The following is a 72,089-nucleotide window of genomic DNA, read 5'->3' on the forward strand; positions in this document are numbered from 1 at the left end:
TCCAGGTGGGTTAGACAGAACAGAATCCCTGCCAGAAACACTTAACTGCGACGGCACATAAGTCTCATCATCCGACTCAGCACCTGAATAGAGGTCTGGGGAGGTGCACCCAGAGGCACCCCTGGACAGTATGGTGTGCAGTAACATTGGGTTTTCACCCACCACCACACCACGTCCCGCACTGGTGTCCGGTCGTGCCTGAGATTCCTCCTGGGTCTGCACCATCTCCTCAACCTCAACAGCACCAAGTGCGTCATCACCTGCAAAAACATGAAAGACAACAAATGGAAAGCAGCATGAGCACCATAGCACACACATAGGCCGTGACAAGCCAGATATCCAGTACATGATTTACACATGTCCCACATGACTATAACCCTGCCATGCATGCACTGTCAAAGAGTTGGAAGTGGAGTCAAAAAGGCAGACACTGGGGAGAGCAAGATGGAAAAGCAACACATTTGCAGCATGTTCGGTAGCACTGGCATCCCACATCAGGCTTTGAGTGGCATGTCCAATACACATAAATGACACATGCCACCACACAGATGTCATGTAGCATAGCCACGGTACATTACAAAACTACAGCAATATGTCAGTGAATGAGTACTGTCACACATCCATGTCACATCGACATGATGCGAAGATTGATGCTGGAAAGTGTTGCAAAATATTCATGTGCCACACACTGAAACACATCCAGTGTCCAATAACACAGTCATTGTGGGCTGATCAATGGTTGGTCACTTTAACATTACAGGAAACATCTGTCATCTTCCACATGCAAACAGGCCCTAATAAAAAATGTCTACAGCCCAATACTCCATCGGCCTGAATGGTGTAATCATTAACATAACCAGGTAAAAATAGTGGCCCAGTGTGGGCTGTAAACAATGACCGAAGCATATCACATATGTTGCAATAGGGCAGAATAATGCGTAGCAAAAATGGGAGAGTGGAAACAATCAGCCTGAATGAACACTTACAAAATCTGAACAATGTAGTTGCAAGATGACAGTTCAAGGTAAAGTGCACAAATGTGGCCCTAATTGGCAACTGTGGGCAGAAGGGATACAGTCATACCCAAATCCAAGGCACGTGAATGTATGGGAGGAAGCAAATGGGTGACCCATAACACTCAGGAGTACACACCCCCACCTGGCACTCAATCAGAACCCGTCACCAAAACAACATACACATGGATTGCACACACACGCATGGCCACTCACCGGACAATGCGTCGTAATCAGGTAGATCTCCCACACCTTGGATCTGTTCCTCTGTGGTGAAGGTCCCAGCAACAGACTCATGTTCAGTGAGTTTGTTGTCCTCTCGTGGAGACCCACCGCCAGTCACCAGAGTATCGGCATGATTTGAGGGCAGCTTGTTCTTTGCTCTGTGTTTCAGGTCATTCCACTGCTTGTAGCAATCATCAGCTGTGCGCCACACAAATACAAGGGCACTTATGCGGTCCGCGATGGTCTGCCAGTGTGCCCTACGTTGACCAGGTGTGGTCTTGCACCCTGCAGTCACCAACATTTCGCGGCTATGTGCCGACACATAGCTCACAAGTGCATCAAGTTCAGGGTCATTTAAGCTAGGCTTCCTTGACGTGCCGGACTGTGTAGCCGTGTCTGGGGTCTCAGTCTGTAGTGCCAGAGCACCCTTCTTCCTCTTCTTCAAAGGTGGAGCAGAGCCTGAGTGGCTTGCGCCGCTCTGGTCAGTAGGGGAAGAAGCGCAGGTGGACTGGGTACTGGGAGTGTGCGAAGGCACAATGACCATAGGTCTTGGTGCAGGCATTGGCTGATGTGTGATGTTGGCAGGGGCAACGTCAGTTTGATGGACCAGGATCGGCACTGTCCCGGCTGGGAGACTCAGAGCTGGGGTGGATAGAGCTGCAGCTGCCCATGCAGCCTCCCCACCCTGCCTACTTGGGGCAGCAGATGACATCGCTGCCCCAGATCCACGTGGCCTGGTGACACCAACTTGCACCGACACACGTGGCTTAGACTTGCTGACCTGGAAGTCAGCCTGGGAGTCATCCTGTGCTGGCTCAGGTGCCACAATGGGCTGGTCCAACAAGGGCTGAGCTGTTATGGTGTCAGCCATGTTTCCCTCAACCATGGGGGCGGCATGGGTGTCCCTGATTGGTCCTCCACACATGGGGCTCTAGGGGCACCCTGCAAATCCTGGCCACGTCCCCTACCGCGCCCACCACGCCCACCTTTTGGAGGTCGGCCACCTTTGCCTCCCTTACCGCTAGGTCGCCTCCCAAACATGGCACTGATGTTGTTGTGCGTATGGGAGTTGCAGTAAACAATTGTCCTGGGCAATTGGGGGTGAAAGGGGTAGGGTACTAGATGGAATTCGTACCCTAGTGCTACGGAAAGGCTGTCTGTGACCCCTGGGGGAAGATGACGGGTCACGCAACGCACAGGCACCCCAAAAACGAAAGGTAACATGCACACAACCCCTCGTAGACCACGTGCATGGAAAAATTAACCCGCACTATGCTGTGGCACCCAGAAACACAAAAACAAGCGTACGCGTGTTACACGCAGCCTACAATGACCTCTTAAGGGGTACGCGACACATGGGGCAAGCACAGTTGGTAAATGCGTGCGTGACTCACTGTCTGCCTGGAAAAAGAACGTGAAAAAAACACACGTGTGCGCGTAGGCAACACCCACGCCAAAAGAAGAACTGTACGCTGTCTGAGGAGACAGGACAAAAGAAGAAGTGAACGCTGTTTGCGGAAACAGGCCCAAAAAAAAAAAAGAACGCGTGTGAACCGACAAGAAGTACAGAATTCACCCACTCGCTCTCCACGAAAAGCACGTACAAGGGAATGGGGTCCTACATGTATCTTTTAAAGCGGCCCACACGTACAGCGTCACTTACGCGTGTACGCGCTAAGGCCCTTTCCTCCAATTACACGAGCTGACACTCGGACGTGCAGTTTTTGGACGTGTACGATTAACATGCACCCGTGTTGATGGAAAAGCCTGCGCGCGTCACGTCACTTATGCGCGTAGGCCCTTTCCTCGGGTTACACGCATCCACACGCGGACGTGCAGTTTTTTCACGCGCGCTGAACCACTATGCTCACATCAAGAGGGAAACGCCCGCGCGAGTCACTTCACAGAAGCGCTTACGCGCTAAGGGCCTTTGGTCCAATGAAACCGCGTACGTGTGCTGACGCGCTTACGCGCGAAGGGCCTTTCCTCGAATTACAGGCTGACGTGCAAGATTTTCACGTGCCAAATCACTGTATCAAGCTGGCCACGCAACAACACACGGAAGACCACGCTCCTGCCCAGAAAGCCAAATTACTGCCTCCCAGAGCCCCGAGCACGCTCCCACCTGCCATCTGTTGCTACCTGACTGCCTGCTGCCCACGTGCCCTGCTATTTTCTGCCTGCAAGTCAGCCAGGGGTGCAGTTGCTGTGACCACCCCTGCTGGAACCGAAGACTCCCGACTGGGATACCATCGCTCCACAGCCCGGCCCCAGGACCCAGTTGCCCACCCACTCCTGCCTCTGCGGTTGCCATGTCAGGCACAACACCATCTGGCACCAGTGGCAACCCCCAGCCAGAGAGGCAGAGGGCCACCAGCTTCAGTGCCAGGGAAGTTGGTGTCCAGGTGGAGCAAGTCCTGGGGCAGTATGATGCCCTCTTTGGAAGTTTGCGCGCCGACAATGAAGGACAGACCAGGATCTGGATGGACATCATGACTGCCATCAACGTGGAGGGGGTGGCAGTCCGCGACTTACAACATGTCAAGAAGCGCTGGGAGGACTTCAGGTCCAGGACCCTCAACAAGGCCTAGCGCCTCTTGAAGGCAGTGTATGCCAAGGGGAGCTTGGGCCACCTGTCCAACCACCAGATGGGTCCTGGAACACATATGCCCAGCACCCCACGTCCAGGTCCTTGAGAGGCAGACCCGTCTGGAGTCGAGCGGTAAGTGTACATGCATACTGATTGGACTCTGTGCGTGTGGTCGTGTGCCAGTAGTGTGCAGGTTGCACATGTGTTTTCCTAGGGCCATGTAGGGATGTGTATGAACAGGGGTATGAGGCTGCCATATGTGAGTCCTCTTAGGTGTGAGACACATTGATGGTGTATGTGTTGGTAAGCATGCTGTGCAAATGCAGGTATGGGAGTACACATGTTTGAATTTCTGTGTATGTACGTTGGCATGGTTGTGGTGTCACACATGGATGGTGGTTCCTGCTGCATGTATCGGCACTGTGTACATGTGCATGTGTGTGTATTTGACAAGTGTGCAACTGTGATGCAACATGGATGCACGTGACACTGATATGTAGAAGGCTGAATGCCAGATGTGACATGTATGGCGATCGCATCATTGCGACAGTTGGAGGAGATGTAGACATGCATGTAAGTGTGGTGGCGTGTGTGTATGTCTAGTGCACTCCCTGTGTTTCATGTGATGTCAGGCTCACCTTCGGCTGTTCATGCTGTTGTATGTGTATGGATGTTGCTGCCTTTTGCAATATTGCTGTGGAAATGCTCATGTGTGTGAGTTGAAATGACATGTGTGTCGTGGAGTGTGATGCCATGTCTGAAGTTTGACACTGCCACTCATGTGCAACTGTCATGTGTGTATCAGTCCATTATACAGTGCCCTGATGTTTGTGTTTTATCTCTCCCTGTCTGCAGCGTCAACTGATGAAGAGGGCGGAGAGGGTGCTGTGGAGCACAGCGGCAGGGATCGCACCACCAGCCGGAGACGCAAGGCCCAGCTCCCCTCCCAGATTGTCATCTTGTCAGGGAGTGATGAGTCTGGTGCCGCGTCCCAGGCCGCAGCTGCCGAGGGTAGGTCCAAGAGGCAGAGGTCAGAGGTGGACTCCTCAGCAGCAGAAGGGGCAGCTGAAACCCCACAGGGTCCAACGGAGGAAGATGGCACGGAGTCACCCAGGTTGGTGGGGGGTTTGGTGGAGGAGGAGGCCGCGGAAGGGACACACACGGGGTCTGGAGGTGGGGATTCCACTGGTGCTAGGGGCAGGGACAGGAGGCAGCACAGGCCGCCGCGGAGGAGCTTGTGGGTAATCCTGTCCCTGATCCTGTCACTGCATCATCTGGAACCAGCAGGGATGCCTACCTCCAGACCTGTTTTCAGGGAGGGGATGAGCGCACAACAACTGGCCTTCCTCTCCCTGCAGACGTGGCTATCCAGGACCGTGTTGAGCCTGTCCTGAGTGGGATAGCGTTGCGACAAGCGGGGCATGCTGGGTGACCTGTAGTCTTTTCGTGGAGAGACTGCACGTCGTCTCGCATGCCTCTTTGACCATGTTGACCTACTGGGACGGGTCACCGGTGCTCGATTCCTCCGTTTGCTGGACCTTCTTGTGACCCCCTCCTCACCTGAACCGCCTACGCGCCAGTCGTCCTCCATGCCATCTTCCCACCCATGTATCACCTGGGTACCCTGTGGAGCTGCCCCTGACCCAGCGGCCAGGCTGGTGGAGAACACATCCCTGCCACAGTCGGGAGTCGGATGTCCAGCAGGGGTGGCCACCACGACAACTGCACCCTAGCCGGAGGAGGACGTGCAGGCAGCAAGAGCCAGGGCACAGGCACAGGCACAGCAGCAGCAACATGGTGGGAGCAATGATGGCTCGGGGCCTTCAACATCAGAGGGGCAGGCATCGGCCATAGGGCAGGAGGACCCCGGATTTCAAGTGTCTTCCGTGTGGCAGCGGTTGGGCCATGCCATAGATGCGGAGCGGCAGCAGGCGGAAGAGGCACGGATCACAATGGTCAGGGCGGAGAACTCCATGCGGAGGGCCCTGAGGCGGGCCGAGTGCCTCAAGGCAATTCGCAGGGATTTGGAGGAGAACATGTCGTCGTCCCTGCGAACCCTCGGGGCCATGGAAGAGGACCGCCTCCAGGACATTGAGCGGGAGATCAATGATGCCCTGGCCCGGGACATCAAAAAGTGAGCCGTCGGACGAGCCCGCTGCCATTATAAATAGTTAGATAGTGTTAGGTTTCCTTTCTGTTTTTGTTTATTTTGGGACGCTTGGACAATGCACCACATTTTTGTATATAGTTATTTATTAGGTAGTGTTTTTTGTAGGTTTCATTTCATTTGTTGGGCTCATGGACCCTGGATTGGTGATTTGTATATAGTTGAACAGTGGATGTTTCTCGTTTTTATTTTAATTTCACCATGGAGCAATGGATTTATATATTTGTTTCCCTTGGAATTGCTTGGTTGGACTGAGACTTTGGACACATTTTCATTTGGATTTCTTTGGATTCTGAATTCATATTTTTTATTTTTTTCCAGACATGCTGCATTTTTATTTCTTATTCCCATTATTGAGTGTTTTTTTTCATTACATTCATGTTGTGTTCAATATATTTTTCTTTCATACTTCGATGTGTGCTATTCTCTCATTGGTTTCATGCATGTCATGATATGGGTTTTCACATTCACTTGCACCCATTGTGTGTGTGTGATGGACATGTGTTCATGTACATACTTGCCATTCGGGTTGTATCATGTAATGGCCATTTCTCTGTGGGTGGATGCAATATTTGGTTGGGTCTGTGGGCTGGGGTGGCGTGGGGTGTGATGTGGGTGGCCATGAGGCCCATGATTGAGGATCGTCATGACGTGAGTGCTGGGGGACATGTGTGGGACATGAGTGGGGGCCTGCTGGTAGATGCCCCTGACTGCTAGGGGGTGGGGGTGCTGGGGGACATGAGTGGGGGCCTGCTGGCAGGTGCCCCTGACTGCTGGGGGTGGGGGTGCTGGGGGACATGAGTGGGGGCCTGCTGGCAGGTGCCCCTGACTGCTGGGGGGTGGGGGTGCTGGGGGACATGAGTGGGACATGAGTGGGGGCCTGCTGGCAGGTGCCCCTGACTGCTGGGGGGTGGGGGTGCTGGGCGGCATGTGTGGGACATGAGTGGGGGCCTGCTGGCAGGTGCCCCTGACTGCTGTGGGGTGGGGGTGCTGGGGAACACGTGTGGGGGCCTGCTGGCAGGTGCCCCTGACTGCTGGGGGGTGGGGATGCTGGGGAAATGAGTGGGGGCCTGCTGGCAGGTGCCCCTGACTGCTGGGGGTGGGGGTGCTGGGGAACATGTGTGGGACATGAGTGGAGGCCTGCTAGCAGGTGCCCCTGACTGCTGGGGGGTGGAGGTGCTGGGGGACATGAGTGGGGGCCTGCTGGTAGGTGCCCCTGACTGCTGGGCGGTGGGGGTGCTGGGGGACATGAGTGGGGGCCTGCTGGCAGGTGCCCCTGACTGCTGGGGCGTGAGGGTGCTGGGGGACATGTGGGGGACATGAGTGGGGGCCTGCTGGCAGGTGCCCCTGACTGCTGGGGGTGGGGGTGCTGGGGAACATGTGAGTGACATGAGTGGGGGTCTGCTGGCAGGTGCCCCTGACTACTGGGGGGTGGGGGTGCTGGGGAACATGTGTGGGACATGAGTGGGGGCCTGATGGCAGGTGCCCCTGACTGCTGGGGTGTGGGGGTGCTGGGGGACATGAGTGGGGGCCTGCTGGCAGGTGCCCCTGACTGCTGGGGGGTGGGGGTGCTGGGGGACATGTGTGGGACATGAGTGGGGGCCTGCTGGCAGGTGCCCCTGACTGCTGGGGGGTGGGGTTGCTGGGGAACATGAGTTGCTGATCACTAGTGCAAGGTGATATGTGGCTTGGCTGGGGGGCATGCCCATGGTGGATGGGCTGCCTGCGGGACATAACCAGGGGTGCAGGGTAGTCCCCTGTGGTGTGGGCTGCCTGCAGGGGCCGTGAAGGGTGTAGAGGGAACACCTGGGAGGACCCACACGGCCAATTCACATGTAGGACTCCCCGCGCACCCCCAAAAATCACGTACCCCGCTCTGACAGCAAAATCGCTTGTGAAACTTCACGCGCACCCCCGAAATACACGTACCCCGCTCCAATCGCGTGTGAAACTTCCCACGCACCCCAGGAATACACGTACCCCACTTGCACAGGGCATTTCGGCTGTGAAACTTCCCGTGCATCCCCAAAATACACGTACCCCTCTCCAATTGCGTGTGAAACTTCCTGCGCACCCCAGGAATACACGTACCCCACTTGCACAGGGCATTTCGCATGTGAAACTTCCCACGCATTCCAGGAATACACGTACCCCACTCGCACAGGGCCTATCGCGTGTGAAACTTCCCGCGCACCCCAGGAATACACGTACCCCACTCGCACAGGGCATTTCGTGTGTGAAACTACCCACGCACCCCCGAAATACACATACCCCACTCCAATCGCACGTGAAACTTCCCGCGCACCCCAGGAATACATGTACCCCACTCGCACAGGGCCGATCGCGTGTGAAACTTCCCGCGCACCCCAGGAATACACGTACCCCACTCGCACAGGGCATTTCACGTGTGAAACTTCCCGCACACCCCAGGAATACACGTACCCCACTCGCACAGGGCATTTCACGTGCGAAACTTCCCGCGCACCCCCAAAATACACGTACCCCACTCCAATCACGTGTAAAACTTCCTGCGCACCCCAGGAATACACGTAGCCCACTCGCACAGGGCCTACCGTGTGTGAAACTTCCAGCGCACCCCAGGAATACACGTACCCCACTCGCACAGGGCCTATCGTGTGTGAAACTTCCAGCGCACCCCAGGAATACATGTACCCCACTCGCACAGGGCCTATCGCGTGTGAAACTTCCCGCGCACCCCAGGAATACACGTACCCCACTCGCACAGGGCATTTCACGTGTGAAACTTTCCGCACACCCCAGGAATACACGTATCCCACTCGCACAGGGCATTTCGCGTGTGAAACTTCCCGCGCACCCCCAAAATACACGTACCCCACTCCAATCACGTGTAAAACTTCCTGCGCACCCCAGGAATACACATAGCCCACTCGCACAGGGCCTACCGTGTGTGAAACTTCCCGCGCACCCCAGGAATACACGTACTCCACTCGCACAGGGCATTTTGCGTGTGAAACTTCCAGCTAACCCCTGTTATACACGTACCCCACTCCAAACGCGTGTGACACTCCCCGTGCAGCGGGGTACGTGTATTCGGATGGGTGCGTGAGGAGTTTTACAGGTGTTTTCATGGTTGGGGGCCTGTGCACCATGTACGGTATTTGTGCACTGTGCATGACGCACGGGGCGGGGTTAGGAGCGTAACTGGCACTGCTGCAGGGTTGCTGCGCCACTCTGTGCCACGGCTGGTTTTGGCAGCTAAAATCCATGAACACGCTGTGCGCGGAAATAGATTTTAGCGCACGCGGCTGGCACAGAAATTTGCACTTGCACACTGTGCGCCAGCCACGTGCGCCACTTGTGCACTGATATCTATGAATTACCCTCTTTATTCATAACTATTGGGTGACAGAAGTGAAAATATAATTAATGAAAAGTAATATGAGATCCTTTAACACCAGTTTAATAATAGTTAATAGGTTAGCCAGACTTGCAATGTCCATTTGGGCGAGCAGAACTGAGTAACTACTGCTCCAAGTCCTTAGTCACAGTTTGGGGTGTGGACAGAGAAGCACAATCTAGCCACCCCCGAGCCATTGCAACCTAGGTTGGATGATCATGGATATAGAGAGATATGCAGTAGAGCATTCTATATATCCGGCGGAATATCAAAAGCAGGCACTTGGATTAGGAATGAGAATGACCGAAACAACTGTGCTGCGCAGAACTGTGTTGACCCTGAGAATAGTAAACAATATCTTAGTGTAATACCTTGTCTGTACTGAGCCATAATTTAGACAATGGCCCTCGTTATAAGAGAGCCAGTCTGGAAATAATGTGCCAGTAACAACGTTACTGGCACCTTTTCTGGAACGGCTCACTCCGGGTCTGCCGGTAGGGGATGTGAACTACAAGCAGGCATGACCTGCTGGTAGTTCAGGCCCCTATTGGCAGATAAATCACTGAATCATCGGCACCATTAACAACGGTGCTGGTGCTTCAGTGTTCCCATTCCTGTGGAGTCCTATCAGACTGGTAAGTTATCATTCCTCTGCCACCTGTAATATCTCAGTAATATTTTTGGGATATCAGGTGGCAGAAATGGTAACCATAGGTTGCTGGTCGGCCACCAGTAGCACCAGCGGCCTACTGGCAACCTTGTAATGATAGGGGAATAAAGTCTACTTGACGCTTTATCTGGAAAAGATTTTGTTGACCGATTGTCAAAAGATATGCTGCCTACTGGCAACCTTATAATGATAGGGGAATAAAGTCTACTTGACACTTTATCTGGAAAATATTTTGTTGACCGATTGTCAAAAGATATGCAAGTTTAGTAACTCTAACCCTGTTTGCATGTCTTTGCATGAGTGCGTTTAAACAAAAAAAGAAAGGACATTTGTCTTATTGAGGTGAGTGGTGATATTTAATAGCTGGATCTCCTTTAACTCTTTTAGTCTTCAGCCATTTAATGAGCAATACATGAAGAGCTCCATAATACAAAATCCTTATCAGCAGAAACATGACTTCAGGCGCATGAATTAAAGTAGTTTGAACCCTCATAGGCACCTGCACACACCTTTCACAAGCTCTTCTATGAGCACTAGTCCAAACATACAGCTGGTACTGAGCTATTGGCAGATGTGGGGTAGTCTGGGCAGTGAGGCACCTACATTGGGTGAAATGGAGACTGGTCAGGAGTCGGGTCTGGAGCATGGTCTGGAGCCCCATGTGGAGTCCCATGTGGGGCATGACGGAAAGTGCTCAATGACCAAGGCTGAGGTAAACACCCGGGTGAGACTGGGCAAGACAATGGTCTCTTCCGTACCCATGGTAACCCTTAGTGGTACTCCCAGTCTCCAAGACTGTGAGTCTACTAACTGGGGGGGAGCTGACTCGCGACATTTTGGGACTCAGACCTTGCCCGTTTAACATCAATGTAGCAATTTAAGCAAGTACAGCCAGGCTTATAGATAGCATGCAAGTAGAGTTAACATCGGCTCCCCTCATCCCTTCTCGGGAAGATCACGAACTACGAGAACAACAAGACCATGAACTACTAGCTCTGAGAAGAAAGGCCAAGTATCTCTGATAAAACTGTGTGAATGCGAAAAACAAAGGTGCGCAAAAAGCTATTTGAAGGAAGAAAATGGCTGACATTAAACTAGCTAGAGGTGGGGAAGGGGAAGAGGATAACATGTGACATTGGAGAGTTGGGGGTTGTCTGGGGAGCCAGTTACAGTTTGAACATTTTTGGATTATAAGGACATGCCGGGGGCATCTCGCGAGATTACCGCGGCTACAACAGAAGACGCACTCGGAAAAGTAAATTTGTCACATAAACCAAAGAGTGAAAGGGGGAAATGGGAGAAAGCCAGGGATGGAAAAAGCAGCTTAACAGAGTGAGAAGACCATGAAAAGAAGAGGGGGCACTTGGTGAGTGCCTGTAGGGCAGGAAAGAGGTTTGATTTTCAAGCATTTTTGCATTATCACGGGAATAAAGTGGGCCCGAGTAGTTCATTACTACTGTATCTATAGTTCATTGCCATTATAGGGGGAATCCCACTGAAATTGTAAGAGAGTGAAAAAAAAGGAAATGTTATATCTAGTGGGCCCAAAGGAACCAATTGGTGCCACATGTAAAGTGGCCATGGTTGAAGGCCATGGCTAGTGTGCTCCAAAGTAACCTACTGGTGTAACATTTGCGTGACTTTGCTTGCATTGGGTGCACGGCCATACCATGGCCCAGTACTAGCTTCCACTCTCCAAGATGGTGGCTCGTTTCAGCATTCTCTTTATCTCCACATGCTACAGTACATGCAGTAGCGTGATTGGTCCTTGCAATACTCTTCTGGGCCAATCCTGACGCCGGCAGGTGGACGCCGGCCCTCCTCCCCAAGGCCCACCTTCTAAGGCCCTGTTTGTTGCCAGGTACGTGAGGTGAGTGCCCCATCCACCTAACCCCCCATTGTTGCTAGTATGTTCGTATCCCTCCCCCTAACCCCCTTTGTTGCCAGTACGTTCGTATCACTCGCCCCACCCCCTGTTGTTGCCCGTATGTTTGTATCCCTCCCCCTCCCCTGTTGTGGCCAGTTTGTTAGTATCCCACCCCCCGTTGTTGCCAGTATGTTCGTATCCCTCCCCCTAACCCCCCGTTGTTGCCAGTACATTTGTATCCCTCCCCCACCCCTGTGGTTGCCAGTATGTTCATATCCCTCCCCATACCCCTGTAAGTATGCGTAGCTGCCTGTTATACCTGGAGCTCTACTCTACGTTACTGCCTGTTGATTTGATCCCATGTACTCGCATGCACCTGCCACCCTGCAACATGGGGTTGGCCCCATGCTATTCAATGCTTTCTTTAAACTCGCATTAATGTGTAGCCTGCCACCTCGTATTCTATGCCTGCCACCATACTTACCCATTGACTCTGACTCTGCATATTTGGGTTGTTGCCGCCATGCAACTTATGGCTGGCACCCTGTATATGCATACTAGCTTTTCCCACGCAACTGTATTGTAGTTGCCGCCATGCAACATGTGGCTGGCACCATACTCTTGCTCACCGATGTTGACTACGCAAATCTATGTAGCTGCCACTGTGTGAGATGTGACTGGCACCATACATTTGCCCACCTACCTATGTATTCTATGCTAAGCACTTATTGTAACTGTATGAAGATACATGTATGTGTGCCTCAAATGCTCTTAGGTAACTAAGTAAGCCTTCTTATAAGTGCAGCGATGCCCGAGGGCCGTCAGTGATTTACAAATGCAATTAAATAAATAAATATGAACAGTGTCACTCTGAAGGCCAGGGCCACTGTCCTTGGCTAGTGGCCTCCAAAGAAACTTTGTGTTGCAGCATGTGCAGTGTTAGGGAGAATTCTCCAGAATGGCTAATTTCCCTTACATTTCTAGGATATATTTTTTTACCTGGTAAGAGTGTGAGCCTTTTTTCCCACTCTTATATGTGTTTTGCTGTGTGTTTAACATTTGTGGGTTCATAGACTGTGGAACTTCACCTACTCCATAGGCATCATCTTTTTTTACTGTGTGTTACACAGCGCCTTTATTGCAGTGACACAAGGTTGTCTTTATGAGACTTCCCACTTTTAAACTCCATTTTCTGGGACTGACTACTGTCTCCCAGAACATGTAAAGTTGTCATTGACTTTATTAGTCTTTTTATAAGCACAGATCCAGTACAAACTATCTTACATAGAGTACTGGAAAGGGTTAATAGTTATCCCTTTTTGTCTGTTTCTCATGGAACATTATTTTGCGCCCCTTTCTTTAAGATTTGGCTGGTGGCAGTGGTATCTACCCTATTTTTCCTACGGCGGTCTATGTAAATAGCCTTGGTACTGTTTTAGGCTAAGTTAGTAGCCTCGAACTTAAATCCGCTGGACCCCATTTACTTTTATTTGGTTTCGGCTGGGTTTATTTGCCATTTCTTTTTGTAAGGTCTTTCTTGAGTTTTACTCTGCGCACCAAGCCAACTTTGGTTCCTTTGTACGCCGTCCTTTAGCGGCCTTCTGCACAGAAGCCCTTCTTAGGTGCTTGAATGTCTGAGGGGGACAGGATATGAGGGAGGGGTTTGAGACTCCCTGCACAGGGTCTCCTTGGAGATCCATGTTGCACTCTGTGTGATTGGATGTGGTGACTGTCCCGCCAGGACAGCCACCCTGCTGCGTGATTGACAGCCAGGCTGTGTGAATGGGGGAAAACTGAATAAAAAGCAAGTGTATAGAAAGGAAGGCAGAGTCCCCACTGGATCGAGAGAACCGAAGAGAAGCTGAAAGAAGAGGACCACTACCACAACTGAACCTCCAGGTGAAGCCCTGCTGCGGGTCCGAATCTCCAAACTGCGACGACTGAGAAGATCTGCAAGGAATCTTCTCCCCTTGAGCTGGTGGGACCAACCAGTTCACCAAACACTAAGCAAGGCTTCCCTCTGCAGTGAACCGGATAGCCAGGAGGACTGGACCCTGTTTGGGTTTTAAGGAGCACACCATTTATTCGTTGCCTTGCTTTGCTGCGGGTTTCTTCCCTGGGCAGTGCAGGACCCTCCAGTCTTCCTACGTCATGTCAGTCCGACAGACGCTTCTGGAACTGTGAGCCTGCAGGATCTGCCAGGAACTTCTGCCTCAGCGACAGCCTTCTTCTTCATTTAAGGTACTGTTCTAACCTGGTTGTTTGTTCTGTCCGACCGCGGTGAAAGTGTTTGAAATCTTTCACCAATCCAAGGGCGTGTCCTTCTCTACTCTTTTAAATAACTTTTCCTTTGACCAACTTCGTTTCGAACTCTTGGCAAAGACTTAACCGCAAACTACTCTGAACTGTGTGATCCTCTGCAAAGACTCTGAACCATTAACATTGGCCCATACCAATTGATTTGAATCCTCATTATAGCAAGCCTTTTCTGGATTGCCCTGCCTACTTACTTGTTGGTGCTGCTTAAATTTGTATAACCTTGTCTTTCCCTCCCTTTTTAAATTGCTGGAGTGCCGTTTTGCTCACACTTCATTTTGAGCCTAACTTGTCCAGAATTGATTGGGTGTTGTGTAGTATATTAAGAGTGTGATTTTTCTGCTGCTTTATTTAGTGAACTGTTTTACAAATGAATGTGTAACTAAATGTATATTCTTTTACTCAGAAACCGTAAGTCAGTGTTTGTTTGAACCATAGTAATTGCTGTCCTTTGTGTAACTGTTGATACTGCTCACTTTACTCTTGAGATAAGTCTGCCTGCTCAGCCATCGCTACCACTTTACTGTGTAGTACAGCTTTGTACCAAAGGTGAATTTGTACTGTCACTTGTAGTCTTAATTGTGTGTGGTGTTCCCAAAGGGTACTGCATATGATTCTGCCTAACATGCAGTTGCCACGCCTAAGGCCATGACTAGTGGGTCCTAAAGAACCCTGTCAGTGGAACATGAACACTGGCCGTGACTGAAAGCCAGGCCAGTGGCCATGCTAAAGGCCATGCCTAATGGGCCCCGAAGAAACTGATTGGTGCAAGATGTGCAGTGGCCATGGCCGCACACCATGGCCAGTGAGCTCCAAAGAAACTATAGTATACTAAAACCCTTGAAATTCAATGAATAAACTTTAGATCAGAGATAGTTAAGGGGATCACATTTAATATGAAAAAACAGCAACAAAACCATTGCAATTCAGCACTCGCATTTGAAGCAAGACCACCTTAAATTTGCGCCTCCTGTTGTGTAGCGTGTGACCAAGATGAGGGCATCATAGATAACATCACTGATGACATCACAGTTGAAAGGCTATGTCTAGTCGGCCCCAAATAAACCTATTGTTGCTACATGTTCAGTGGCTACGGCCATTGACCATGGCCACTGGCTATGGCCAAAGGCCAGGGCTAGTAGTACCGTAAGAAACCTATTCATGAAAAATGCACAGTGGCCACGGCAAAAGGCCATGGGTAGTGGGCTATAAAGACATGTATTGTTGCAAAATGTACAGTGGCCACTGCCGAAGGCCATGACAAGTGGCCCCCAAAGAAACATATTGGTCTAACATGTGCAGTGGAAATGGCCAAAGGGCCCATAGAAATGTATTGGTGCAATATGTACAGTGGCCACAGCCGAAGGACATGTCTAGTCTGCCCCGAAGGAATGTATTGGTGCAACATGTACTGTGGGCACAGCGAAAGCCCATGGCTAATGGGCCATAAAGAAACTTTTTGTTGCAACATGTGCAGTGGCCACGCTTAAGGTCATGGCTAGTGGGCCCTAAAGAACCGTATTGGTAGAACATGAACAGTGGTGCGACTGAAGGCCGGGCCACTGGCCATGGCCGAAAGCCATCAAAGAATTTGATTGGAGCAATATGTACGGGGGCCAAGGACAAACATTTTGGTGCAACATGTACTGTGCGCATGGCAAAAGGCCATGGCTAGTGTGCCACAAAGAAAACGCATAGTTGCAATATGTACAGTGTGACAGTGGCCACTGCCAAAGGCCATGGCAAGTAGCCCCCAAAGAAACATATTGGTGCGACATGTGCAATGGCCATGGCTGAAGGACCCCAAAGAAACCATTTCAATGTGTAGGTGCTTATCAAGCCTTACATTTCTTTTTTGCATTCGATGACTTGTAATTCCACTTCTCCCATTATAAAACTCACACTAGAAGTTCCAGAATGCAAAGAAAAAACAATACTGGACTGGAAGATTTGTAAGTGTAACTTTCATATTGAATCAAAAATATAACATGCTGTGCGTTTAAAAACATTTATTTTTAGGAGCTTTTCATAGGAGCTTTTTGCTAAAAGTACAAAAAAATGCATATGTTCATTTATAGAAGCACTGCTTGTAACTTTGTTTCTAAAAGAAAGAAAAAACACATGGAAAACATTTATAGATTGTTTGAAAGTGGCACCTTGTGTGTGGAAGTTTAATATATTAGCAGTACATGCATACTTGCTAACATAACGCATTCCAATCTGCAGGTGCTAATCGGGTTTTGTTTTTGTCTCTACAGTCTGGGACTTGTAGTCCAAGTTTTATAATGGGAAAAGTGGAACTACACCTCCCGAAACGCAAACAATCTACCACAGATCCAGTACCCCCCTTCTTCCATGGAGTACTGGAAAGGGTTCATTCGTATCCCTTTTTATCTGTACCTCCTAGAGCATTGTTTCGCTCTTTTAGCATTTAGACTTGGCTTGTGGCAGTGGTATCTACCCTTACTTTTCTACCGTGATTATATTAGATAAACGTGGTACTGTTCTTGGCTATTATATTAGCCTCGAACATAAACCCGCTTCACCAAATCATCTTTCTTTTGGCTCTGGTTGGGTTGCTTCACCATTTCTTTTTGTTAAAGTCCTTCTTGTGTCTTACTTTACGCGGCAAACGAGGTTCGCCTACTTTGTTCACTGTCTTTTGGCTGGCTTCTGCTCAGAAGCCCTCCTCAAGGTGCCTGGGTGTCTAGGTGGGCTGAATGTGAGGGAGGGGTGTATTCACCCCCTGCACAGGGTATCCTAGGAAACCCAAGTCGCACTTTGTCATGATTGGCCAGGGTAGTTGTCCGGGCTGGACAACACCCCTGCTGGGTGATTGACAGCCAGGCTGTGTGAATGGGTTTTTTTTCGCATAAAAGGTAGGTCTCTTGGGCAAGAAGTCAGAGAGTTGCCACTGGAACTACAAGGAACCGAAGAGAAGCGGAGAGAATGACGGCTGCTGCAACTACCCCGTCCCGGTGAAGCCCTGCTGCAGTCCTGAGCTATCTTCCCTTCAACGACTCAGAGAAGATCCAGTCCGGAGTCTTCTTTCCTTGATCTTGGTGGGGATAACTCATCTTCCACAGCCAGAGAATCCTCTTCCTTGGTCGAAATCGCTGCACGCTGCTGTAGTGGTCCGGACAGCCACCTGAAGAGCCTCTCCTGTTTTTAAGGAGCGCACCTTTCATTCCTCGTCACTGCTGCCAGCTTCATCCCTGTGTGGTGCAGACCCCCTTCAGACGTCCTCCTTCATAACGAAGCTCCAGGAATCGTGGGTCTGCGGGAAACCAATAGGAACAACTGCCAGGGCACCAGCTGCACCATTGGAACAAGTTACTGTGTTCTACTTGAGGAAACTGTGTGAATCCCTTTTCTTCATTTCCCAGGCTTGCCCTTGCCTTCCCTCCTTCTTATAACTTTTGCTTCCGAACATTGACAATATCGAAGTACTTTTGGCTATGTTGAATCGTGAACTGTCTGACTGTGTGATCTTTGGCAACAGGCCCCAGTGTCTTTCGACCCTGGCTCCGGCCCTTTGACTTTTGAACTCCTGTCTCTGAGTGTTTCTTGATTCTGCCTGCCTAACCAAAATATTGCCTGTGATTTTTGCCTCCAACTCCCTCTGGGTATCTCAGGTGCTAAGTGTGTTTTTGCCCCGGTAGCATTTCATGTCACGGATACGGGTTTATTTAGTAGACCGAACTGTCAAAAAGTGATCGCAATCGTATTTGCAGTAACGTGTTTTGTTTGTAACACTGGTTCATTCAAACACAGGGTACTTACCTTGAGACTTACTGTACAAAATGAATTGGTTACTTGTAGTATATATAACATGTAGTTTTTATTTGAGTTTCATAGAAGTGTTGTGTTTATACCAAATGGTTTAAAAATAAATGTACTTATATTTTTTACCGGAAACCTTGAGTCAGTGTTTGCTTGAGTCACAGTAATTGTGGTCCCTTTGTGTAATCTCTGCTACTGCTCATATACTCTTGAGATAAACCTGGCTGCTCCACCACTGCTACCACTCTGACATAGTACAGGCTTGTACCAAAGGTAAAACTTGTATTGCCACCTGTAGTCTTAATTGTGTGTAGTGGTCCCTAAGGGCACTGCACAGGATTCTGCCTAACACTGGTGGCAGCGGTGGGATTTGGAAGTAGAGCGATTACACTTAGAGTGCTGCTATTGCTTGGGTTCAATGAACCACAAAGTTTACACCACTAATTCTATTTAACTAAGAAATCATGTCAAATATGGAAAACTACACTGAAGAGAGTATTTTACTCTATACTGCGGAGGATCTGAGAACCATGTGTAGGGATAAGAATATCTTTGATAAAGGAAAGAAATCTGAACTGGTTGCAAAGTTAATGGGAAAAAGTCTGGAGAGTGGGTAAGAAGGACCTGCCACTCCAGCAAATGTGGATTTTGATGTTTCTGATTCTGAGAGTGTTTATTGTGAAGAAGTAGATGATGAGTCCTTGCTAGGAAACCCTGCAACTCCCTTGCCTGCACAGAATGCACAACCTCTGTCCACAGGGACCCCCAGAGGTCCTACACTTACTCCTGAATTTATTGCACTTGAGAAAATGAGACTTGAATTGGAAGTGAAACGTATTGATGCACAAACTGCCATGAAACATCAAGAGTTAAGGCTTAGAGAAATGGAGCTGAACCATGAAATAGAAATGAAGAAATTGTCTCGAGGAAATGCTTCTCTCCCAGAGTCTTCTAGGTCTTCCAGCCCTAAGAGACCCTGTATGCCAAAGGAAATGATTGGTATGTATTAGACTAAACTTGATATTTTGGATTGGTTAGCAATGTTTGAGTACAATCATGGGATTCAAGGTATCTCAGGGAATCAGTTGATTCCTTGGCTTTTTTCCAGGCTCCCCCCTGTTGCAAGTGATGCTGTAATGGAGTTGGGGGAGGAGGATAAACAGGATCATGAGTGTGTGAAACTAGCATTAATAGCTAGGTTTGGGAAGACCCCTTTCCAGTATCTTAAGATGTTTAGAACCCTCAAAAAGCATGATGGTACCCCTTGGGCTCCCTGGGTGTGTGAATGTTTGAAAAACTTAGATGGTTGGGTTAAGGGTTACAAAGTGAAAACTTATGAAGGTTTGAGGAATCTTGCAATATTGGAGTCTATTTTTGATGTCTGCTCTCCTGAGCTTAGACAGCACTTGGCTGATTCAAAGGAGATAGATCCTAAGAAGCTAGCTAAGGCTGCTGACTTGTGGGTTGCCAACAGGGCCACTCACAAGGATGCTGGGGCTACTCAGAAGAAGGATGAGGGGAAGCAGCCAAAGAAAGACAACAAAGAGAATTCTAATAATTCCAATCCAAAAGAGGTCCACAAACATAACCAGGGTAAGCCACAAGGTAAACCGAATCAGGCTAGTGTACCACCTGGTTCCACACCAGATGGAGGCCAGGGCAAACCCCCATTCCAGAGAGCATTTGGAAAATGATTTGTTTGTGGGTTGCCTGGCCATGTGAAAGGAAATCCCAAGTGTAAGGGTAAACCTTCAGGGATCAACACTGTCTCCTTAGCCTTCTCCCAGGTGGATGAAGTACTTATGACCAGTGGAAACTTTCAGCTACTAGCTGATGAGCCCATGAGAGTCTCAGCTAGTGTTGCTTTAGTGTCCTTGGGTCTTTGGGAGCAACAGAACTTAGATGTCTATAACTAAATACCAGATACTACTAAAGAGTATTATAAAGATAGTATTCTTGTGAATGGTCAGGAGACCCCTGCCATCAGAGACACTGGAGCCAGCATAACTGTGGTTGATGAATGTTTTTTTCAAAGTGAAGGATGTTGCTAAGGCACCCAAACACTTAACCAAGTTAGCTGGAGGCCCTGTGCAAATAGTTCCCCAGTTACCAGCTCTCATCCAGTATAATGACATGACTGTCAGAATACCTGTAAGTGTGCAGAATAACGTACCTGGGAGGGTCCTGTTGGGTAATGACCTTAAAACTGGAGTTGTGTCCAGCACCCCCATACCCCCCAGCAGAAGGAATCAGGAGCTCAGAAGGTCTGCAAGGGAGAGAACCTTAAGAGGCTCTCCTGGGGACATGAAAGAGGAAGCTATCACCCCAAGTCCACAGGACTTACTTACTGCCATTGCAGGGCAAGAAATGACAAAGGGGAAACGTAAGTCTGCCAGCAAGAATACAGCAAGCACTCCTGTGCCCAGAAGGACATCTCCGAGACTGTCCAAAGTCACACCTGTGACTGAGTGTGAGGTTCAACCCTGTATGGTCAAACTAGATAGTGAGGAATCAGATCTAGAAGAGGATATTACCTTGGTAGGAGATCTTGGCCCTGTTGACCACCCTGAGCTGCAGTCTTTACTGGCAGAAGGTGGACCCAACACAGAAGATTTCAGTAAGGGACAAAGAGAGTGTCCTACCTTGGAAGGTCTTCGCCAACAGGCAGCTTCTCAGCTCAATGGGACTGAGCCTGGGAAGTATAGGTTGCACTGGGAAGATGGTCTCTTCTACAGTGAACCAACTGTGTCAACCCCTGGACACTACAAAAGACTTGTAGTACCTCTAGTGAACCGACTCCAGTTTCTGCAGTTAGCCCATGAGGTACCTTTGGCTGGTCACTTAAGTTTTAAGAAGACCAAAGAAAGGCTATCTCTGCACTTCTACTGGCCTAAGATGGGTACTGAAGTAGACAAATTCTGCAGAAGCTGAAACACTTTCCAAACCTCTGGCAAGAGTGGATCCAAGAATGTGGCACCCTTATTGCCTCTCCCAGTGGTGGCAATTCCTTTTGATAGGGTTGGGATTGACATTGTTGGTCCTCTTGACCCTCCGAGAACTTCAGGCAACAGGCTTATCCTGGTTGTAGTGGACCATGACACTAGATTTCCTGAAGCCATATCTATGAGGACTGTTACGGCTCTGGCTGTGGCTAAGGCCCTACTTGGTATTTTTACCAGAGTAGGTTTTCCTAAGTAGGTGATATCTGACAGAGGATCACATTTTATGTCCCTCTACATGCAAACCATGTGGAAAACCTGTGGAGTCACCTACAAGTTCTCAACTGCCTAACACCCCCCAAACCAATGGGCTGGTAGAGAGGTTTAACAGAACTATGAAGAGCATGATAGGTGCTTTAGAAGAACCCCTTAGAAGAAAGTGGGACCTTCTACTGCCATGCCTTCTCTTTGCACATAGAGAAGTCCCTCAGGAGGGAGTAGGATTCAGTCCCTTCAAACTTCTCTATGGCTATCCAGTCAGAGGTCCATTGGCCCTGATTAAGGAGGGGTTGGAGAGTGCTCCTTCCCCCAAGCCAGTCATAGTGACTGACTATGTGATAGGTCTCCGGAGGAGAATGTCACACATGATGGCAGAGGCAAGTGATAACTTGAAGGCTGGTCAAGCTCTGGTCAAACATTAGCATGACCAGAATTCTAACATGGTTGAGTTTACTCAAGACCAGCTTGTTCTTGTTACGGTCCCCACAAGGCAGAGGACCTTGCAGGACAAATGGATAGGACCCTTCAAGGTTGTGGGTAAACTTGCAGAGGTGAACTATCTGGTGGACTTAGGCATTCCTAAGGAGGCTCCCAGAGTCTTTCACACCAACTGTATAAAAGTTTATGTCTCTAGACCTGACATAGGAGCTTTGTTTCTAGCTACAGCTCAGGAGGAGGAGGAGAGTGAACCTCTGCCTGACCTCCTCAGAGGATTACCTTTAGATGAGCAAGTGGAAGGAGTTAATCTCTCTTCCAGTCTCACATCTGACCAGCAGGATGAGTGCAAGGTACTGTTAAATCAGTTTGCCTCCCTGTTCTCACTTTCACCAGGCTTGACCTCTTGGGGCCAGCATGACCGACACAATGGTGACTGTTTGCCTGTCAAAAGCAGGGGGTACAGAATGTCAGACAATGTCAGATCCCACATAAGGAATGAGGTCAACAAGATGCTTGAACTCGGGGTAATAGAACCGTCTAACAGCCCATGGACTAGCCCAGTTGTGCTTGTACTGAAGGCAGGATCCAAGGAGTTGGGATTCTGCATGGACTATAGAGCTCTAAATACAGTCACCACGACTGATGCACATCCTTTGCCTAGGACAGATGAGCTGGTGGACAAACTTCGTGCAGCCAAGTACCTCAGCACATTTGACCTAACGTCAGGTTATTGGCAAATAGCCCTGACAGACCATGCCAAGGAGAAAACTGCATTCTCCACCCCAGCTGGGCTCTACCAATTCAAGGTAATGCCTTTTGGATTGAAGAATGCACCTGCTACATTTCAGAGGATGGTCAATCAAGTTCTGAATGGGATGGAGGACTTCTGCATGGCATACTTGGATGATATTGCAGTGTTCAGCCCTCTATGGAAAGAACATGTTGAACACCTAGGTTATGTATTGAGGGCTCTTGAACAGGCCCATCTGACCATAAAGGCAAGCAAATGTCAACCTGGTCAGAGTTCAGTGGTCTACCTTGGCCATGAGGTAGGAGGAGGTGAAATAAGGCCATTGCCTAGCAAAGTACAAGCTGTACAAAACTGGGCCACCCCTAGTACTCAAACCCAAGTGAGAGCCTTCCTAGGTCTCACTGGGTATTACAGGAACTTCATAGAGAACTATGGGACCATAGCTTCTCCCTTGAATGTCATCTCCTCTCCCAAATTTCCTAAAAAGGTCAGGTAGAATGAGGAGTGCAATCAAGCCTTTGAAGGTCTAAAGAAAGCCCTTTGTCAAGCTCCAGTCCTAAGAGCTACTCACTATTCCAACCCTTCATTGTACAAACTGATGCTTCTAATGTAGGTATAGGTGCAGTCCTTAGTCAACGGGATGAGAAAGGTAGGGAACACTCCATTTGTTTCATCAGCAGGAAGTTAAAGGATCCTGAGACAAGGTGGGAAACAATAGAAAGAGAATGCTTTGCTATTGAGTGGGCACTGAAGAGGTTTAGACCATTCTTGTATGGATCTACCTTCACTATTCAGACTGACCACCAAACCTTGAGATGGCTGATGCAAATGAAAGGGGAAAACCCAAAATTACTCAGATGTTCAATCTGCCTACGAGGATTTGATTTTTCCATTGAGCACAGTGCAGGAAGTCACCACCAAAATGCTGATGGTCTCTCTAGGATGTTTGTAACCGACTAGAGGTATGAGGTCCATCCAGGAGTGGATTAAATCCTCCTGTACCTTAGTCTGGGGGGTGCAGTGTTCGGGAGAATTCTCATCTATGGCTAATTTCCCTCACCTAGTGAGTCCCTCAGCAGCGTTGCTGGACTTCTGGAGTTTATTTTTTTCCACTTGGTAAGAGTGAGAGCTTTTTCCACACTCTTACCTATGTTTTGCTATGTGTTTCTACCTGTTTTTGTGATTGTGGACTCTGAAGTACACCACTTCAGTGGCCCCCTTCTTTTTGTGTGTCACACAGCACCTTCAGTGCCGTGACACAGGGTTGTCTTTGAGACTTCCCTCGACTCCACTTCTGAGGCGACTACCGTCCCCCAGAAAAGGGTAAAGTTACCATTAACTTTACTTAGTCAATCTACCACAGATCCAGTACCCCCCATCTTCCATGGAGGACTGGAAAGGGTTAATTCGTATCCCTTTTTATATGTACCTCCTAGAGCATTGTTTCGCTCTTTTAACATTTAGACTTGGCTGGTGGCAGTGGTGTCTACCCTTACTTTTCTACCAGTGATTATATTAGATAAACGTGGTACTGTTCTTGGCTATTATATAAGCCTCAAACATAAACCCGCTTGACCAAATCATCTTTCTTTTGGCTCTGGTTGGGTTTATTCACCATTTCTTTTTGTTAAAGTCCTTCTTGTGTCTTACTTTGCGCAGCAAACTAGGTTCGCCTTCTCTGTTCACTGTCTTTTGGTGGGCTTCTGCTCAGAAGCCCTCCTCAAGGCGCCTGGGTGTCTAGGTGAGCTGAATGTGAGGGAGGGGTGTAGTCACCCCCTGCACAGGGTATCCTAGGAAACACAAGTCACACTTTGTCATGATTGGCAAGGGTAGTTGTGCGGGCTGGACAACCCCCCTGCAGGGTGATTGACAGCAAGGCTGTGTGAATGGGGGTTTTTCACATAAAAGGCAGGTCTCTTGTGCTAGAAGTCAGAGTGTCGCCACTGGAACTACAAGGAACTGAAGAGAAGCGGAGAGAATGATGGCTGCTGCAACTACCCCGTCCAGGTGAAGCCCAGCTGCAATCCTGAGCTATCTTCCCTTCAACGACTCAGAGAAGATCCAGTCCGGAGTCTTCTTCCCTTGAGCTTGGTGAGGATAGCCAGCTCATCTTCCACAGCCAGAGGATCCTCTTCCTTGGTCGAAATCGCTGCACGCTGCAGTAGTGGTCCGGATGGCCACCTGAAGAGCCTCTCCTGTTTTTAAGGAGCGCACCTTTTATTCCTCGTTGCTGCTGCCGGCTTTATCCCTGTGTGGTGCAGACCCCCTTCAGACGTCCTCCTTTACAGCAAAGCTCCAGGAATCGTGGGTCTGTGGGAAACCAACAGGAACAACTGCCATGGCACCAGGGCACCAGCTGCACCATTGGAACAAGGTACTGTGTTCTACTTGAGGAAACTGGGTGAATCCCTTTTCTTAATTTCCAAGGCTTGCCCTTGTCTTCCCTCCTTCTTATTACTTTTGCTTCCGAACATTGACAATATCGAAGTACTTTTGGCTATGTCGAATCATGAACTGTCTGACTGTGTGATCTTCGGCAACAGGCCCCGGTGTCTTTCGACCCTGGCTCCGGCCCTTTGACTTTTGAACTCCTGTCTCTGAGTGTTTCTTGATTCTGCCTACCTAACCAAAATATTGCCTGTGATTTTTGCCTCCAACTCCCTCTGGGTATCTCAAGTGCTAAGTGTGTTTTTGCCCCGGTAGCATTTCATGTCACGGATATGCATTTATTTAGTAGACCAAACTGTCAAAAAGTGATCACAGTCGTATTCGCGGTAACGTGTTTTGTTCGTAACACCGGTTCATTCAAACACAGGGTACTTACCTTGAGACTTACTGTACAAAGTGAATTGGTTAGTGGTAGTATATTTAACGTGTGGTTTTTATTTGAGTTTAATAGAAGTCTTGTCTTTATAATGAATGGTTTAAAAATAAATGTACTTATATTTTTTACCTGAAACTTTGAGTCAGTGTTTGCTTGAGTCACAGTAATTGTGGTTCCTTTGTGTAATCTCTGCTACTGCTCATATACTCTTGAAATAAGCCTGGCTGCTCTGACACTGCTACCACTCTGACATAGTAGTACAGGCTTGTACCAAAGGTAAAACTTGTATTGCCACCTGTAGTCTTAAATGTGTGTAGTGGTCCCTAAGGGCACTGCACAGGATTCTGCCTAAAAAGAGGGCATCATAATGCCCCAGGACTTGCTCCACCAGGATGCCAGCTTCATTGGAAGTGAAGGTGGCAGCCCTCTGCCTCTCAGCTGGGGGGTTGCCACTGGTGCCAGATTGTGTTGTGGTGCACATGGCAACCCCCAAGGCAGGTGTGGGTGGGCAACTGGGTCCTGGGGCTGGGCTGTGGAGCGATGGAATACCAGTCGGGAGTCCTGTGTTCCAGCAGGGGTGGTCACAGCAACTGGACCCCTGGAGATGGCAGATGTTCAGGCACCAAATTGGAGGGCACGGCGGCAGCAGGCAGACAGGCAGCAGCAGATGGCTCGTGGGAGGCTGCTTGGGGATCTGGGAGGCAATAATTCAGCCTTCTGGGCAGGAGCGTGGTCTTCCGTGTGTTGTCACATGGCCAGCTTGATACGGAGTGAATAGGCACGTGAATTAATTGCACGTCAGCATGTAATTCGAGGAAAGGCCCTTAGCGCGTAAGCGCGTCTGTGACATTAGCGCGCAGGCGTTTCCCTCGTGACGGGTGCATAGTGATTCAGCACGTGAAATTACACGTGTGTAATCCGAGGAAAGGGCCTAAGCGCATTAGTGACGTGACGCGTGTGGGCATTTCCGTCAGCACCGGTTAAAGGTGAGCGGGGCCAGCAGTTCGCTGTACGTGCCTTTCGTGGAGACCGATGTGTGTGTTGCTACTTCGTGTTGTTTCACGCGCCATCACAACTTCACAGCGGATCAAGGACTTATCTCTTCTTTTGGTGGGGTTATTGGCTATGCATGTTTTTCATTATCACACTAGTCTGACGATGAGTCGCACATGCTATTTTTCCTGCCGCGGGTGCCCCTGTGTATCGCGTACTCGTTTTCGGGTCATAGTAGCCTGCGTGTCCCACACGTATGTGTTTTCCGTGTCCTTGTGTGCCACCGCATACTGCGGGACGTTAATTCCACACACGTGGGCTACGGGGGATTGTGCGCACGCTTTTACTGCAGTTTAAGGGTGTCTGAGCGTTGCGTGACCCATCACTTCATCACCGGGGTCACATACAGCCTTGCAGGTGCAGGGGTGCTGTTAACATCTTGTATCCCACCCCCTTCACCCCAATTGCCCAGGACAATTGTCGTGTACACCTCCCATTGGCACTACTACATCTGTGCCGGCACTACTCCATCTGTGCCATGGCTGGGCATACTCCACGTGGCGGGCGTGATCAGGGACGTGGTCGGGGTGACGAGGGAGTAGGGGGACTCCAGGGTGTCCAGGGTGGCTGCAGACGGGGAAGAGGCAGGGGTGCGCCAGCTCGGCTTGATGTTGTGCCACGTGTTGGTGCAGTCATGCCACCACCCCTTGCGTCTCCGGGAGATGCAGTTCTTGCATCTGGCACTGGGGCCCATGTGACCCAGCAGTCTGTTTCATCGACTGCCACGGGCCCAAGGGTAGTGGTAGCTGCAGGTGCAGCTGTGGACACCACAACCCAGGCTCAGGGTCTGCCAGCGCAGGCTGCGTTGGCACCTGACGAGTCCATGGAAGATTTCCAGGAGGTCAGGAGGCACACCGTAGGTGCACGCAGGGCTGCCCTAACTGAGGCACGCGTCCCCGGGGCAGTAATGTCATCTGCTGCCCCAACCAGCCGGGTGTTGGCAAGTGCATGGGCAGATGCAGTCGACACGACCCCAGTTGTGAGTCTACCATCCAGGACAGTCCCAGTCAATGACCCTGGCACAGCGGATGCTGCTGCACAGGGCCCATTCCTGGGTACCCAGCAGTCAGAGCTTCTGTCCTTGTTCCACCTGCCACTCCCTCATTTCAATCCACCAGCGCCACTGCCCATACTGATCAGAGCGGCATTTGCCAGCCAGGGCCCGCACCGCTGTCCAAGAGGAGGAAGGTTGCATATGCAGTAGAGACTGGGACCCCAGACACAGCTCCAGCCTACGGCACGTTGAGGAAGAAGCCTTTCTGCAAGCAGGAACTGGACTTCCTTGTGGACTACGTGCAGGACCACAGCTGTGATATGCGAGTGGGGCCAAATTGTCAAACTACGGCTGCCCATCGTATGTCCCACTGGAGGCAAGTTGCGGATCATGTGAGTGCATTCGGCCATGAGGTGCGCACTGTTTTGCTTGTGTGATGTGTTGTGCTTGACTGCCACTACATGTCATGTGTACATGGTTCTCATGTGCAAGTCATGCAATGCTTCACTGATGCGTACCTGCTGTGCAGGAGAGTGGACATGTAGAGCAGCCAGGGTCTGTCCTCATCACCACACTTGCTAGTCACCTGGCTGCCCCTCCGGTCCATGTTCCAGCTCACTGGACCTTCTGCAGGTATCCTGGGGTGTCTTTCCTCTCAGCACTGGGACTATGTCATTGCATGACTGATGTGCATGTGTCTTCGCCCTGCATGCGGGTACTCCACGTAGGCATGCTCCCTTGCCCCTTCCCCCCCTGCACCACCATTTCACCATGGCACTGGTGTGCATCATGTTGGCGTACTGCAATGGCCTGTTCAAGGCTCCGATGTACATGCAAACTTCCACCAACCAACCTGCCCGACACATGCAGTGGGGTACATCCTCTGTCCTTGATGCAAGGTGTTTCACTTGGACTGTGCAGATGGCAGATGCTCCGCAGGGACATGAGTGACCATTCATGCTGCATGTGCATTCCATGTATGCCCCTATGCGTCCTTGACCGGATTGTCATAGTAGTACGTGTCCAGGCTGACCTGCATATCATGGCATTTGATCAACAATTCCATGCCCACTCTGGCTCAGGCCAGCATCACACACAGGTTTAGGGTGTCACAGTCTGTGTGGGGCACAGGCCTTACCCTTTTTCACGCCCACTGACTCTGCTCAACTGGTGTAGTGGCTTCTGCACACATGGGTTTACTACTGAGGGTTCATCATGTGTCCTGCTTACTGTCCCATCATCATCTGCTGTGTTGTCAGTTGACTCTGATGATGCAATTGACGCTAGTCAATGCTGTCTGGCAATACACAGGTCTCTGGGTCCCCTTTCGCTGCCATGCTATGCCTCCCTGCATTTTCACTTAGGTGGGTGGGGGTGTTGCCTTTTACCATGCAACCAATTGCATGCACATTGCACGTGATGCCTGAAATTGCCCTTGCACTGCCCACACGTGTATTTGTAGACTTCATAATGTACTTGTTCATGTAGATAGTGGGGCACGTATACATGTTCTGCACTGCATCAACCCACTCCTGAGCTGGGTTATACCATTCTACATGACTATTCACTGATGCTATGTCAAAGTCACCTGGCATGTATGGACTGTTTTTCATCCCTTCTCTGTCATGTATGCGACGGGCACAGGTGCATCCTGTGACACATGTAATCAGTGTTAGGACTATCCAGTTGTTGTTTAGATTAGTTTATTGGTCAATGTGCGGCCTATACCAACTGGCATAGGGCACTGATTGCAAGTAGCTGGCCAATTGGGTTGTGATGACTGTGGAGCATCCTTCACGTGTGTATGTGTGCACTTCCACATACATCTAAGCAAGCATCATTATAGCTGCTTGCTTTGGTGTATTGGATGCTGGTCATGTTCACAATACAGGTGTATGGGAAAATGTGTGTGTTTGAACGCTTCCACATGTACATATGCAAGCAGCTTCAACGTTGTGTGGTGCAACATTGCGAGTACTCACTTATGTGTTTGTGAAAGTGTCCATTTACACATGTGTCTTTCGCAGCTTTATTGTTGACTGACTAATATGTAGTTGATAGACGTTATGCTGGTGAGATTTCGGCATTGCGCACGTTATGTGGAACTGGCACGATCCCGAAGGTTCACTGTTGTGCAGTATGTGTGTGCCCAGGCCAACTTACCTACTATGTTGGGTCCTGGGCATGTACTTTTCCACAGGGAATGATGTAATAGGGCACATTCATAGCCCAATGTGGACAATCAGGCCCTGAGGGGTGTTGTGCAGGCCTCATGTCCTGCAGTTCAGATGGTACAGGGCGTTATGGTCCCTCATGCCTGGTTGCTGGGCCTTGCTTTGCTTGTGACATTCACTATTTCTACATGGGCCATGCCACCCAGTACGGGGCGAGCTGCAGATGGATGTAGCTATATTGATGATGATGCTTCATTGATGCATGGCTACATGCATGTTACCTGTGTCATTGTGTGTTTGGATTCACTTGCAGAAGTGGTAAATTTGCAGTTCAGGCATGCTTATGGTGTGTTACATCTCTTAGTTGCAATCTGTCTTTTCTGCCTGTGACATGTTGCTGATGTGCCTGGGGCATCACGTTGACGGGGGAATGTAGTCCTGCAGTCGAGGGCGGTGCCAACTCAACAAGGACATCGGCTCCTTGGGCCCCACAGGTGTGAAGCCCAGCAACACGGTGGCCATGCGCCACTGGGGTATACTGAGTGAGAGAAAGCCATGGTTGCCAATTCAGAACACCATGGGGCAGCAATTTATAACATCGCTGAGAGGATGGAGCGTGTGACCCAATCCGTGCTACCCGCTGCTAGGCAGGTGGAACTCCAGCAGCGGGCAGCACAGTCCACGGCCCGCTCGCTCAGGCTGGGCATGGCGGCCACAGACAGGGCACGCCGGGCTGAAATAGTGTCTTTGCGTCAAGCAATTGCTGCTCACGCACAGGCACACATGGATGCCATGAGGGTTGAGTATGATTCCCTCAGATCTACTCTGGGTGTGCTCTTGTTGTCCCAGAGGAAGCGGTCAGAGGAGAGTTTGGAACAGCTAGAGAGTACCATCTTGGCTGAGCTACGTGCTTGCCGGCAGGTATACCAGTTGTCCAGCCAGGCCACGCAGGAAGAACTCTGTGTTACACGTGCTACCTTGCAAGAGGAAGCACGCGTATCACGCAAGGTTCTACATGCTGACCTACGTGTCATCGCCGCACAGAACCAGGCTCACCCATCCTGCATACTTGCTGCCAACGAGGGGCAAGCTGCGCCTAGGCGTGGTCAGGGTACTGTGCCACGTCAACCTTTTCAGGAAGAGGGTGATGAGGACGACGAGTTATCTCCCACACAGGTCGGGCTGTGCAGGCGTTGAGCCCATGGTGGATTTTTTTTGTCTCAACATCATCGCATGTGGGTGTTGAGGTGCACCCTGTACCTCTCCCCCTCCTTGGTGCCTCCCCCCAGGTCGTATGTGGCCATTTTTGATTTTTGTTCTTAGTTTAGTTAGTTATTATGGTTTTTGATGGTTAGTTTAATTAGGTAATGTAGGTTTTTTATAGTTAGTTTAATTAGTTAATATAGTTTAAAATTGCTTGTCTATTGTGCATTCATGTGACGGTGTGGTGCTTTGTGGCTTTTGAAAGTATCCACTGTCTGTTCCAGCTGGGCCCTTCAAGCTTGGCTCGTGTATGTGTTTGCAGCAAGAATGGTTCGGTGTAACAAACATTTACACAAGGGCTTTGGACTGTCATATCTGTGGCCTGTCTGCTGCTGTACTACTTGTGTTAACACCCCTAGTGGGGATTGTGGGGGTTTAATCCACGGCATGTCTGTGATCAATTTGGGTGGGTTCATGATTGATGTGTGCATTAATTGATCAAGATTGTGATGTATGTTATTTTCTTTCATGTATATGTGCTTGATGCACTTCATGCTGTAGACTGTACCCTGCACCCTTTGCATGTCAAAGTCACCCTGATGGTGGGAGGAGTTCTGATGTAGGTCTCTAACATGGCGCAGTGACAACCAGCATGAAGACACACACACAGGGAACTTTCAAGCATTATTTGTATGTGTTATGCCCTTTCTGCAGGACAATGAGCCTCCAGACCACCTTTGCCAGCAGACACAGGGCGAAGTACTACAGAAACCTGGCTACATTCCGACATGCAAATGTGTGTGCAAGCAGTAGCACAGGGATTGTGCTCAGACGTCCAACAGAAGCAGGCATGGTTCCAGGAGCTCCAAGCAAGATAAGCAGCACAAGGGGGCCACTCCAGGCCACTTGCACGTGCATGCTAAGTAGCGCCACTGATGGGGAGCTTGGCCAGATATTGTTGTAGAAGCACACAGTACAGCTAAAATGCGTTGATGGACAAATGCCAAGTAGCTTGACAAGTTGTCAGGGGCACACGCAGGGGCTGTCGCACATATCCTCCAGTCCCCCCTGCTCCATAGAAGCTGAGTTATTCACACAGTAGTGTTCCGAGCCAGAAACCTATACAGCGAACAGGGACACCCAGCAAGGCACTGACTTGTGTGCAGTGCATGTCATTTGCATGTGCACATTGCCACTTGCACTACCTATTATAATCAACGGCTGCCAGAACACGACTTGTACTGAAGTCGCACCTCGCTATACGGGTCTAGCTGCTCACCCAGGGACCATTGCATGATGTGTGCTTCTTGACACATTGGTCTTCCATTTACCGCGCGCCCACGTGCGCCTGCCTTACTGCGTTGACAGTGTATGAACCATCACAGGGGCAAGCTAATGTACACATACATAGCAGCAGAAAAGGGTGTTTGTTTGTGGAGAAATAACTTCCTTTGGGACAGGAATGTTGTTGTGTGTGTGTTGTAAACACACACAGATTAGTAACTCACACTCTCTTTGCAGCATTGCACTGATCCTGTTACCGGACCTGAGAGTGCGCAGGCAGGAGGCCAGCACTCACCCCAAAGATAAGTCTCTCTTTGTCTTGCATTTCACTCATTTCGTTCTATGTGCATGTAGAACATGGTTTCTCTGATTGAGTATTGAGTATGTGTTATTGTCAATAGTTGTATTTTGTATTTTGCCTACTTTCCCTTGCAAATCTAACTCCCCTCTCCTGCCCCTCATTCTGGTTATCCTGAATACCAATGCCTGTCCAACCAACGGATCCCTGACCCTCTTTCCCCGCCGCGGTCTCGGAGGCCTGTGTAAGTTTTACCTTGCAGGTGCCCTGACCACAGAGGGGGTGGTTGGTTCGTGCCACTCCTGCTCCTGGAGACCGGAGCTGTGACACTACCCATCAGTTGTTGCATCCTCATTGTATGGAGTTTCCGGTCAAAGCATAGTTGAACTGTGCTACCTTGGTAGTTCGATCATTCTGCTTGTACATGTGCCAGGACTTTTTTTTCCACTTCGAGTAATCTACTCGAGACTCTTCCAGAGTATTTTTGTGCCGAGAGGCTTTTTACCTGGTTTGGGGGTTTAGCTCCTTGGAGTTGTTTGCGATTTGTCTTTTTTAAACAGTCAAGGAGGCCTCTGAGGGGGCTGGACCTTATTTACACACAAGGTGGAACATGAAGAACAAGGGGTCGGGGGATCCTGTAGCCACGTAGACTAAAAGGGAGAAGGTTACATACCCCAGACACAGTTGTTCAGAAGGTCATGGTGATGTGTAAATGAGGGAGGGCCTTTTGTTGTTGGACAGTGAGCCTGGGCTACAGTGTTTGGGCACTCTCTGACAATGTCATTGTGGGGTACTATGTACATGATGTGTTCTGCTGGTCAATGGCTGTTCCTGTGTTGTATTTTCTTTTCAGATGACATGTGATGTGTATAGACACTGAGTGTCACTTGATTTGACATGCATATATTGAGGGCATGTCCCTACTGACACACACAGTTGCACAATGCTCCACCAGTTGTACAACCACCCTTGCATGTCCACAGTTGCACACATATTGCCTTCTCGGGCATGCTGTGTCCCTGCAGCGCATGATCAATTACCATTTGGGGAACCTGGACATGCCTCAATGGGAAAATGTGTTAATTGGTCCTTTTGATGTGATGCTCAAAGTGTATCCCCAACACAATGGCTGCTCACTGTGCTCTGTGCTGAGCAGTGTGTAGCAGGAGACACACACAGCACACAGGTTTGGGTGTGGCAAATTTGCCTTGCCCAATGTGCATGTGAACAGGCATTCAGTGCTGTGTTGAAGTTACCACTGGTGTACAGCATTTGTGTATGACTTGGTATGTGTGGGAGGTTCTTGTCAGTAATTTAATCTGAATCCATGTCAGGCATCATTGTCTCGGGCCACTTTCCATTCATCACATGTCACTTCGTATATTATTGGTCATGTGTTGGCCTTTTGCTGTTGCATGCCATGTCATGGTGTGGCAGACAAGGGTGATGTGGTTTGGGAGGGTTTGGGTGACATACCATGGATTGTCATGGCCTGTTTTGTGCATGTGTTCCTTTTGGTCACACAGGATTGGTTATGTTTAAGTAGCTGGGGATGCACACAATGTAGCACTCCCATGGAAACATCCTCAGGGTGGTAAGGTTGTGACAGTTGACTGTCTCTTTTTCATCATCGATTGTCACTGGTATGTGCCAGGCCTGTGTGCACTCAGCAGGGGTGGGAGTTTAGGTGAAAAATTTGGCCACAAGCTAGGTCCGGGCTGCCTCGCCACTTGCCCTTTCCCCTCCAATGTGCAGCGGCTGTGCGTGTGGTTGGGGATGTGGGGGCACCACCATGTCCACCGGTACGCCCTGCCGTGTTGCAACATTGTGCAGGACACATGCTGCCACAATGATCCTGCACACTACTGGGGGTGCATATAGCAGCTGACCGCCAGAGCGGTCAAGGGAGCGGAAGCGTGACTTGAGCACTCCGAATGTGCGCTCCACTATGGCCCTTGTTGCAATATGGGCAGTGTTGTATCTTACCTGGGGTGGTGTGGTGGGGTTCCGGATTGGCATCATCATGTGGTTGCTCAGAGGGTAGGCACTGTCCCCTGGGGAGATGATAATGGTTGTGCTTAGTTGGGTTTGTGTATTTGTCTGTGTGTGACATGCATGCATGTGCACAGGCATTTGTACTCACCTAGGAACCATGTGTCGCCATGCTTCCCAGCTTCCAGGGCCCGGCTCAGGGCGGACGTTCTGTATATGAAACTGTCATGGGTTGAGCCAGGGTAGTTTGTATAGACAGAGGTGATGATTCCCTTTGCATCGCATACAACCTGCACGTTGATGGAATGCCAGTGCTTGCGGTTTCGATAGATGTGTTCAGTGGCCGTAGGTGGACGTAGATCTATGGCACCAAGCACTTTGGGGAAGTGTGCCACCCTGTCGAAGTCCTGGATCACGGCCTGCCTTTCTGCGGGTGTTCTGCTCATGTAAATGTGCCTGCGAACTGAGGGGCATGCAGTCATGATTGCCAACACCCGGTGTAGGCAGCGTGACTGCGTGGCCTGTGAGACCCTCCCCACTATGGCAGTTGTCCGCTGAAATGACCCAGTGGCCAAAAAATGCAGGGAATTGAGCACCTTCTCCAAGAGGCTCAATGCTTGGGAGCACAGGGTGGGGGATGTAACGTAATCTTCCCACTCCCTGAAAAGGTCTAGGATGATATGAGGTGGAAACCTATACCTGCCATAGACCTGGTCGTCAGGCATCTCAAAAAGGCTACTCCGAGGCAAAAAAATGCGGGGCCTGGCTATTCTCCTCCTCCTGCGGTGTCCCATGATCAGCGCTGCGACAAATGGGGCATTCGTTGTAGCTGTATATATGTGTTTGTTGTTGTGCGCACTTTTATACTGTGTGCGGGGACGCTTCCACCTGCCTTCGTGTGGGGGACGTGTTGACGCCTGTGCGCGTCTTTTAGCGTGCGAGGGTTTCCCGTATTCGATTGCATGAATACGTGTTGTTCGCGTGCGTGTGGGCGTTCCGTGTAGTTCCCTGCAGTACTTCCCCAGTTACGCCTTCTTTTTCACACGTTGTTCCCCATTCCGCGTTTTACGCCCCGTGTCCCGTCCCCTTATTGGTGTGTGCACTGACGTTGTGTGCTATCGCTGTGCGCGTCGCACACAGCGTTCGTGATGTTGGAATGACATGTGCACCCGTGTGTGCCACGCAAGGATTTGGCGCACATCTCGCAGTAAATACGCACAGGCACTTCCCTGAATCGCATGCGTGCGCATGCGCTTGCTTTTTCACGCTTGCGCCACCTTGTGCCAAGATTTTAAGCGCACATTTGTTCCATGAATCGGCCCCTTAATTGTTTTAATTGACAGAGCATTTCTACTAAAGAGAACATTGTTTGTATTGATTTTAAACAGAATGAAGCAACTAACTAAACTAAATTAATGAACACATTACAAAATGTACTTCTAAACATGTGCAATGTCAATTTGCATACCTTCTCAAACTACTGTGAAGGTGAATGAATTCACACTAGCAGCACAGAACCATATTTTAATGAAGAGGCTTATAAACAACAACAACAACAAAAACAATTGCCATAGACAGTGATGGCCGAGGGTCTAAAAAGTTAGGACACACTGCTATGGAAAAATAAACCCTTATAGAAAAACATACCCAACCAACATTCAACCAAATGTTCATTTCGCCCAAACAAACTGTCCAGTGTACAAATGGACATTCCGCTCAATGTGAAACAAATGCCAACAATCCTTTAAATCTTTATGACAATTCCTCAATCACTATGTCAAACTAACAGACAAAAGTAAAATGAAAACTGGACTCTTGTCCCGTACACAGCCATACTGGAATACGAGGACATTCATTTGTCTGCATTTTAGGAACTGCATACAAAAGCACCTCTCACCACATCAAGATGTTAGCAGCACACCATTCTGCTATATGGAATCTTGTGCAAAGACTATACTATGCAAACAGTCCTGCTCTAGAACTGCAAAATTTAATTAACATTCTCCTACATGGAACAGCCAAAAAATCCTTCAGAAAATAGAGCACATCCAAAGTAAATACTTTGGAACTGAAGTTAACTCAGAAAGTTCAGTAACTTCAGAAAACATAACCGTAAACCTCACAAACACCGACCACCTAACAAACAAATACAAAAAAGAAAGCTAAGTTTCAAAACACATCATCTGAAACACCGGACCCAGTATCTGTCTGTTGTCACAAAACTTTTTATAAAAGGAACACAAAAAAGTAGATATAGCCCACAAAATAAAGGGCAATGAGTAATCCCAATGGTTCAAATTAGCTTTATATCTAACAGCAGAAAGTAAATACAAAATGAGTGAACCCTCAACACATTGCACGTACTGTAACACAAAGCTTGACAATAACCAAATGCCTTCACGTCCCGAAATCAAAAATAACTTACACATATTCAAACTTCCAAAGGCTCTCCAACAACTTAACTTATATGAGAGCATTATAATCCAAACAGTACACCCATTTCAAGTTATAATACAACTTCAATGGAAAACAGCCAAATTACACCATGTGAGTTAATAAAGGAAAATCATGGAAAATTCATATATTTGCCATTAGATCTTAAAGAAAATGTAGAAACTGTAGGAGTACAATGACCAATAGATTACTCTGTGATTGTACTAGTTAATGGTGTACCAACATAAGACAATAAAATGAGGCAAAACTAGTCAACTTAAACAAAGTTAGACAAGTCCTACAATATCTGAAATAAAACAATGAATACTATAAAGATAAACAGTACTTTGCAGAATCATTTTGAGGGCGCCATATACTTTATCATGAGTTTTGTGGGGATTCGCTGGGGCTGCAAGTCATAAACCACCCAGAAATTGCTCTTTCTATGAGTTAAGCAACTTAACCATAACTACACGGTCGCTACCGCAAGCCATATAATATATATATACAATCTAATAAGATTCCACAGCAATATTCCGCTGTGACCGCCTGTGCATAAAACATTTAAAAAATGTCCATTAACGGCTGCATAGTTTAAAAATGTTTACTTTGATCACCTTTTGAACCGCTTTTAACATTTGTATTTCCCATAGGAAAATAACGTCCAAAATATCTTCAAATTGTACACTACACAGTACAATAATGTAAAGCAACAAAATACAGGCAACATTTTCAAAACACATCCAACATATGCGCACAATCCCACTGTGTACTCATTACAACATGCACTGAAGCAGCAAAATATTAAAAACAAAATAACCATTGGTAAAGGTGACGTATACAATATAACATACAAAAGTAATGCAGCCCAAGACAAAATTCAGCAACCTTTATTATAAACAGAACACAGTCAACACTATTTAAAACACAATGCAGGCAACATTATTAAAACCACATCCACCATATGCACCCACTCCCACTGCGTACACCTTACATCATACTTGAAGGAACAAAATATAGAAATCTTTATTAAACAATAACTCTTGGTAAAGACACTGTATACATTAGAGCACACAAAAGTAAAGTAGCCCATCACTGCAATACATTACATAGGCCTACAATCATATTTCCCAAAATATAAACTATCCCCCTTTTTCATGGTATGTACTCCCTCAACTCTAAAAATGGCTAAATTGTTACTTTATATGTTGTTGTAATTTAGACATTCATGTATTTAGACTTATTCTAGCACAATTCATTTTACAATGGTTAGCGGTTCTTTGCATGCACATTTTACATGCAGCCAAACACACAAACAAAATGTTAGCTCTTGGAAACAAACAAACTACAAGTAATGTAATTTTGTATTTGTTGACTCAATTCTGTCCCTCTTCTCTATTTCCAAATTATTTCCTTCAGCGTGTAACAAAATTGCATCAAGCATTTTTCACTGTCATTACAATGAACATGTTTTTTCTCTATGTTTTCCCACTTGGCATTGTGCTATCCATTCCATTGAACATTTACATGTTCTAATGTTAGTATAGTTAGCACTCTAATTGTAAAAGCCAACAAAACCAGGAATCACCAACAAACAACACATTTCCACCCCAAATAAAATAAAAAATAATACCTTTAAAGTATTTCACACACAAGTACATAAATGTATACATGAAACATCTCGTTTAACACTTACCTGTTGTTCCATTTTTCATAAACGGCACCGTCACCTTCTTTTTATTGAGCACTTATTAATCTCCATATTGGTGCAAAACCATAATTGCAAGCAAATCCTTAAGTTAATCTTGGAACATAAAATTATACGAACAGGCATGTGAAGCGTAAAGAACACAGAATGTGCTATAAAAACATTGGGAAAATGTATACTGTAATCACCATGCACCAATCTTCATATGCACTTGACAAAAACAATTTAAAGAGCGTGCAAAATGTAAACTAAGTATTTTACACTTTATACACATAATATATACAGAGAACATGTGTTGGTACACTTACCTGTAATTCCATTTTAAATACATTGCAATGTCAACTTCTTTAACTTGAGCTCTACCACAATTTCCAAACACAAATGCAAGCATTAATTTTGTGTACATGCGTAACGTAAAGTAAGCACATATTGCTAGAAAAACATTGTGCACATGCTCACTTTCATCACGTTGCACCGTAAAGGCACATTGAAATGATAAACCAATGTTGCTGATACATATAATTTTTTACTCCAAAAATATTTCAAATATAATAAACAATTAAAAAAATACTTATGCAACTACAAATAATACATATGCACCACATATGCTTCTAAATTACTACAAGCAGTTTCAATGAAAAAAAATGCCAAATTACTACGTAGCACATTTCAGTTCACATAGTCACATGCCAACAATAAGTTACAGCGCATGCTTAATATAAACTACATATATGTTTCTATAGTAATGACCAATGAACGTACAGAAATGCTCCACCAAACTTGTTTCATAACAAACGCATGTGCCGTTTATGCTTGTACCCATGCCTAAATGTGACACCTTTCCAACCTTGCCTATTAATAATATTAAACATTTTGACTGAAGACAGTGACCAGTACGGATGCAAAATACGTACCCTTTACACATTTTTGAAAACAATTAAACTAAAATCCCCAGTAGTATTATTAATAATTTTGCACTTGTATGATTAATAATTTTGTATTTGAAAAAAGAACTGTATGCATCTTTGGACACTTCTATAGAGCCAGGTAAGTAAAATAGTCATAATAAAATCTACATTTCCATCTGAATGCAACAATTACTTATATATTTACATTGTAAAGCAATACAAATGTAGCCTTCCAGTTAGTTATCTTACATGCTATATCATACTTAATATTAACTGCAAATACAAATGTATGCAGTGCAGCACTATTTATAGGTTCAACGAGTTTGTACTCTTCCTACAATTTATAGCTTTAGCTGGTGTGTGCGCTAAACAACCATCCATTAGGTACACTTCATATTTAACAAGTGTCCTGACAATAATAACGTACATGTGTTCACTCCTACTGTATGTATACCATAAGTAATGCACAATTTTCTAAAATGTTAATAACTAGCATATTAATAACAGTACTTCAGTATGATTTTGCGGCACACGTTTTCTGTTAATTATAACAATGTATGTTTAGTTACAACAGTACCTGTAACATTAGTAGCATACAATTTACGAAACATTTCATAATTTGTTTACTAACTACAAATGCAATTGGATTCTGTTGAACCATAATTCCCTGTTCCTTATTTATTTAGACAACCTTTTCGAGTGTACCCCCACACTGATGTGGCGGAATGATGTCTGCATACATCATTGGACATAGAAGAGCTGTAAGAGAAATTTGACCAGAGTAAAGTGACGTCATAAAGAGAAGATACAAAGATGCATTGACACGATATGTGAATACTTAAAGAATGAAGATGTGAGGTAACGAAGTAAACTTTTATGCAAATATAAAGAAAATCATGAACACTAAGAAGATAGGTGATACAAGATGCAGTAGATGTATATACGCAGAAATGCCAGGTAGATGAGAAATATAGAAACTTGCTGCTGTAGGAAATATAACGTGTGTAAAGTCGCCATGATGAAAAGATGGATGTTGGTTTTGTATCATAGTATGCTAAGAAGCCTAAGGGAGAGGGACCATGGCTGCAGAGCTGACAGGTACTAGAAAACAGCTTTGTGTGCAGAACCAAGAATATCTGTTTGGCTTTGGATCAAGGATACCACATAAGAGGTAACTGCAAGACACAAGTGGAGTCAAAGAGGATAAGCTACATATGCACAACATAATAGCACCCTGTATAATTGAATTAAATAGCACTAAATAAAATGGACATAATTGTGGTCTCCTCACAAATTATATGATATAACATGATAGTTTATTTGTATAGCACCTATACACAATGTGTTTCAAAGCACTTCAAGGAAAGGGAGGGAACAAGGGAAAAAACAAACAGTGACATTTTTACAATGCCTTGAACAATAAGAATGAGAAATTAACTAACATACTCGGCCTGGCAACATTTCAGATAGTGCAAGAGCTAAGACAAAGATAAGGAGGGGTGGGGAGGGAAGGATAAGGGAACATACAGGTGACTAATGTACTAGACCTGATGACTTTTCGGAAAGTGCTGGAGGAAACATGAGGAGAGGGTGAGGGGGAGGAGAAGGAAGGAGAGGAAAAATACAAGCGACTATCGTACTAGGCCTCATGACATTTGAGATAGTGCTGGAGGGGGAGGGGGTGAGAGGGACAATTCTGATAGAGTAAGTGCAGATAATAAAGTAAATGAGGGGGAGAGGAGAGAGAGAAAGGAAGAATGGAGAAGAGGCGAAACTAAGATTAAAGCAGTGTAACGAGTGGAGAAACAAATACAGTTGCAGCAGTCAGTAATAACACATAATGTTGCAGGGAACAACAATTGCAAGCAAGGGTGAAGATGGGCAGAGCATGATACAGGGTTACCATGAGTACATGATGCAGGGGAAGTCCAACATAAGAATGGAGAAGGGTGAAGCACCATGAGTCAAGTGAGTCCACAAAGTCAAACCAAGTAATAGCACAAGATGGTGATGGAAGAGCAATAGTCTATCAAGACCAACTACGCAAGTGGTATGATCTAGGCGTGGAGGAGAGGGCTAACAAGGGGGGATGGGAAGGCATCCTAGAAGCAATAGCCAGGGCAGGAAAGCACAAGCATAAGAAGGGGGGACAAAGGGGAAATGCATACAACCATCACATGCAACCAGGAGGGCTCAAGGGAGCGGCATACAACCATCACAGGCAACTAGGAAGGGGGCAAGGGAGCGGCATACAATGATCACGGAAAACCCGGGAGGGGGCAGGGGAGCGGCATACAACCATCACAGTCAACCAGGAAGAGGGCAAGAGAGTGGCATACAACTATCAGGGACAACCGGGGAGGAGGGCAACGGAGCGGCATACAACTATCACAGGCAACTAGGAAGGGGGCAAGGGAGCGGCATGCAACCATGACAGACAACCAGTGAAGGGGCAAGGGAGTGGCATACAAATATCACAGACAACCAGGGAGGGGGCAGGGGACTGACATACAACCATCACAGACAACCAGGAACGGGGCAAGGGAGTGGCATACAACGATCACGGACAACCAGGGAGGGGGCAGGGGAGAGGCACACAACCATCACAGGCAACCAGCAATAGGGCAAGAGAGCGGCATACAACCATCACAGATAACCAGGGAGGGGGCAAGGGAGTGGCATACAACCATCAGGGACAACCAAGGGGGTGCAAGGGAGTAGCATACAACCATCACAGACAACTAGGAAGGCGGCAAGGGAGCGGCATACAACCATGACAGACAATCAGTGAGGGGGCAAGGGAGCAGCATACAATGATCAAGGACAACCAGGGAGGGGGCAGGGGAGCGGCATGCAACCATCACAGGCAAAAAGGAAGGGGGCAAGGGAGCAACATACAACCATCATGGACAACCAGGGTGGGGGCAAGGGAGTGGCATACAACCATCATGGGCAACCAGGGAGGCGGGCAAGGGAATGGCATACAACCTTCACAGGCAACCAGGGATGGGGCAGGGGAGCAGCATACAACCATCATAGGCAACCAGGGAGGTGTCAGGGGAGGGGCATGCAACCATCATGGACAACCAAGGATGGGGCAAGAGGGCGGCATACAACCATCACAGACAACCAGAGAGGAGGCAGGGGAGCAGCATACAACCATCACAGGCAACCAGTGAGGGTGCAAGGGAGCGGCATATAACCATCACGGACAACCAGGGAGAGGGCAAGGAAGTGGCATACAACTATCACGGACAACCAAGGAGTTGGCAAGGGAGTGGCATACAACCATCACAGGCAACCAGGGAGGGGGCAGGGGAGAAGCATACAACCATAACAGGCAACCAGGGAGGGGGCAGAGGAGCAGCATACAACCTTCACAGGCAACCAGGGAGGAGCCAGGGGAGGGACATACAACCATCACAGGCAACCAGGGAGGGCGCAAGGAAGAGGCATATAACTATTACAGACAACCAGGGAGAGGTCAGGGGAGGAGCATACAACCATCACAGGTAACCAAGGAGGGGGCAAGGGAGTGGCATATAACCATCATGGACAAAGAGGAAGGGGCAACTGAGCAGAATACAACCATCACGGACAACCAGGGAGGAGGGCAAGGGAGTGACATACAAACATCACAGGCAACCGGGGAGGGGGCAGGGGAGCGGCATACAACCATCACAGGCAACCAGGAAGAGGTCAGGTGAGGGGCATACAACCATCATGGAAAACCAGGGAGGGGGCAAGGGAGCGGCATACAACCATCATGGACATGGTGCAGAACTGGAAAACAAGGCCTATTCATTAAGCTCCAACTGATGATAGTGATGTGCCTACACTCCCTTAAACGTCACAAGGAAGAGAACAGTCAGCAAGGGCAACTACAGTGAAGAAGCCTTGGCTTGAGCCTAACTGATGAGAGATATTAGACCAATTGGCCAAGTGGGCAGTGATCTGATGTTATTCCCCGCACCTGGGTTTCGTTTTGCTAAGATGCTACTAATCAGCCGAATGTACAAGGTTGGGAGAGAATGCCAATCAATCATGAGGGCCTACGTGGAAGTGTACTATACATTGTTGCAGAAGCAAATGTGGTGCTGTTATTCTGCTATTAAGCTGTATTGTACATAGGGTAGTTCAAGGTGTGCCTACCAAATAAGGTGCAGACAATTATGTTACTAACACCTAAATGAAGCATAGGTATACATGCTTCCTTAACCAATCACTCCTTTCAATAAGTTTTTACAGTTTGCCGCATAGGATGACATCATAGCTGACATACATCGAGGTATAAAGCCTTTGTGGAATTGAAATATAGATGAAAATGTGTGAGCTGCAATCTGTTTGTTCAACAGGTTTCCCTACTTCATTTGAGCTGATAATAAAGTAGTAATCTGTCTGGTTGTTTTGGTCCGAGATTGTTTATTGGTAATTCCATCTGGCACTTAGAATGCTCCAGGTGTGCCTGCACATTTTGGTAGTGGTGCGGATGGTTCTGATCTAGTCTCCAGGGCCCAGATCCAGACTCTCATATTCTTGAAGTATTCCACAATTAGCCAGAAGAACGCAGAGGTTCCTGTGGAGAACGGAGAAAAGACAAACATGTCGGTTGGCAGTTGCCCCTTTGATGAAAATCCTGTCCGGTCGCTGCTCGGGCCCCGCAGACAGAAGATGAAGTGGTTTATTGGGGAAGAGTCAATACCAAGGTACTCGAGCTGAGCAATGGATGTAAGTAGAGCATTGAAAGTGGCAAATAAAGGGGCGGGTGGATTTTATATATAGTAACAGGAGTTGGGTTTAGAAGAAAGAAAGATATCTCTATTCCTGATTCCAAGGGCACAAAGGACACACATTAAAATCCAAGTGGGGTATTTTTAGGGAAAACCGAGGCAAGGCCATGACCAAGAATGTGTGCCAAACTCCAAAATGGGGTAAACTTGAGATGAGATCCACTTACTAGAGAAAGTAAACGAAGGCAGTCACATAAAATAAAAAGTGCACATTTGTTTGGGGTTTTAAAAATGTAAGCGTAAAACTTTTACCTTTTCGTAATGATCTAGCTGGTTATCAGACTCTAAAAATCAAGCGAGTGATGTAAATCGTAGAAGCATAACAGTTGGGAAAAAAATCATAAATAAACAAAGGCTCTTAGAGTGTTAATAATAAAACATCAGGACAGCACAGATCAATAGAATTAGAAGCAAAATCAATCAAGAGAACATCATTGCATAGGCTTTAAAATTGGTTAAAGCATTGTGTTTTGGTAGTCAGCGACGAATGATGGTGCTTGTCCGAGTTGATTATTGTGGTATAATTGATTAAAGTAAGCAAGAAATAAGAGAACAGGTGTTGCCTGTTTTGCCTGATTCTTCTCCACTTTCACCATCACCGTCTCGTGGCCAATGCTAAATTTTACTTTTATGGACTTCATTAATTCACGGTGTGTCACCCTTTCTCAACTCTCATGCTGGACTTCTTTTGCATCTTGTACTCATGGTGGCCCTGAATCATGCTGTTCCCATCTTCATCTTGTATCCTGGCTTGCAACATTATGTGTTACTACTGACTTCTGCAATTGTATTCACTCTCCTGTCTTGCTTCTCCACTGTTTTGACTGCTTCCCTTCTCCTCCTCTCCTACCTTGTCCTATCTCCTCCCCTTACTTTCTTCTATGCACTTACTCTATCAGAAGTGTCCCCGGACCTAGTATGATAGCAACCTTGTCTGTCTCCTCCCCCTTCCCCTTACTGGTATTTTCCTCGCCGCCCCCTCCAGCACTATCTGAAATGTTGTCAGGCCTAGTATGATAGTTGCTTGTTTTGTTCCTCCCCTACCTTTCTGCACCCCTCTCCCTCCGCTCTTGTTTTTCTCCAACTCTACCAGAAATGTCGTCAGGCTTAGTACGGTAGTCTCCTGTCTGTTTCCATTTCCTCCCCACTTTCTCCCTCCCTTCCGTATCTATGTCTTAGCTCTTGCACTATCTGAAATGTCGTCAGACCGAGTACAATAGTTCATTTCACATCCTTACTGTTCATGGCCTGTAAGAATATCATTGTATGTTCCTTTGTTCCTTCCCTTGCCTGGACGAACTTTGAAACAGCATGTGTATAGACGCTATATAAATAAACTATCATATCATATCATATCATATCATGTTAAGTATTGGCAGTTAAAAATGACTTGTGATTATGGGGGACACACCCCTGTTTCATTTGTGTAAGACGTTACTGAGAAACAGACCTAAGATTAGGAAGTATCACGCTGAATGGGTAAAAGGCACAGCTGACACAAGTTTCATGCCATGGCCTCAAGAAGGTTTGTTATCAAGAACTATATTAGAACACATGACAACATACTTACACGCTGTATATACAGCAACATGGAAGAAAGTAAGATTCAGGAATGAATATATATATCAATACTTGATGAATATAAAGAGAGTGATGAAAGTAGGGACAGACAGAGATAGAAGAAGAAGCTAAGAGACAAAAAGAATGGAAGTACAGAGCTAAGGAAGTGACAATAGTGCAGAACGAATGGATGGGAGGACAGATATTACTCAAGTTACACGGAAAGGACATGAATGGTGTGAGAGAAAGAGAGGAAAGAGAGGAATTGGGAAAAGATGGAAAAGGAATGAGAGAGAGCATATAAAGAGCAGAACGAAAGAGAGAGGACGTGAAAGGAAGAATGAAGAAGGTTTGAGGCACTAAAGAAAGAGAAATAGACACACGAGGGGAAGAAACGTGACGAAATAGAAACACAGAGCTTGAAAGAATGTAGGTTGCAAGGAACGTGAGAGGAAGAAGAGAAAATGGAGATGAGAAGAAGGGAAGAAGAAATGAGAAGGAGTATGGGACAAAGGGATGACAAAATAGATAATCTTGTCAATAGATGCAAAGTGCCAATCGAAGCTCGAGAAAGATGGGAAGAAGAGAGATGGTCACAACAGCCCCACAGGGAGCTGCAAGGGATTCCAAGAAAACAGACATGGGCTGATGAGAATGAGGGAGAAGGCATAGGGAAACGGATTGGGGATGTATATAGCCACATGAGGGAGAGCGATGGCTATAAAATCATAGGGAGCATCGAAGGATCTCCACCAAAAGAAACAGGAGGTAGATTGGGTGACATAATTAAGGACAAGCATTGAACGCTGCCCTTAAGTAGTCTGGATCTTGATGACAAGGCAAGGGATGATATCCATACAAGCTGGGGTACCATGATATCAGATGAAGAAAGGGAAGAAAACAAAAGAGTGCGAAGAGAATGGGCACATCGTTTTAATGAGCATAAGCATAGAAAGAGCAGTAAAATTGTCAGATTTAGATTAACCAAAAGAAAAAACACCAGAACCAACACCATATTCTGAACAACTACCAGCACAGTCTCACAGTGCAAGGGACATATTTCAGCCATGTATAAGCAGATTAAGGTCATTGCCAGGACAGAGATGAATGGGCAAAACTAGCCCCACCTGGAAGATGAAAAGTGTAGGTGGGTATGATTTTGGATCAGGATTTACACAATTCACATTATTAAAGAAAGGGAGAGGAAAACCACAATGTATACCGTGGCCACACATGAATAAATACAATCTGAAATGTAAATTACCTAGTTTGACTGCAGGTGCGGAAAAATTGATTCATAAGTTAGAACAAATGACAGTGGGAATGACGGTAGACATTCAAGTTCTACTAGCAGCTATTCTAGTGGAAAGAGCCGACACCATTTGGAGACGAGCTGGAAATGAGAGTGCAGCAGCGCAAAGCACGACACACGATGGAGCGCCATTTAATAATTGCTCAAAGTACAATATCCTGACACATCAGAAATGGGATGCAAATATAATAGGGAAAATGGGTGAGGACTAAGATCCTGCTGCCTTTATTCAGAGATTCTATAATGTTGGCATCTTGAGATGAGCGAACTGTGGGATAAAACAGTTGCATTATTCTATAATATTTTATATCAGAGGCTGGCCGAGCTAGTGCAGCAACAAAAGAAGAAACAGGTACGGATGGAAGCGAAGCCATGGCCAGAAATACAGTTGACTATTGTACATCATTGCTGATTCTTACAAGAGAAGAATAAGAATAAAGCAGAGAGCAGAAAGCAGAAGGAGGCAAAGTTAGTTCAGAACGAATTGTCAAAATTCACTATAGAAGGAGCAGTAAAGAAAAGTGCTGAAGGTGTGGCAACACGAGAGTTACAGCATGCACAGCCAAGCAATGTGGGGTATCGTATAGATCAAAGTGGGTCAAAATGTTGGCCACAAGGTAGAGGGAATGAACCAAGAGGAGGCAGAGGATTTCAAAACCCTCAAGGAGGAGGATTTAATGGAGGACAGCCACAGCAATGCTGGAATTGTGGGAGCATAGGACATACCGCCCAAACGTGTAGCAGTATTGGGTGCATGCAGCAGAACTGGCAAGCTCCAAGAGGGGGTTGGGTTATTCTCCACAGTATAATACAGAACAGCAAGAATATTATGTCCAAGATCACATGCAGAATCAGACACGTTCTCCGCAAATACAGTAAGCGCAGCAAGTTTCTTTGCAAGCCCAGTCACTACGAGGACAACCACAGGACGTGCCTATGCAAGCACAACAATGAAAAGACTAAGCAGATACAGCCACAACAATCAGTGATGCCAGAATGGAATGCAAACACAGGAGTCCCATAAGCACCCACACCCAAGATAGGTAGTGTGACCATGGTAGGAGGAATCCTTTGACGGGTACAGCTATGAATTTATATCCACAATAGGAAAGCCCACAGAGAGACCTGATGTGTTCAGTACTACCAGTGACAACAGACCCTCAAGAGGAACCAAGGGTAAAGGTAATGATATGAGGCAAGACATTTTCGTTTCTTGTAGACTTTGGAGCAACTCGTTCCTGTGTTCGAGAGGGTATGTACCCATGTCTGACTTTGCCATGAATGTGCAGAGATTCTTTGGTGTTCTGTGTTTAGTTCCTTTTACTGATGAAATACCAATTTCTATAGGCACAAGTCTTCATTAAGTATGAGCCTGGCGCCAAAGGCGCCAGGACTGGCCCCAAGAGGGCCTAGGCAAAGGATGCCTAAGCTTGTTGGGGGCCCGAGCCGAGACCCCTCCTGGCCCATGGACCTGCCGGGGGGGTTTTAGGAAGTGGATCGTGACAGCACTCGCCCCCCCAAGACCCCTCTCAAGGTGTTCCTTCTGTCCGGCTCTGGTTTAGTTGGAAAGTTGCGATGATATGTTCTGATCAGACGTGGTGCATGAATGTTTTCACAGGGTTCCCAGGATCAGTCTTGGGGTCCAATCCTTTCCAATCAACTAGGTAGTATAGCCTTCCCCTCGAATACTTGGAATCCAAGATGCTTCTGACTTCGAATTCTGGTTCTCCGTCAATAAGTATGGGTTTTGGTGGTGTCCCAATCCATGTACCGGGCTGTATTGGTTTTAATAGGGACACATGAAATACTGGGTGAATCTGTAGGTTAGGTGGTAAGTCTAGTTTGACGGCCGCTGGATTGATAATTGCCTTGATGGTGTAAGGTCCTAAGTAAGTACCTGGGTTGAAAAGTCTGGGTTCCCTTGATGGGTGCAAACTTAGCAGCCAGACAAACGTTGTCTTCTACCTGATAGTCTGGGGCCTTTTTCCGGTGTTGGTCGGCAAATTGCTTTCGATTTTCTTTGGCGAAAATAAGATGTTCTTTCGCCTTTTTGAAAGCCTGAGTGATGTTGGTGTGAAGAGTTTTTATTGCTGGCATTTCCAAACTTGTTGGGACATCTAGTTCTGAGGTACGTGGGTGTCTACCATAAAGGGTATAAAAGGGTATTTGTCTGGTACTGGAGTGCAAGGAGTTGTTATATGCGTATTCGGCTATCCATAACACATCTTTCCAGTCTATTAGTTCATGGTGTAACATGCACCGTAGGTATTGTTTGAGGGTCTGGTTGGTCCTCTCGGTCTGACCGTCCGTTTGGGGGTGATGGCTAGTGGATAGCCGGATGTCAATTTGTGCCATTGCACAACATTTTTTCCAGAAGTTGGAGATGAACTGGCTACCTCGATCGGAGATCAGGACTGATGGGAACCCATGTAGTTTTACAATACCATCCAGGAACACTTTGGCTAGAGTGGGTGCGTCAGGGAGGCCTTTGAGTGGAATCAAGTGCGCCATCTTTGAGAACAAGTCCACGACTACCAGGATGGTGTTAAACCCTTGACTGGGAGGTAGGTCAGTGATGAAGTCGAGGGAAAGAATATGCCAAGGAGCGGGAGGAATGTCCAAATGTTGCAGAAGACTGTATGGTTTTTGTTTTTGCGACTTGTTTTGCGCACAGACTCCGCACGACTGGACATATTGGATGACATCTTTACGCTAGGCAGGCCACCAGAAATTCTGTTTTACCTTGGCTAGGGTCTTGGTGATTCCAGGGTGCCCTTTGATCAGGGAATCATGATACCTGAGACAATTTGTTGTTGTAAGTCTTTGGTGGGTACATACAACCGATCCTTAAAAAAGGGTAAGAGATCTTTGATGGAATATTGTTCTCCTTGCGCTTGCCATGTGAGGAAGGCATCGGGTTCATGTTTCGTTGAATCTTATCTCTCAGTACAACTTGGGTTAAGGCCGTAGTGAGGCCCAAGAGCTTGACTACCGGTATTATGGGGACTGGATCTGGGGGCGTATATACCCAGTCATCAGTGCCTGTATGAGTGAGTGCATCAGCTTTTCTATTCTTGACCCCTGGTCGAAAAGTGATGACATAGTCGTATTCGGCGAAGAAAAGGGCACACTGCATTTGGCGTGAAGACTGGGCCTTAGCTGTTTTAAGGTATTGCAGGTTTCGGTGGTCCGTGATAGCCGTAATGGTGTGTCTAGCCCCCAGAAGGTAGTGCCGCCAGGCCTTAAAGGCGGATTTAATCACCAAGAGTTCTTTGTCCGTGATGGCATAATTCACCTCCGGGGGAGAGAATGTCTTCGACCAAAAGGCCACTGGGTGTAGCTGGCCTGTTACTGGGTCTCTTTGTGAGAGCTACTTATAAGGAGAGGAAACCCGGTATACTACTGGCTAAAGGAAGTTAGCAGTGTATACTCTGTCTATATCCGGGAGGATAATAATCAATATATAAGAAGACAAAGCTACAGTGCAGATGTTAGAGATACAGAACATAAATACTCAAAGTAATTCGAATGGGGGACCAGTCAGGATTAAAAGGTGCATATCAAATTTTAATAATGAAGCATAATGATTAAAACATAAAAGGGGTCCACAGTACAATACTTAACATCCAATATGTAAAACAACAACAAGGAATACGTAGCAAGCTTGAATAGCAAGTTAAAACGGTGTCACAGAAAAAACAAACACATAGGGTACTTGTAAAACAAATAGTATGGTACCCAATTCTGTTAGAATAAATGTGTCAAAGATTTATATCTCTGTTTATAGTCCAGAGAGATGTCTCGACATGTTTCTGTTCATCAAGGCATTAGTATGGAACATTCATCAGAAGGGAGAATTTTAACAACGTAGCCTAGTTACACTTGGAGCAATCATAACAACAACAAAGGTTTCATAGCATCTGAAAAGTAAAAACACAAAAAACAAAGGGTCAGCTCATGGGTAGCTAAATGCTTTGAAGAGTTCTAGTGCAAGAACAGAAGCACCATATGAAGGGGAATATTTACCTAGAATGGTGCTGGTGGGGGCTCTCTACTATAAATAGTAGGTTGTAGTAGACGACTATGTCGGTCCTACGGAGTATAGAAATGTCCATTAAGCATCAAGGATTGCTTAAAAAGAAGCATAAATGTGCTCACAGCGATAAAGCAGAATTAATAGACCAATCTGAAAGAACTCGGCTGAGTTTGGGAGGAGCCAAAGGCGGAACATGCCATAAAATGGATCCCAAATAATGGAAGTTCAGAAAAAAGAGAGCAGAGAGAACAGTGATGACCCATAACATTCATGTGCACCAATATAAAAAAGGAGGTTCGTAAGGTCTTAATCAGAACCAGTTGAAAAGAGGCCCGGTGTAGCAGTACAGTTGAAAGGATGGAGCCCTGGGGAGTGAAAAATGAAAAATGAAATGAAGTGAAGATTGCAAAGGCTAGTGGTGTGCACGTGCCGTGGCGAACCCTCAATTCTAATCAGAATAGTGGTGAAAGTTGCCGTGACAGCACGGGACGGAGAGAATGAATACCGTGTAAATGTGACAGCTGAAGTGCAGTCTACGGACAAGCCTCGAGTCGGGCTGGCTGAAGGAAGAGAATCCCTTCGTTCAACGCTGTAAAAAAGCAATTACGTAAATAACAAGAACGATCCCTTCAGATGTATAAAGCTACAATGTTCTGGGCCAGCATGGCTTTTAAGGTTGGCAATCGGGCGCGAGGCTTACCTAGTGAAGAAAGCACGCGGCGAAATATGCCAGGTACCAGTCAGGACGGCTCCGTGGATCGACTGAAAGCGCAGTCCTTCTACCATGTTAGTAGAGTCACAAAGTCCCCAAAGAGGGGCGAAAAGGTGGCGGCCATCTTAGACTTGAGTGTAGAGAAGCTAGAATAGTTGTGGCACCAAGGTAAAGTGAAGGTGGAAAAAGTAGAGAAATTAGAAAAAGTGAACGGTAGAACGAAATATAAATACAGGTCAGGAGTAAACTAACTTAGGAAGAATAATTAGATGAATAAATTAATCAAACCCCCAAAAAAATATGGGGGAGAAAAGGGAGGTCAGGAAATTGACAAACATGGGGACAGAGGTCATCAAGATGACATGTGTAGCAAATGGCTCAGGAGAGAAAAGTAATGGCCTTAGAGGAGAGAGCTAAATATTGTGCCATTCAATGGATTCATTAAGGCCAATGACATCACTAAGTAAGGTGTAGATCATTTTCTGTTCCATCTTCAACAGTTTCTTTTCGCGTGTTATACAATTAGTTCCTTTAAGGGCTAGAAGTACAGTCCATGTGAATTCCTCATGCTTGTGCTTCTGAAGGTTGAAATGTTTCAGTTTTGTTCTTCAAGCAGCTTCGGTGTTCCATGATGCAGGTTTTTACTTTACGAATGGTCTTCCCCACATAGTGCAGTCCACATATACAGGTGATCAGATATACCACAAACTCGGTATTTTTGTGAGAGGACAGCTCCCATCGGTATGCTGGAAGCATCTGTTTCCACGATATATAAGGAAGATCTGGGCGAGGATGTCGCAGGATTGGCACGGAGGTGAACCTTTTCTTGAGTTCCTGAAAAGCTTTCACTGCTTCTTCGGTCCAGACACATTTTTTGTTATTTTTTCTTAGCAATATGGTGATCGGGTGTACGACCTGTGAGAAGTCTGGTATGAACCGGCGATAGAAGTTCGCAAAGCCCAACATGCTCTGTACCCCTTTTACTGATGTTGGTGATGGCCATTTCAAAAACGGCGTCCACTTTATGCAGGTCCATTCTGATGCCTCCTGGAGTAAGAATAAAACCCAGAAACTCAACTTTGGTGACGTGAAAAAAGCACTTCTCCAGCTTTGCATATAAACGATGTTCCCGGAGCTTGGAGAGGACTGAACGGACGTGTTTGATATGATCCTGTTTTGAAGTTGAGTACACTAAAATATCATCTATGTACACTAGGGCGCAGACATCAATTAACTCTCTCAAAATGTCATTCATGAAATACTGAAACGCCACAGAAGCGTTGCATAACCCAAAGGGCATGACTTGATATTCGAACAAACCATACTTGGTGCGGAAAGCAGTTTTCCATTTGTCTCCTCTTCTGACCCGCACCAGGTGGTATGCTCCCCGAAGGGCCAGTTTGGTGTAAATTTGGGCATCTTTGACATGGTCCAGCATTTCTGGGATGAGCGGCAAGGGGTAACGGTTCTTTACAGTGATCTGGTTTAATGCGCGGTAGTCAGTACAGGTTCTTAAGTCTCCTTCTATTTTCGGTACGAAGAACAAAGGACTAGCTGCAGGGGACTTGGATGGGCGAATTAATCTATTTGCGAGGTACTGGTCTAAATAAGCCTTCAGATGAAGGTTTTCGGGTTCCGTGAGAGCATAGGTTCTGCCGCAAGGAACTTGAGCCCCGGGAACAAGGTCGATCTGGCAGTCATAGGGCCTGTGCGGTGGCAGTGTGTTTACTTGGTCCTCCTGGAATACATCCTGGAAATCATGGAATTCCTCAGGCAAGGTACTAGTCACTCCCAAAGTTGCCACTTCAGGAGTCATAGAGATACTGAAAGCAGGTTTCTGTTCTTGGTAATAACAGGCTGGAGAGCAGTCGCTGGGAAAGGTTAATTTTCTTGCCCGCCAGTCAATCAAAGGGTTGTGAGCAACTAACCATGGCATCCCTAGTATGAGCCAGAATTCATGTGCCTTGATGAGATCGAATGAAATAAGTTCCCGATGTCCGTCCTGACACATCAAGGTTATCTCGGCTGTTCGCTGGGTTACGGCTCCGGAATCGATTTCGGTCCCATCCACCGTGGTTACCTTGTCTGTAGTCGGCTTGGAACACAGGGGAAGCCCCATCTCTGCAGCCAGGTCCTGATCTATATAATTCCCAACTGCTCCGCTGTCGATGTATGCTTCAATGACATGCATTCTTGACGACCATTGGTTATTAATTAAGATCACCGGAATTGCAAAGTGTAAGGTCGGTGGCTCTTTTCCCTCACTCGACAAACTGACCTCTACGTTTGCCGAGCTGGGTAGTTTCCCGACTGCCACTCCTTCTCTTCATCTTTTTCCATGGCTCCAACGATCTTCCTCGGAGGTTTCACTGGGCAGTCCTTCAGGGAATGCCCTGACTTCTCCCAGTACAGACATAGTTGTTGTTGTCTCCTTTTATCTCGCTCTTGTTTTGTTAGCGGGGGTCGTACCCCTCCGATTTGCATGGGCTCCACTGTATTTTCTTGCACTCGAGTTACATTGTCTCTAGGTCGAACGCATATTGGCCGAGGGTCCATTTTGGAACAATCTGCTTTTCGGTCTTGCAACCGGTGGTCCAGTTGCACAACCAAGTCTATGAATTCAGAACAATCTCTGGGAGGATTAACCACTTGAGCTAGAAGGTCTTTTAATTTGCCTCGTAAGCCCCAATGAAACAACGTGGTTCTTTTGTTTTCAGGCCACTTAGCTTCAGCAACCAATCGGTTGAAAGTAGCGATGTACGTTAACAAATCCTGATTCCCCTGTCGGAGGGAAAGGAGTTCATTGTCCACAGCTTGTTCTCGGGTATGGCGAGCAAATAGTTTTTCCATTTCCCTCTGAAAGTCCCCAAAGTTATGTAATAAAGGATCATCATGGGACACCAATGGTACCGACCAATCTGCGGCGCTGCCACTTAGATATGATAAACAAAGGCTACCCGGGCTTGGTCATTTGGGAATGCTCCCAGCCTGCAAAGAAAATGAAGGCGACACTGATTCATGAAAGCTGCATATTTTCGTGGATCACCAGCAAACCTCTCCGGTGGTGCCAAAGGAACTGTATCTGGTAACACAACTTGTACCGGAGTAGAGACAGTGGATGAGATGGTAGGATTTTGCATCAGTGGGTTGTTCCCAGGTAGAGGCGTCTGACCCGCTTGTGATTGCAAGACTTGCCTGCTGATATCTTCAATATGCTCTTTAGTCACCAATAAGTCTCTCTGGAGAGCGTTAGTCTCATGTCTGGCAGAGTGAACCTCGGCACGAAGTTCTCCCAACAATTTGGCCAATTGGTCTAATTCTGATGTCTCCATGGCACCCAGGTGGATTGGTTTGGCAGGCTTCGCGTTCTGTTACGCTCAACTGGTATCCACGGGGACACCACCCAGCTGTGGGGACTCTGGTACCCTTCTCAGCCGCTCCCATGTATAATCAGCGGAGAAGTTCTGCCTGGAAAACAGGTGGGCAATGTTCAAGACTGGGCAACTGGGGTAAGAGCCTCCCAACACCCCGTATGCCTGCATCCCCTCCCCCGGCCTTTCCTCACCTTGTTATGGGTTATGGATTGTGACAATAGTTTATTTATAACACGCTTAATACCCAGAGGTTTCTAAGCACAGACCCGGGGATCAAATCTGTGGTGCTCCATGTCGTCTTGCTTCCAAAGCAAGCACGTTTCCCCTGAGCTATCCTCCAGAGACCTATGTCTATGGATGACAAAGAAGGACAAGTTATCACTTTAGAGTTAGAAGCAGCAGTAGTCAGAAAGGAAAGGGTGGTTAACCATCGGGCATATGATGAGGGAAGATAATGTAGAGCAGTAATAGTTCTTGGTGAAGGATATAGACTAACAGACCTGACAGACAAAGGACTGTTTAGAGATGATTATTCAGATGATAAATTTGTATTTTTCATAAGTCTCACTTATTGGATTAAAGCAGAGAATAGAGAAATGCCGCAGAGAATGGAATTGGTAAAAAAGAAACCATCATTTTCCAGGAAGATTTAGAAAATGTGCCAAACATCTTATGGACCAGTAGTCCACATGACGTGGGCCTATTGAGTGGAGCAGGAACAGTTCAAATTAATCTTAAGCCAGGAGCAATGTTGGCACAAGCAAAGCAGTACCCCCTGTCCAGAGAAGCAGATGGATGTATATTTGAAACCAGTTCCGCTTTAGTGCAGCACGGAATATTAGTGCCATCAGAATCCCCATGTAACATGTCTGTGTACCCAGTGAAGAAATCAACAGGGGGGTCTTGGAGATTTATTCAGGATGTCCATCCCCTAAACAATACAGTCAAAGCAGATTTTCTTCTGGTTCCAAATCCAGCTATGATATTATGCAATATTTCAGCCACATCCAAGTATTTTATAGTGATAGACATAAAGAATGCCTTTTTCTCAATTAGCCTTCATGAGAACTCACAGGATTCATCCTCATTTCATCCAGCGCTGGAAACACACGAGATTGCCACAGGTTCCCCTTGATCTTTAATAGGATCCTCCAGATGGAACTGGGTAACGTACAACTTGAGAGCACAACGCAGCATGTAGATGATATATTAGTGTGCAGCGAGACAGAAGAAAAGAGCGGAAAAGACTCAGTTCAACTAATGACTATACTAGCAGAGAAGGGATACACAGTAGACCAAGAAAAAATACAACATTTCCAGGTAAAGGTCATGTACATAGGACAGGTAATCTCTCAAGAAGGGAGAAAAGTGAAGCCTGAGAGAGCAGAAGCAATCATTAAAACTCCAACACAGAGACAGTGACGGAAATGCAACAATTTGTAGCCTATGCAATTATTGCAGGGCCTGGGTATTTGATTAATGTGTGTATAACCACTTTTAAAAGGACTCAAGGAAGCACAGATAGGCAAACGTAAGATAACATGGATGAGATGACTGAAGGATTTGAAGAATTAAACAGGGCAATTTGTACAGCCCCTGTGTTAGGAGTTGCAGGCTATAATGAAGAGTTTAACTTATTCTCACACTCAAATGGAGAAGTGATGACAGCAGTCCTCACTCAAAAGCTGCCATTAGGACATGGACATAAACCATTAGCCTACTATAAGTGTTAAGCAATTGTTAAACAAATGTTAGGGCAATGTAAGATGGTAAAGAAAGGTTTTGAGCTACAGGTCGAGGACCTCAAGAAGAGCAGGATTTATGTAAGAGAATGGGGGTGTTCTTTATCCCCCACTGAGGCTATATGGAGACAGGACAGTCCTGGAAAGCCAGTTATGCCCCTAGCATTATTGAAGGTGGCACTGGAGCAACTTCACTACCCCGCACACACAACTAGATAGAGCCTTGCTGCCGTGATTGCAGAAGACTGGTTATAACCAAATTTATTAGAACATGTGACACAGTTTATTGTGAACTGTATTGTATGCCAGACGTTCACAGCAGGGCACACTTCGAGAAAAGTCAGAGGTGCAATTCCTAGACCTAATGGTCCTTTTCAGCATCTACATATTGATTATGTGGATATGTTAGAAACATGCAATGGTTATATGTAAGTGGTAGTATGTCCCTTTTCAACATGGATTGAGGCTGGTCCATGCATTCCCCCCGATGCCACATGTGCTGCCAAGTTTCTCATATGTGAGGTGTTTCCTAGATGGGATGTGTGTGAAGTCCTGCAGTCTGATAATGGGCTGCATTTTGTAAATGTACTGTTTGAACAGGTCCCTCGTTTATTGGGTATAAAGCACATGTTCTCAGCTGCCTATCTCCCAGAGGCAAATGGTTTTGAGAAAGGTTAAATGGACTCCTTAAAGAAAGGATAGTTAAGATCAAGATTACTTTGAAGAAGGGGTGGCTTAATTGCCTACCCCATGCATTATTTGCACTTAGGAATCAGCATGGCTCAAATCACCACCTGATTCCCCAAGAGTTGGTGGCTGGACTCTGCATGAGAGTACCTCTTGCTCCTCCCACTCAAATAGAAACTGATGCCCACAGTGTAGCAAAAACATTAGGTGATGTGATGCATGATTATTTGACAAATATGACTGCTAGTGTTTCTTTTATTTCTCCATAGATTAAAATTGGAGGGACGGGTTGAAAAAGATTGAAGAAGACAGCCAAACAGTTGATCCTAACAACTTGTTAAAACAGCTTACTTTGCATCCATGGGACAAAGTGCTTGTAAGGAGATTTGTAGGCACTTGGAATAAGGCTACTTTGAAGGACCGTACATATTAGAGGGGGTCCCTCCCACTGTAGTGAAACTTGTAGGAAGAATAACCTAGTTGCATTTGCATGACATAAAGCAGTATGAAGGAGAGACGCTAACACCCCCTGCACCCACTGACAGTGAAGCAAGAGAAGAAGTTCCAGGGACAATGACGGGATTGGCTACCAAGAGCCAAAACAAAGACTTATCAAAATAAAGACACTTTGTAAGTAAACAAAAATTCCCAAGTCTAAGAAGAAAGAACGAATAACTTTTGCATCAGTTTGAGAACTATTCTAAATAGGTAAAAGAGACAAGCAGCCTCATTACAAGGTTGGCGGTAACCCGCCGGTGCCATCGCCAACCCCGTAACACCAAATCTGGCCCCTGATTTATTGGGGCCACCCAGACATTACAAGTCATTACAAGTAGGAAGTCAGGCGCCAGATTTTGTAAGTCCCCATTTCCATGGAGTCCATAACAAATTTGAAAATGTGCCTACTGGGGCTGCTTCATCTGGCAGGGTCAGACCTCTCAGGTGCATTGGCCCCAGCAAGCAGACTCGTAGTGTGGCAGTCCAGAAACAAGGGTACCAGTAAGCTTACCAGCACCCTTGTTTCCAGACTGCCACACTTGTAATGATGCCCAATGACTTGGTGATCAATACAAAGAAGAAGAACACAAAACACTTTATATTACCTATAACAATAACATTGCACACATTCTTCTATGCTGTTTTCACTTACATACTGCAGTCTTACCCAGTTTTAGTAAGATGACACATTGATTTTGTTACATTTTTTGGAAATCCTAAAAACAGTCCTAATATGTTCAGGCTCTTCATTGCAATCATTTTCCAATTTCTGATATAAAAAGGTGTGGTTTATAAAAGTGATGCAAAATCACAAGCTGAATTAAAGAGATGCATTACCAGCAGAAGATGAAGGAGATCATGAGGATATGAATGCATAGCTTGATAATTCAGCCTTTTTAAAGAATAACATGTGGTATCAGCAAAGGAGCTGGGGAGGAGAACATCAGATGAGAACTGCTATGTGTGTTCTCTCATCCCTTGTTCCCTTGTTCCATGAGCACATCCAAAGCATTCATTGCAAGAGAACCTGAACATGATGTGAGGTGTCTCAGCCATTTAGCAGCGTTCACAGCAAGAGGACAATTTGAACGAAAATGGGAAACTACATGATGGAGATCGAGGAAGACATTTCCATATGAAGATAAATATGTAAAAATGCAGCAAATGGAAAAAGACCCAACCTTGGGGAGAATGCTCATGTATTCCATAAGTGCTATGACTGGAGTCCAGATAAGGATTGTTGAACAAAAGAGATTGGTTTTTGCAGATACATGGGAAATGCCAGGATTGCCAGGATGCTGGGAGAGACCTCAGCTATTAGTATATGGACAAATAGCAACCGCCACAGGATAGGAAGACGGAATGCTCGACTGTATTGCACACTTACTGATGACAGCACCATTGCAGATAGTGCAAGTAAGGAATGATGAATGTTTGAAAGCACGGGTCAAGGATTTGCAAATATTAGCACTGTTCAAAAATGCATCAAGACCTGTATCCATACTGCCAATGAAGAACGCTACGTTGTGCTTCAGGAATAGGTGTTTGACTAAAGTTGGAGAAAGCAAGGAATGTAAGCAGATAATTGACATACCAGGAATGAATGGAGGAACTGCTGTATCCAGAGCGTATATTCAGTTACCTAAAAATTGAGGCGGAATATGCTCTATAGGCATCATACATGTTCCTGCATTGGTGATTCCCCAATATGATCTTCATATCGAGTATTTTTGGAAAATGGATGCACACCAAAAATAGAAGAGGTAACTTAACCTCCTTCGGGTGAAAAGAGAGGATTATTTCTCAGCAAAATCAATAGTAGCCTATCATGACATTGCAGCTGAGCATAAGGTGTTCAGTAGAATGGCAGTGATATTTACATCTATACTCATGCCAGGAATTCAGAATGCAGTTACAGATAACCAGGTGGAAGCTGTTACAAACAATACAAATGACAATAAAAGGATTTAATGTGATTTGAGAAGAATTGAGGGCCACCAGACCCCTAACCCTCTAGAACAGGTATGTGTTGGACTGACGAGGTTGCTATTATACTAGGTCCAGGGACACTTCTGATAGAGTAAGTGCATAGAAGAAAGTAAGGGGGGAGGGGAGGAGATAGGAAAAGGGAGGAGAGTAGGAGAAGGGAAGCAGTCAAAAAGAGTGGAGAAGCAAGAGGGGAGAGTGAATACAATTGCAGAAGTCAGTAGTAACACATAATGTTGCAAGACAGGATACAAGATGAAGATGGGAACAGCATGATTCAGGGCCACCATGAGCACAACATACAAAGGAAGTCCAGCATGAGAGTTGAGAAAGGGTGATGCACCGTGAATCAATTAAGTCCATAAAATCAAAACCATTGTTGGCCACAAGACGGTGATGGTGAAACCAGAATGTATCAGGACTGCAGAAGTAGGCTGGAGGGGGAGCAGGGTAGAAGTATCAAGCAAAACAGGCAACAGCTGATTGCGATAAGCGGGGCTCACTTGTGTATGGGCGCGTTATAAATGCCTTATTCTATCCTATCATATCATATCACAAGGGAACATCATGAGGGGACCCGAAGGGGGTGTGCCCTGTCGGGACAGAGAGGGAGCTGCTCCCCAACTGCAAAGGAAAAGAGGCTGGAGCGCTCCTTAAGTAGGGAAAAGAGCAGCAAGCAGGAAGGCACCAGATGGGCGGGCCTTGCTAAGTGGTGAAAAAGAGCGGCAACCAGGAAGGCACCAGGTGGGCGGGGCTTAGGCCAGGTGACCTAGATCCACTTGCACCTGCTCCCCAGCTGCAAAGGAAAAGAGGCTGGAGGGCTCATTAAGTAGGGAAAAGAGTGGCAAGCAGGAAGGCACCAGGAGGGCAGGGTTTGTTAAGTGGTGAAAAAGAGCGGCAACCAGGATGGCACCAGGTGGGTGGGGCTTAGACCAAGTGACTTAGATCCATTTGCACCTACTCCCCAGCTGCAAAGCAAAAAGAGGCTGGAGGGCTTCTTAAGTAGTGAAAAGAGCGGCTATCAGGAAGGCACAAGGTGGGCAGGGCTTGCTAAGTGGTGAAAAAGAGCGGCAACCAGGAAGGCACCAGGTGGGCGGGGCTTAGGCCAGGTGACCTAGATCCACTTTCATCTGCTCCCCAGATGCAAAGGAAAAGAGGCTGGAGGGCTCATTAAGTAGGGAAAAGAGTGGCAAGCAGGAAGGCACCAGGAGGGCAGGGTTTGTTAAGTGGTGAAAAAGAGCGGCAACCAGGATGGCACCAGGTGGGTGGGGCTTAGACCAAGTGACTTAGATCCATTTGCACCTACTCCCCAGCTGCAAAGCAAAAAGAGGCTGGAGGGCTTCTTAAGTAGTGAAAAGAGCAGCAAGCAGGAAGGCACCAGGTGGGTAGGGCTTGCTAAGTGGTGAAAAAGAGCAGAAACTAGGAAGGCACCAGGAAGGTGGGTCTTAGTCCAGGTGACCTAGATCCACTTGCACCTCCTCCACAGCTGCAAAGGAAAAGAGGCTGGAGGGCTTCTTAAGTAGGGAAAAGAGCGGCAAGCAGGAAGGTACCAGGTGGGCGGGACTTAGGCCAGGTGACCTAGATCCACTTGCACCTGCTCCCAGCCGCAAAGGAAAAGAGGCTGGAGGGCTCCTTAAGTATGGAAAAGAGCAGCAAGCAGGAAGGCACCAGATGGGCGGGGCTTGCTAAGTGGTGAAAAAGAGCAGCAACCAGAAAGGCACCTGGTGGGCGGGGCGTAAACCAGGTGACCTAGATCCACTTGCACCTGCTCCCCAGATGCAAAGAAAAAGAGGTTGGAGGGCTCCTTAAGTAGTGAAAAGAGTGGCAAGCAGGAAGGCACTAGGAGGGGGGGCTTGCTAAGTGGTGAAAAAGAGCGGCAACCAGGAAGGCACCAGGTGGGTGGGGTTTAGGCCAGGTGACCTAGATACACTTGCACCTGCTTAACTGACATTAACTTCGACACTGTTACAGCTCAGCAACTCAAATGCAGACCAATACTAACTGTTATGAATGAGCATTCTTTGGAACTGAACAACAAAGTTGGTATACCGTATGAAGAAGTTGTTTACAAAAGTGTGGACACTGTAGCAAGCAATGAACCAAGTGACCCTTTGCCATACCCTAAAGAGTTCCTCAACAGCTTAATACAAACATGAATGCCTCCTCACAAGCTAAAACTGAAAGTAGGTGCTGCAATTATGCTACTACGGAATCATATCCATCAATGGGACTCTGCAATGGAACATGGTTGACAATTATATCTCTGAACGACAATCAGAAGCCTTGTGAGGGCAGGAGCCCTTTACCATCACACTTGCTGCAAGAGCAGCATGCTCACTTCTATCTGCAAGGTAAGTCCTTGAGGCTTTTTTAGGGGCTGATACAATGAATTTCTAAATCTTTTTTGAGAAAATTGAGCAGAGTGCTCACAGGGCACTGTTTTCCTTGGGTGCAGATTGCCTACATATCCCTGCTGCGCACATGTGGGTGTAGTTATTCCTGGAGATGTCCAATCGCCAGAAGCAATGAAGCAATGTGGCCACTGTGTAAACCTACTCTAAAAAGCATTCTCTAAAATGGCTGACACTTTCCACATCCCAAGGTGCAACCCCCCATCTCCAAGCTGCTCCTCTCTGATTGGCTGCCCTACCATCTAAGAGCCAGTCGTGTTTGCCAGCAGGCGGAAGCAGGCTGCTGAGACCAAGGCCCTGAACTAAGGCTTCTGTCTGTGCCTATCAGGGCCTTGCTGGGCTTTGTGGGCCCCTTTACTTTCTACAATCAGCAATATGCACCTTGTGGGTGAGTACTTCACTCATGCACCCTTTGGGCTGTGGGATTCTCCACTTGGACATCACGTGTGTGTTGACTGTTGCTCTATTTGCCTGCCTCATCTCTCCGGACTCTGGGCCTGTGTCTCTCCTGACATTAATCTTCCTCATATGGCTTTTCTTCCCAGCTCCACATGGTTATAAATATTAACATTCTACTTTCCTATACTCACATTTCCACTGCCTACACCCTTAGGCAGTGCCTGTGCTGAAATTCTTGTTGTCCAAAAAGGTTCTTATATCGTGTTAGGTGTATGCTCATCCTGATTGTCTTTTTGCTAGTTAAAAAAAAAAGTGTGTGCTCATCCTGCATTGTGTGCTGCTAGTTAAAAATCGAATTCTGTTGTGTGCTCATATTGATTTTTCTTGCTGCTAGTTAAAAATTGAATTCAGGTGTCTGCTCACCCTGTATTGTCTTGCTACTAGGTACAAATCAAATTTAGGTGTGTGCTCATCCTGCATTGTTTGCTGATAGTTAAGAATCTCATTTAGGCGTGTGCTCACCCTGCATCATTTGCTGCTAGTTACAAAATCAAATTTAGGCCTGTGCTCATCCTACAGTGTGTGCTGCTGGTTAACAATTGAATTTTTAAGTGTGCTCATCTTGATTGTCTTGCTGCTAGTTAAGAATTGAATTTAGGTGTGTGCTCATCCTACATTTTCTTGTGACTGCCTTGACTGTTTCTGTTCTATTTTCTGTTTCCTCACCTTCCTCAGTTCCCCCTGTTCATCCCAGTCCTGTTGTGTCTCCTTGTGTGCCTGCTCCCTCCTTGCCTACTTCCTTCCACGTACCTCAGCTGCTCTGCCTGGTTTAAGTGTACCATACTCTGCGCCCCTCACTATGGCGCTTTCTATCTCTCCTATCTTTTCAAACTGCCGCTCTATTTCCTATCCTTCTCCTCTCACTAAACTTGGCAAGAAAAAACTTAAGAAGGACACACTGGGCTCCAACCCTGGTCTGCCCATCGCTGACACTTATGTTAGTACTTCCGCCAGAGAGAGACTCTCACAGACATCCTCTTTGTCGTTCCTTCTCCCAACCTATGAACTCTTCATATGGTCGCTCTTCTCTCTCTTTACTCTTCCTCACACATTAATGGTTGAACCCACTGGGAGGTCATTCTTGCCTTCTTCTCCACCTCCAGGGTCATCATAAATGTCTATCGGAATGGTACCATCCTGGTACAGGGCCCCAACCCAACCTCAAGCTTTTTGGTAGACTTCTTCCTTGCCTTCTCAACTTTCCACTGTCCTGCACATGGGTTCCCTTTCCATCTGTTTCTACAGCCACCTTGACCCCCTTGCCAGCTATGCCCACCTTGGCTACCTTGCCTCCTACAAACCTCACCACCTCTTTCACAACTGCTACCTTATCGCTTGCAAATGCACAGGCTCTTTTGCCTACAGGTGCTGCTCTGAACACCTCATCAGCCTCCACCATTCGTAAGTCTTTCAAAAACAACAATCTGCTCCAAGTAGCCATGCTTAACTCTTTCTCTGCTGTCAAGCACTCCTCTGATATCTGCCACCTCCTTGAACCTCTGGATCTCAATGTCCTAGCCCTTACTGAGACATGGTTCGAGGACAGCTATGTCACGAGTTTTGGCACACTTCTCCCTGAAGGAGAAGTAGCCTTGATCTTTCCTGTGTGGATCCCTTTTTCCATCATTCCCACCAAGATCTATTCTTCCTGCAAAAGTGAGGTCTGCAAGCTCTCTCTTCTATCTCCTGTCTCCCCTCTTACGCTGGCCACCTTCTATCGGCTGCCGGGCCAGCCCATCCTCTTCCTCTCTGAATGGGCTGACTGGGCCTCCTCTCTCCTTTCCTCCTCCTACCAACTACTCCTGCGGGGGGATCTTAACATCCATCTTGATTCTCCTGGCTACTCAGGTCCTTTCAGCAACATATGCAACTCTCCCTCTATCTCCATTGTACCTTCTGGCCTGACGCACACCACTGGCATCCCTCTCTCTATCCCTCTCACTACCACACTCTCCTGGACTGATCATTCGCTTCTCTCTTCCCACATGAAGCTCTCTTCTCCATTAGCTCTGGCACACCCTTCACTGCCTCCTGCCTTCAATGTCATCCGACCCATAAAAAGAGTGACATTGGCTGCCTTTGCATTTGCGTACTTTCCTCCTCCTACTCCTGTGGCTGACTCCCACCTTGACAAATTCCTCTCCAACTTTCACCTCTCCATTTCTAAAATTCTCAAAATTCTTTCCCCTGTCATGTGGGTCCACCTGAATCCTTCCACAAAGTGCAACTCTTGGTACGACTCTGAGCTTGCTGTCCTTAAACGAAAACGGAAATGGGGATCTTCAGGTGCACCATCTGACAAGCTTGCCTGCCGCCTTCACAAAAGGCAATATAGACTCAGCACCCGCTCCAAGAAAAGAGTCTATTTTCAAGGCCATATCTCAGCGGCTTCTAACAACACGGCTGAATGCTTCAAAATATGTAAAGAACTGGCCAAACCTACTGCAGCCTCTTCGTCTACTGCACCCACCCAGGCCCTCTGCTCAACCCTGGCAGCGCACTTCACTGCAAAATCACAGGACATCCTGTCCTCTCTCGCCCCTACATCTTCTCTTGCACCCACATCTCTTGGGCCCCTCTCAGACACCCGACCCCCTCTTCCCTCCTTCCTCTCCCCTGTCACACCTGAGGAGGTCTCCAGACAAGTCCAGTCCATGAAAGTCTCCTCCCAACAGGTTTACCCACCACTCTTAAGCACTCTCTTGTGCACCCTGTGCTAAAAGAAAACCTTTGATGACCCTTCTATCCCAGCAAGCTATCGTCCAATCACTACTTTCCTGCACAAACTCCTGGAGAAATTAGCTACCTCTCAGCTTACCCTCCTCACTGAATCTGTTGGTTGTTTTCAGGACCATCAGTCAGGCTGTAGATCACCCAGAAGCACAGAAACTGCTCTTCTGAACACCGATAAAACCTGCTCTCGAAGCTCGATTCTAACTCTCCCTCTGTCCCTAACCACAACATCTTGATCTCCCGTCTCTGTGATACCCTGGGCATCACATATTGAGATCTGGCGTGGCTTGCCTCCTTTCTCTCCGACCGCCCTTCTTTTCTCTGCTCTATTATTCTCTTTACTTGTGGAGTGTATAGGGATCTAACCTATCCCCTGGTGCATCAATGTTTATATGGCCCCTCTGGCCCACAGGTTCTCTGCCTTCACCTCTAACTTTCAGTGTTTCTTCTCTCTCCTGCCTCACTCCTCCTTCTCTTCCCTAACTCTGTTCAGCTTTTGCTAGCTGGTTCCCTGGATCACCTCCAGAGCCTCACAGGTCACAGGCTCCCCCACCAATCTCTGCACTTCCCTCCGGACCTCTGCACTACTGCACTTTCAGCATATGTTCAATGAGAGGGAGAACTTCTCTGCACTTAACCCAGGGCCCTGATGGCCTGGGCGTACTTGTTCCCGCCCCCAATCATACTTCCGTCTGTATATGTGCAAGACTTGAATTTACTAGGCCTAGTATGTTCTATCCTGTCCCCTCGTGTCCCCACTCACCAAGTTTGGTTTCGCCTGAAACACTTATGCACTTGCTCTAGGAGAAATGCCGTCAGGCCTAGTACACCAGTTACTTTTTTATGTTAGATCATTCGGAAACTTCATTCAAGGCGTAAGAATAACTACTGTATCCCCTTGCTACCTCCACACCTTGAAACGCTTTGAAGAACTTTGCTTGTGTATAAGCGCTCTACAAATAAACAATCACAATGACAATGACAATTAGCTTGTTTGAATGAGAATATTAGACCAAGTGCTGAGGCAAGTGAACTGTGGTTTGGCGGCTCGTGGTGAGCCCGCCCCTGTCTGACAGAGAAAACCTCAGTAAGTGTAATTCAGAAAGCATTTATTTGTATATTAATCTCTCAATTGTACGAATTTGTGAGCAAGGTTTTGTTTGCTCCCAACTATAAAGCCAGCTCAACAGATACATAAAAACAGCACTGCTACATATCACCTTACTTCCATGGGGAAGGGAATGTGACAGGTGAATGACAAAGGAGTTGTGACACGGAAGAAGGGTCTGGAAACAGAAACAGTGCCACAAAAGTCTATCAAGAACGTTGTGACAAACAGGCCACGTGGGGGAAGATTACTAACTACTTCGAAGCAGAAGTACTTCCTAGGCCGTTAATCCAATCATTGCCTACTGTGATAACGGCAATAGAAGACATCCAATTAAATCTGCCCAAGCCAACATCAATTGATAACAAAAACGCTTTAGCAGAGCTTTGCTATTCACTCCAGAGAAGCGCAAATGCTCCCCGTGCTGGGTATAGTGAAACTGCCTCAGGCAGTCGTTTGAAAATGTAAGCCCTTGTGACTGTGGAGCCTAGGATGCAGCCCCCTCCTCCTCCGCACTGCTATTTGTGGACATGGGAAGCAGTGATGTTTCATATATGGAGAAGGCGCATCCAGAGTCCATGCAATTCGTGATCAAGATACGATTGATATAATGAAGAACAATGCATGAAGACATCATTGCACAAGGCACTGCACTTATGCTAATAGAACTACGGCAAAATATTGTGGGACTAAGAAATAACAAAATGGAAATGAGAGGAACAATCTAGGGGGAGAGGACAGACGAGGTGAGAGATGAAGTGGCGGCTGTCTCAGTTTTCTGCTGACAAAAACCCTAACAAACATGATATTCCGAGTAACCACCTAGAAAACACTGTTGTGATTGATGGCAGAATGTATCTCACATGGAAGGAAAGAAGAAGATTAAAGAGAAGGGTGGCCACTAAACCAATACAGCAGAGCCTAGAACCAATTGCTGTTGTGGCTAATAGGGAAGCTAAACTAACTGATGAAAGCAGCCTGAAAAAAGCAAAAAAAAAACGAGAAGGAGACAGAAAAGACTGGAAAAAAAGTCTGGGGTCCTACCTAGATGGCTACTCAAAATGCCAACAAATAACATAGAGGAGAAAAAAGAAAAAAGATACTACAGGTGCTTCCTGTGATTTGAATAATGCAAGCAATGCCTCCTTCGATGTAGAGGCAGGATCCACCCCAGAGGAAAGCAAACAGATCAGAGTATCCTAAATAAAAGTGGGCGTCCCAACCATACAAATTCCTTCATCCAAGGAGACTCTATGCGCTGGAAATAAGATGCTATTAATAAGCAGCATATTTCCAAATTCTGCTGAAAAATGACTGAATAGGCAACCTGTCCTAAAGACCCTCAATTAAGGGTTCCATTGTCCGAAGATCTGGAGAATGTGGAATTGATGGAAAACTCCAAAGTCAATTGTCCACTGCTATGCGCAAGACACTGTCGAATTGATCAAGCTCTTTACCAAGAATACACTTAAAATGGGATATGATGCAATCATTCTGGGGGTGGATTGTGACCAAACTCAATTCAAGTGACATCCTAAGAGAGAAAGAAATTACTGTAATCAGCGGGATAAAAGAAAGGTGTTATTGTTTAATGTGTATGTGGCTGGAACACTTACCTCATAGATCCTTGATAGCATAGGTATAGCTATGGCAGAATGGCTTGTAAACCCAGGAAACTCACTGGTAATTATTGGGGGGGGGCTTTAACGCCCATTGCCTAATGACGCTGGACGAAGTTGGTAGGGGAATGCCCACTCAAACCAATACCGCCAATAAGCAGGGTCAACGTTGGATACAATTTGCTAACGAGCACCAGACTTACCATGTTGAAGGGAACACACATGGGGAGATCCCAGGACAGGAAATTTGCAAAGGAAATGGAGGGATGGCAACACTTGTTTAATAAGTGACAGGGAGTTAGGGCATGCACAGGAATAGTGTTCCACATTCAATAGCCACAGTGATCACGCCATAGTGCCCTTTCATTGGGTTTACATAATAGTATCAATTCAGAAAGGAAGATTGTGACGTGGACATAAGTGCCCACAAAAATCATATCATATGGTCTTATAAGAACATCAAGGCCATGAATGGCCATATGACTTGCCATATAGAGCAGATTAATTTGCCTGATTGGAGCTGCAAGGCAGCAGATATTATAGATTGATACAATAAAATGATAAAAGATGCAATTTCAGTGGGTAGGAGGTATATATTTAGGTAAGGTACAGCGAGAAGCAAAACCTACATACTTATAATCAGACAGGCTAAATGCCAACTTAGACAAAACATCAGGCAAATACTGAGACATGAGATAGATAGCGCACATGCGAAAGTACATATACAACCAGAAAATAATACCAATAGGAATTGGGTTAAATGTGGCGTATGAGCAATAATAACACCCAATGGCAGAACATTTAAAAAATCATCATTAGCACTGACACATAAAATGTGGACATCATTTAATTGAATGAGGGGAAAACAAATCAGGAAACCCAGTCAATCCCATTAATGAGCAAACCTGGATTGACTATCTTCAGAAGGTGTATTGTGCTGGAAATCCTGATAAGGATACTTCACAGGTTATAAGCCAGAAACCATACAAAATCAGGTTTGACAAACTAGATAAAATATTACAATTTAGAACTTGAATGGATCACGGTTCCTGGGCCCGGACAGGCTGCCAAAATTAGTAATGAAGAAGGACCCTGAGAACTGGGCATACGTTTTTCTATTCTTGTTCAGCAATGGCTGAAAGGAAGAGGAAAAAGCTATTATTATACATGTTAATAAAAAACTGCAGAGAAGCAATCCATCCAGCTATAGACTACTGTCTATGTTGCACCCGAATGGCAAATTATTTGACAACATGATTCTAGATAGACTAAACATATGGGTAAGCAGTAACAGGATACTCCGACCTTTTCAAATAGGTTGTACAGCCGGATCCAGCACTGTACACAGCTTGCTTTTGCTAAGCACTCTGATGCACACCGCACGGAAAGCGGGAAACCCCCCTCTACACCTACTCTTTGTTGTCTTTAATACAGTATTTGACACAGTAAAACATTGAAAGCTGCGGAGGAAGCTAGTGGCTTTGGGAATACTGTAAGACTTGTTCTGTATATGATTTTTATTCTGATATTTGGGTGTAGATAAAGTTGAACAGTATGGGTGCGTGCACAGGGGACATCTCAACAAAGTTTTAAAACAAGGTTGTGTGCTCACGCCCATGCTCTTCAATCTGTATATGGAGGACTTGCCAGAGAGTTGGGTGCGATAAACTGCTTCCGCCCTAAGATTGGAGCAAGTGAAGTACATTGGATTTCCTAAACTGTCTGTGGTCCTGCTTGACCAGAATATGGTGGGGCTAAATTGTTCAGTGCAGGAGCTACATGGTTACTCCCCAAGAAATGACCTTGTATTGAACCAAGAGAAAACTAAATGTATGACAATTGGTGAAAAGAAAATTAGAAAACATGCTATATTAATGGGAGGTGCATCAATAGGTTAAACTTGTGTAATATTTGGGTGTGAGACTTAGTGAATATTTAAACTACAAGGAAATAAAGTGAAACAGGTGTTCTAAATCTCATGTACTTAATATAGTGACTAAGAAGTTCATGGATAACACGGCCGGTTATATTCTTAGTGGTATAATTACCATTTGTATTCAATGTTTGGTACTTGCAATATTATATGACCTTTAAGCTCTGTGTCAGTTGAAGATGGATCGGCTTAATATTGTGGATAGTGGGATATGGAGAAGACTACTGGGATTGGCTCAGTGTGTCTTCAGTCCAGGAAATATGCTTGGAATTAAGAATTATCAATATTAGCGCATTGGTGTTTATACATCGTGGTTTATTGTATTTAAATTGCAGAAAGGAGCACACCTACCATCTGCTAGCCATTATGGGAAAAAGTCATGAGTATGAATAAAATAGAATTACAGATAGTTGGACAACTTGCAGTGGACTTGTTTGCACAAGTGCAGTGGACTCCGGACTGGGAACAAGATAAGTACAAATGAATCAAATCATTTACAGAAGACCTATAGGGAATTTGTTGATGTACAACTACTTACTTAACCCCAAAAAAATATTCGAACAAATCTCCTGAGGAGATTCCTCATGCTCTTACGATTTAATCAACTACCTGTAATGAAGGGTTGGGTGCCAAGATTGGGAAGCCAAAAGAAGAAAGGTGTTGTAGGTTGTGTCAATAGACACATATTCCAGAGTCTGCACAACATGTGCTGATGAGTTGTAGTAGAATGGGCAACCTACACTTGATGTAAACTTGATGTATTTGGTAGCCTATGCACACATGTCGGATGGTTTAGATGGTAATAGCTTTTGGAGGAGATGCTTAATGGTTAATGATTACAAATTAAACATGTCTCTTTTTAAATTTTGGTAAATAGAGTTTAATGAACTGTTTTGAATATTCACCTCAGGAATGTGTGTATGTAATGTTTTGTTAATGGTGTAGTTTAATTATATTAACTTTTAATCTATTATCATATGTGAACAATTATTTGAACTAAATCACAAATAAAAATATATATATATATATATATATATTTGTTTGTTTTAAATATAATTTTGTGGGAAATTCCAAATCACCTTATTCTGTAAACATGAAGGTGCAACGTCAAAAGCATAGAAGGAGATATCATTTGCTCGAAGAATATTGAAGTGGGCATCTCCGCCTTTTGATTGCACTAGGTTTAGGCTTCGCCACGTGTGAGCTGAATTTCTGTCATGTTTTATTGCTTTTGCAGACTTTATGGTCTTTATGGCCCCATGGATACGGGCAGAAAAAGTATGAGTTAATTTCCAAAGAATTAGGTCACAGGCGAATATTGCCATGTAAAACCTCACCCATTCAATGTAATAATAGTAGTGCACAATGAGCTGATGGTTTTTTGTCCTTGGAATGGGCAGACAAAGATACGATAGCAGCAAGGGCAAGTGCCCACAGGACAGAGGCAGCTGCACAATTTGGGAGTAACACTAAGATAGCAAGATGTCTGTTCACATGGGATGGAGCTTTCACTATATCTAATTTGTTGCCATGGAGGGTAGGTTTTGCTCTCTCCACTGTTCACTTCATTGGACACCTGGAGGATTTCACATCTGATATCATGGATTATAGGACTAACCAAATGGGATGGGGAAGTGTACTAACCCAATGCAAATTTGGAAAATGTACTAACCAATTAGCCAAGGTTAATTTCTGCTGACTTAGGTTTCATAAAGGCAGGACCCAATAGGATTCTTAGAATGTGGTTGCAAACAATATTTAGATTGCAACCCAATTTATTCTAATTTTGCGGTTTTTGTCTGTAAATGTTACTGTCTAATGGGAGTGCGTTTTGAGTTCTG

The sequence above is a fragment of the Ambystoma mexicanum genome, chromosome 10, assembly GCF_040938575.1.
Source record: "Ambystoma mexicanum isolate Mex_15411 chromosome 10, UKY_AmexF1_1, whole genome shotgun sequence".
Taxonomy (NCBI): Eukaryota; Metazoa; Chordata; class Amphibia; order Caudata; family Ambystomatidae; genus Ambystoma; species Ambystoma mexicanum.